At 38.2% G+C, this 72,089-nt stretch overlaps 1 protein-coding gene across 2 annotated transcripts; it reads right to left on the bottom strand.

The window, feature by feature from the left end:
- Positions 1–32,889: 32,889 nt before the first annotated feature.
- Positions 32,890–52,249, bottom strand: LOC149223928 (uncharacterized). 2 transcript variants are annotated; one of them, XM_089385970.1, is made up of 2 exons: positions 48,151–52,249; positions 32,890–33,479 (listed from the first exon to the last, which is right to left on the bottom strand). In XM_089385970.1, the coding sequence occupies exon 1, from the start codon at positions 51,916–51,918 to the stop codon at positions 48,175–48,177; it is 3,744 nt and encodes a 1,247-aa protein (XP_089242096.1). In that variant the 5' UTR covers positions 51,919–52,249; the 3' UTR covers positions 32,890–33,479; positions 48,151–48,174. The 2 variants fall into 2 exon arrangements, with proteins under 2 accessions (XP_089242096.1, XP_089242097.1); XM_089385971.1 differs by lacking the exon at positions 32,890–33,479 and adding an exon at positions 45,694–46,685.
- Between the last annotated feature and the right edge of the window lie 19,840 nt (positions 52,250–72,089).

The following is a 72,089-nucleotide window of genomic DNA, read 5'->3' as shown; positions in this document are numbered from 1 at the left end:
CTTTTCTTCGCGGCCTCACTCTCCACACCTGTACTTGGTCCAGAAACTAGATCTAAAGGGGCGCACCACTTGGCTGGCTAGCATGCCACTACCTCCTGCACATCGGTCTCTACCACCAAGTATTGCAAATCATGCCACTTTTGCACTGGATCCTTTCGTGCCTAGATATAAATTCTGTGAAAGTCATCTTTGAATGCTGCATAAGCTGACAGTTGCATGTACAAGGTTGGGGAAAACCTTGGGCGCTACTTAACTACCATGTAGAGACTTTCTTCCATCAAGATCCAAAAAATCTTGGTCTTTGTGACGCGCGTGGGGTCCTTCATAGTCCGTAGGGAGGCGAACTGCGTTGCCTCTGGGAATCCTTCTTCCCGAGGAGGGAACTGGCTGTCTTTCGGAAACTACCATACAACCAACACGATGAGGAGCAACAACCAAGCATAATGAAATGACTTGGATTCATCCTGGGCCTCGCGCAATTCGCGAGGATCTCTTGGCATAGGTATCTGGACCAATTGAACAGTACGCCTTTTGCACACTGAGCTGCTAGAGAGACTACGGGCATCGAAACTTCATTCATGAGGCACTTCCTCATCACCTTGCCAGCCAATATTTGCGTGGCCAATTGAACTGTAGGGTCGTTTATCGACATGATGGAATACCCTCGCGCCTTCTTCACCAGTTCATAATATTTTTTCATGTGCTTTGCCAACTCCTTCTCTCCTGTCTTTCTGCCAAACTCCTTGGCCGGATTGAGATCTTCATGAGGCAAGTGCATAATCATGTGAATCAGCATGTTTTTGATGCGGATAGGCCCTCCTAGAAATAGGCACCCATCGTGCACCAATGTGAGCAACTGGCATATGCAAATTGTATTGATGGGGGTGCGGTGGTAATGTGGCACCCATAGCAAGTTGAGAAATCCTAATTGCTCAACACCGCGAACCAATTCCTTTGTTTCCAGCAGGGTCACACCCGTTTCTTCATAGAATACTCTCTTCATATACTTGTCTATCGCTAAGTGTGGGAACTTATCATGATCCGTGAGGTACCAATCCTCCATCTTCAATAGCGGGACTCGCGCAAGCCGCGAACGTTCAAAGGGAATCTTCTCAGGCAGCAGAGGTGTGGAAATGATAAATTTCCCAGTGTCCGAGTCTTTTGTAATCTTTTCCTTTCCCTTCCTCGGAGGGATGTACTGAGGGAGGTTTGTGATGGGCTCCGCTCCTTCGGCATCAACATCTTCTATTCCTTGGCCTTCCTCGGCCTCCAAGTCTACAACCTTCTCTTTTCCTTTTTTCGGCTGCTTGTCTTTTCTCTGTGTTGGTGTCGCGGTATGCTTCCTTCTGCTTTTCTTGTGTTGTGGGTTGTTTTTCTTTGGCTATGGACTATTTGGGCTTGGGCGAACTTAGTGTCGTGGGTACTGCAAGCGTGGCTTCAACATTGGACACTTCTGGTCCTGGAGCGTCAGATATAGCGACTTCCGAACTCACAGCTTTAGCGGGGTTGGTGGCAGTCATCCTCTCCATAAAAAACTCATGGGCTTCAATAGACACATCTGTGTGGGTGAAGAACTCCTCCCAAAATGCTTGTCTCATCGACAGACAAAAATTTCAGCAAAAACTCCAAGTGTGCAAAGTGTTCTTTGTTGGACCAACATGCGTAATTTATTGGGGCTTTTGAATTCAAATCCTATCGTTCCCCCCAAAATCTAACAATTAATGTTGTTTAGGTAGCAGATCTTCAAAGATTTTTTCCTTAAATGCCACCAACCCGCTCTTCTTAAACGTCTTCTGGCTTTCAATTCATGAACAATGACTCCAACCGTCACTTTCCTGTTGCATTGCGCAGAACCTCCCTCTGTGGCGTAGCTTCCTGCACGTAGATCCATATGCTGCAGCTTCACCATTTTCCATGTAGGCTGCCTGCTACGTAGTGCTCCAAACCATGTATTGTAATTTATTGTCTCATGCTCCCTTGCAACTGCCAGGAGCACTAACATTGTCTTGCCGCCATATAGTCATTGTGCAAGATCCCCTGTATATAGCTTCAATCGGCTGCCATTCACTCTTCCCAAAAAATGATCTCCATCTGTAATTTACTATCATATAACAAAACCAGATCATTTACCTTGAACGTGCGAATCTTGATGCGGTGATCATGCCATGCTTTTTCACATTCCTTCTATACTTGTTGATGAAATCCAACTAGAAATCTATCCTCTTCAAGTTTCATCAGTTGCGTGAGCTGTTTCTCCAAGGCCTCGCAATCTGCCATATTCGTCAGTGCCGCTATGCATAGACTAGGCACAATATATTCCATCGATATTACAGCTTCTACCCCATATACCAATCTAAAAGGTGTCTGTCATGTCAGCTTTTTACAGGTAGTCTGGTAAGCCCATAACACTGCAGGTACGTGCATATCCCAGTCATTCCGCTGCTTGTTGCAAATCTTTGTCAGCACATTCTCCAAAATCTTATTAAAGGCCACAACTGTTCCATTAGCCTAAGGATGATATTGTGTTCTCTTCTGATGACAGACTTGGAACTCCTCAGTCAACATGTTGATTGTCTCGTTTAGGAAGTGCTTACCCCAATCACTCATCAATACCATCGGGCAACCCAATCTGGTTAACACATAATCAATTTTTTTTTTGTTATTGTAGCCCTTGTACAATCCTTAACCAGTTGTGCCTTTGCCCATCTAGTTAGATATTCCATGGTGGTGATGATATAGCGCGTACCAGTTTTCTTCCCTGGTAGTTGAATTGGTCCAACGAAATCAATCGCCCATTTTTCAAATGGCTGCAAGGATACTTTGGGATTTAGTGGCAACTCCTCCCTCCATGATGGTCTACCAGTCCTTTGACACGCATCACATGCCCTACAATACGCCTTGGAATCTTTATGCAGCGTAGGCCACCATAAACCTACGTGCAAAATCTTCTGTGTAGTCGCCTTTCCTACATAATGTCCTCTTGCAGCCCTTCCATGAGCTTCAGCGAGAATTCTATTTCTCTCAAAATCTGGCGCATATCTTCACAATATCTCATCTACACCCATATTATATAGATGTCTAGCAATCACCGAAAAGTCTATCACGTGCACCACTAGTTCCTTCTTTTGTTGGCTTGTATACCCTTCCTGTGCCATCCCTGTAGTCAAAAAGTGGATGATATCTGCAAAATGCTTATCAACTACATGCACCGCGAAGAGCTGCACATCTGGAAACCCTTCCTCCAAATTAGTAGGCTCTTCTCCTATTTCGATCCGTGACAAATGGTCAAGTCCTTCATTCAACCTCCATGGCTTCAAAATAACCTCAAAATAATACTCCTGGAATAGGAGCAGCCATCTGCAAATCTTCCGCCCCAACACAAGATTATTGACCAAGTATTTCAAGTCAGAATGATCTATGTACATTTTAAAATGTCCATCCAACAGATAGTGCCTGAACTTTTGAAGCACTTAGACCATAGCCAACCCTTCGCGTTCCATTGTTGAGTAATCCTTCTCAGCCTTAGACAATTTCTTGCTCGTGAAGGCTATAGGGTGGTCCATATCTCCCTCATCGGCCTGTGTTAGCACTACACCCAACGCAATGCAAGAGGAATCAACATGTACATGGAATTCCTTTTTCCAATCCGGGAAGACCAAGATCAATGCGGTGACCATTTTCTCTTTCAATACATCCAAACTACGCTGACATTCTTCATCCCAATAGAATGTAGCATCCTTCTTTAATAGTTTCTCCATGGGCGCGGTAATCTGAGCATAAGCCTTGATGAACTTCCTGTAATATCCTGTATGTCCCAGCATTGTGCGTAGCAACTTAACATTCCTCGGGGCCTCCAGATTCACTATCACCACGATCTTGGTGAGGTCCACCATCAACCCTTGCTTGCACACCACATGACCTAGAAAAATTCCAAAGGGGACACAAAATAAACACTTCTTCAGATTTAGCATGATCTAGTATCTGTGACACATATCCAACATCAAGCGTAGACTCGCTACATGGTGTTTCACTAGACCGAACATCGTCCAGTCGTCAAAATATACTTCCAAGAACTTGTGGATGAACTCCTTAAATGTCCCTATAACTACGCGGGAGAATATTTTAGGTGCATTCTTGTGTCCAAACGGTATTACAGTATACTCGAAACAGCCCCATTCCATCGTGAAGGTTGTCTTACTCCTATCCTCTAGTGCGATATTGATATGATGGTACCCAGAAAACCCATCAGTGAATGAGTAGGCCTCTTGCCCTCCAACGTTTTCCAATAATTCATCTGCAAAAGATGTCGAGAACAGGTCATGGACGCAGGCATCATTAAGCTTCCTCAGATCTATGCAGATCTTGATTTCACCCTTCTGTTTCTTCTCCTGAACCACCATTGGGCTAACCCAATTAGATTCTTCAATAGGTTCGATGATGCCTGCTTCCAACATCTTATCCAACTCCTAGCAAACCTTTTCTTTGTATTTTGGATTAAGGAGATACGACCTCTGCTTAATAGGCTTCGCGTCCAGCTTCAAGATAATCTTCATAACACCCAAGTCGCATATTATGCCCTTCAGGTCCGAAAACTTGGTATGAAAAATATCCTGGTACTTGCGGAGTAACTCAACAACTTTATCCACTCTGGCATCGTCCCAATAATCCCCAATTTTTGCAAACTTTGGTTCTACTTCAGTACTAATGTTGACTTTCATTCTTTTCAATGATGCAGTGATGTCTGGGTTCTCTATTTGCGGACCTTCGACCTCGAGATGCCCTTCTACCTCTAGAAGGTTAATATTTCTTGGATCGTCATCCTCTTCTTCAACTGTCACATTATAACAGTCCAGTGCATGACACAGTTGGGTGCTCCATTCTAGTTGAACCCATTCCAAAGGTTCTTGCGGTGTTTTGAAGATAACTGCCTTGATCACCTGTAGCGCTTCATCAATGCTCGTGAATCCATCTTCAAAACTGAAAGTTAATAATAATCCTTCCCTTAGAATATCCCACTCTGCAGTTCCATGGTGAAGCTCCATTTCCAAATACCAATTCATAGGAATTGTATCCAAAGTATGGAAAAATAAGTGTACCCACTCTGGTTGTGGTTCCGTTCCATAAGCTTTAGTCCATTTTTCCAAGTGATTGCGCGAATCATCTCTTCCATAATATTTCTTATCCAATCGAGTGCTAGGATGACTAAACCTCAATCTCATCATCCTTTTGTAATCTCTCCATCCATCAAAGCTATCCTTGTGTGTACCCCACCATCGTGTCGGTGTAGCGCCTAGTGCCAAATCCAGTGCTTGGAAGCGATGATCCTCAGGGACTTCATGTCCAAATGCATCCAAAAACTTATCCACTTCAATCAAAAAATCATAATAAGGTAAATTCCTAACCTTCGACAAAATACAGCGTAGTGATTTAGTCATCATGTTACAGCAGAGTGTAGATACTTCATGTAGCTGATTCTGCCAATGCTCCAACTCTTCATCTGAATCAGAGGTACAAGATCTCTCCTCATCCCATGCAATACACCCATCTACTTTCGGATTGATCTAGTCCTGGTCTCGCGCTATTATTTTGTAGATCTAATCCAGTTCATCTTCACTCTCTTCATAGTCGTGGACTGGTTCAGTGTAGCGTGACCCTTCTGAAGGGTCCAACGACACTACAACTCGAAGCAATTTCGTCTCAAATGACATTGTCCACTTTTTCTGATTGATGACCCCATTCATGTCAATGGCTCAATCAATTCCTAAGAGTGCAACAGTTTCATTCAGGCCTCTAAGAACGTGGTAAGCACAGAGGGATCAAATTTTACAGGCACGCTAGTGTCTTGCATCTTGTCCTGACATCCTGAGGTGCATGCCTCAGCGAAGCTTTTCTTGGCCTCCATAAATGTTTCCTTCATGCGCTCCACATCAAAACCGACCTCCTTTTCTGGGGCCTTGCAAACTCATCCGTCCTCTTCAATTTGTTTCCCCTTATCATCGTCATTCATTATTCTGCTTCTCACCACTATATTCACGTTTTGATCTTCCTCATGGGGCTCGGCTCTCATCATCTATAAGTTCTATGTAGGTTGTTGAGGTTGTGCCTTCTTCTCCTGCATCTTGGCTATCATCACAGGGCATTCTTCTATAGTGTGGTCAAACTAGCTGCATTATTGACATGATGGGCATGTCTGATTCTGACACTCCTGCGTGTAGTTCCCTGGCATTCCATAGTTATAGAAAATAACCTATTTGTGACCTCTACCAGGGCCTCCTCCTCCGTGGCCTCATCCTCTTCCCTGATATCTTCCACAAGCTCCTCCTGTGCCCTGATCTGGAGGTCGGGTTTCCTCTTTCATCTGGTACATAGGCGTTATTTCCATCATCAATTCATAGTTGTGACAGTGGCACTCATAGTGGCCCACATATTTATAGAAGTCACATAACAAATGTTGTGGTGTCTAAATGAACTTCTGAAGAAAATGACAATTATCCGTTGCGTGTTTTCCAGCCACCTCACAAAAAACACACCATAGTGCATCCCCCATGCTCAGTCCTGCTGGGGCTTTTGGTTTTAGGGGAATTGGTCCCCCTCCTATAATATAATTCATGAAGAAAGGGTAGTGGTATTTGTCGTGCCCCTAGCTCTTACACTTCAGACACCAAAATTCCGTGGGCACCTCTAGTTTAATCTCCTTCTCTTTCTTCAAGCTCTGCAATTCCAAGCAGAGGCTTTGCAATTGGGAATGAATCTGTTGTACCCACAAAGTTGCATCCTGAATAGGTGTTGCATGCAATCTCATCATGATTTCCAGGGCTTCCACATGAGTTCTTATCTTCTGTTGCGATAGAGAAATTCTCAGGTGGGGCAGAAGTGAAGCTATAAACCATTCGCGATGCTGACCATCTGTGAGCCGCATATTAGCTTCGTGAATTACACATTTCAGTCTTTGATCTAATTCTCAAGGCGTCTCATCAACCCTCATCGTGATTTCCTTAAATCCTACTACTGACTGCGAGTTAGACTTAGGCTTGCTAAACTCCTTGTTCAAAGCATCCTTAGTATCTGAGAGAGATGCCAGAGGATTATTAGAACAATACTTAATATACCATGTCAGCGCGCGATCCTGCAGAGCAGTCACCAACTATGCTTTCTTTATGTTGTCATCAGTAATCTGCTCTATAGTACATACAACATCTGCAACAAACCAAAATTGTTTAGTATCCTCACTTCTGATTCCCTTGAAAATTGGTAGCTTCATTGTGTTCGCCATGTTGAATGGAGGTGGCAGTGGCAAAGGTGTGGGAGAACGTGTATGTGGTGGAGGTGGAGGTGGAGGTGGAGTGGGTGGGTGTTGAATTCGAGGAAACCCTTGAGCGATTAACTAAACAATGCTTCACGACAGTTTGTTTCACCCCTTCGTCATCACTCATAGGGGGTCCAATCAAAGTACTATACTCCAGTCCTTATCCTTCACAGTTTCTAAAGGTTCGTCCACTTCACGTAGATCCGAACATCAAGGCAATGGCATCATCCATTTTTCACACAACAACATCTTGATCCAGGTATTCAAGGATCTTAGATACTTACCTCACAGTCCCTTGAGAAACCTTCACTCTTCTTCATTGTAGCTGGCTATTATCTTTGATAGTATCTTTTAGGGTCTAAAAGGCTTCTAGTGTGGAGGAATGATCAGGCACTCAGTATTTAACTCAAAAATCAAAGTTCTCAGAATGCTCGAAACATGAACGACCACACCCGTCTTGGAAAAATGATCCTAATGCAACTTGTTTCATTGAAAACTGAGTTCATATGAGGGAGTTATTGTGTTCTGTTTGCTTGGATAAATAGGCGAAATTTGCAAAAAAAATACACAGTCACTACATAGTCAGCAGTCTGTACTGCTGATGTGGCAGGGGACTGTGCAAGGTCAACTTTGGTCAACATTCAATCACATTTTTACAAGTGTCATATTCTTATTCGGTTTCTGGTTGTGATGTGGCATAATTTGATTGGCCAATTTTGGACCAATGAGAGAATGCCACATGGCAAGCTCAGAGGCCACCACGTGGGACCTCCCAATGGCCTAGGCAAACTTGGCACAAAGGAGAAATATTTTGGTGGAGGCCGGGGTTGAACCCGTGACCTTTGACACACACTCCAGAAGTCTTAACCATCTACGCTACCATGTGTTTCTTAACCATATTATATTCAACATTTATTTAACTTTTAATGGGTTCATGTTTGGCAGATAGGGGAGGGCCAGCCATAGGCCAACCCTCCCCATGTGAACACAAATGTGGTTACTACAAATAGTTAACAAAATAATGCCACAAACCTTCACCGCAATGGTTAGGACACACGTGAATGCAACGATTAAAGGGTTAAGGTTACAGTTTTTGGCTTAAGGGGTCCTGACCCAGGTTCAGAGTTAGTTGCGCCATACAAAACCCTACACTACTGGCCCTTTTGGCAACAACCCACGTAGCGCGGGCTGAAGTCTCATGTGAAGCAGTATGGGGGGATGCTAGAACCAAATTTCCGCATCTAGAGATTAGTGTGATGTCTTTTAGCGCCCTAGACCTTCCTTCGCATAGGTCTATAAGCCCCTAGGGCTCAGTACTGCAACTCTGTCTAAATAGCCCTTAGACTTTCACAAAGGTCTACGATTGGCTTTTGCAGACCATCAATAGTCTATTCATCCCCTCACGTGTACCAGAAAATAACCCTAGATCTGAGCTCACGTAGATCTACTTAAGTATTTAATAAACATAAAAGAATGTATCACAATCTTCATGGAAGTACTTAACATGCATTGTGTACAGTTATTAAGAATTATTCCATAGAGTCCACATCATTAGATCAATATTTCATAAATACATTATTAATTTATAACATATATCGTAAACAGTAGTAAATAGAAGTAAATAGATAAACACAGGAATTCTTCAATAGTCTTCTTTATTGATCTTCAATATGGTATTACAAACTCAAAACTACCCTGTGCACTCAGCTGCAGGGGTCCGCGCACTCAGTCGTGGACTCTACCTAGGCCTCCACACACTCAACTGCAGAGCCTTTCCCTCCTATCTGATTACTTCTCTGCACTATCTCATATTGACTCATTACTAACATGATCTTCCTTAGACTCGCTAAGACACGCCTATTTATACAATCCCATGGTCCGTGGACCATGGGTGGATCTCAAAGTCGACTCAAATTTTACATACATAAGGGGTTGAAACCCCCTTTTTCTCCTAATCACCTACGCGCTCCACACCCACAAATCACAGATACTTTACATCTTTTACAAAAATTACATCAAAACTTGGGTTATTTTAACCCCCAAAATGACATAGGGGACCCCATCCCAACAACGGTTACGAAATCCAGCAGTTTCAAAACTCCAACGGTCCCTGTAACATGTGAACAAGTCACAGTGGATGTTAAGGTTAGTTAACATGGCATCCAATGCTACAAAACCATGCCACTAACCACCGCATGTGACCCTCTAATGAAACCACCAACAGTTTCGAAAACTGTCATTCTAATCCACAGTAATTAAGCGCTAATCTACCATTACTTACAATTATTTAAGCACTAGTTAATGTTTATAGGTTCTGAAATTTTTGGCACCAACCACAAATTGAACGGCACTAACTGGAGTCATTTCAGATTTAGAGGCGATTTTCTAGGGAAAGACTATCTGAGTCATAGAGAGAGCAATTTTCAACCAAATTGAGCTCAAGAAAAGGTGTTCCTAGCTAATTTCGACATTCTGAACACACTGGTGCAGGTTTCAGAAGAATTAGATCTTTTTAAACAACATTTTTTTTCCATATCGAGCTAATACAGAGGCCTAAGCCATGGAAGCTAGACCAAGGAGGGGTAGCCCAGGAGGAGTGAACTCCTTCATCAAAACATTGTGTTAAATGCTCTTGTTGATGGTTTGTTGTACTTTGAATTTATATTGTTCAGTACTTTTTTTTGAAGTTATTTTGTTCATGTATGTCACATTAAACTTGATGAAATTTACCTGTTTCAATCACCAAACAACCTAAGGAAACTTATGCACAGAAAGAAATGAACAAGCACATGTTTATAAATTTGTAATTGAAATTAGCACAACAAAACTAACATTCAATAACAGATATATGGACGCAACACACTATTCATCAAACACATGAATGTAGCTAGACAATTTTTCAAGCTAAATGGAACAACAACAAACTCATAATGCCCATACCTGGTCCTGAACAAAGTCTTGCAGATGTCCTCCTCTTTAATGCGTACTTAATGGTATTTGGATCTCAATTCAATCTTCGGGAACACTGTTGCTCCCTTCAGCTAATCGAACAAGTCATTAATCCCTAGCAAATGATATATGTTCTTGATAGTCACTTTTTTCAACTACCTGTAATCAATGCATAATCTGAGAGTACCATATTTCTTCCTCACAAACAAGACTGGTGTGCCCCAAGGTGATGCACTTGGCCTAATGTATCCCGTGTCCAAAATTTCCTTCAACTGCAACTTTAACTCGACCAACTTAGGTGTGCTCATCCTATAAGGTGCTTTAGATGCTAGAGTTTCCCCTGATACTAGCTCAATAGAAATATCTACCTCCCTATGCGGTGGCAACTCTATAATGTCCTTGGGAAATAAATCCCTGAACTGTTGTAAAAATAGGTACCTATTCAACACATCTCCTTCCTCAACCTCCTCACCCTTATCACTATAAATATGTACTACAAATAGATTCCACCCCTTCCTGTGGCTACACTTTGCTTGCATAGTTGTCACCATCCTAACTGATGTGTCTTTCTTCTTGCCTTGCAAGAATCTTGGTTCTCCATTGTCATCAACACATTCAATAAATTTTTCATAGCATTCAACCTTCGTTCTATGTAAATACAACCAATCCATGCCCAATAACATATTGTATGAACCCAACGGTAATATATTCAAATGTGTTGCATTAGGCATACCATTCAAATAAAATGCACAAGCTCTTACCCAATGATGAACTCACTTCTTCGTACCTGTAGCCAACTTCACTAACCAAGACTTTGGATGCAACCCTTTATTTAAACCACACTTATCAACCAAGTCAGGACTAACATAGCTATAATTAGATCCAGGGTCAATCAAAATATAAATAACTTGATCACAAAGCTTACCGTCCATCTCAATGATAGATTCATGATGTTTTTCCTTCCTTTTTTGCATGGCTACATAGATACGGGGAATACTCTGGCCTACATCTCCAATAGTTTGTGTCTCTTGTGCACTGTATATCTGAGGTCTTCCACTTTGATGTTGTGGACAATCTCTCCTAAGGTAGTCTTCGCCACAAGTCTAACAATGCACAGGCTCCTTACTCTACTCCTGAGGCCAATGTCCCTCTCGTCTATCTGATGCATTGAACTTATTACGCGGTGCGACATTATCCTTGTTATATGTACTTTGTGGCCTTACTTTTTATCCAATTTTCCTTTCTTCTTCACATTACCTCTCCAATCTTGCTTATTCTCAGTTCTGCGCTTTGATTGTTCATAGCAATGTTATAGCTTTCGAATGGTCTCCTCCAATGATCTAGGTTCATCAAATTTAATCCTATATTTTAATGCAACCGATAATCCACTAATGAATCTCTGAATCTTAGCCTTCTCCTCCTTGAGGTAAGGCACATACCTCAATAGTTCCAAGAACTTACTGGTGTACTCATCATCTGTCATGGATCCCATCTTTAGTTCATAGAACTATTTTTCCATATCATCAAATTATCTCGCCAACAAGTACTTCTTCTTAAATATCCACTCAAACTCACTCCAAGTAAGATCTTCCTAATTTATGTCCCTGATATTCTTCATGTCTTCCCACCCGATGCTTGCTTTACCTGTAAGACTAAAAGTAGCCACTCTAGATTTCATGTTCTCTAAGTAGTCATGCAACTTGAAAAACTTATTCATACCAAGCAACCATGCCTTTGCATCCTGTGATCTCTTTATCTCTTCAGCAGAAGTAGGTGGCTTTGCCTTCTTAAATTCATCTAGAAAATACTCCCCTATCACTCCTCTTGTAAGGATGATAATGATGATGATCATAGTGCCTATCTGAATCAGAACTAGAATCATACATGTGTCTACCCCTTCTCCTTTCTAGTGTTTCCAAAAATTTTCCATCTCTAACTATATCATCTCTATATGACTGACAATGACCATGTGATCTACTACAGTATGCCCATTAGTTTTATCCTCATGCTCATGACTGATCCATAATGGTCCTTGGCGCTACAAATCTGAGAATCTCTAAAGTATTACTGCATTCACCTTTGCTAACGTTTCCTGTGACTGTATGATTATTTCATTATCTCCCTTACAACTCTTTATCTCCTCCTTTAAACTTCTCAATGTAACTGCCAAGTAAAAGGGGTTCCCAACGCCATACTTCTCTTGAGATTTGTAGGGAGAGTCTCTATAGTTAACCATTTTGATAGCCATTTGATATTTCTTCCTGCAAGGCATAATATGTCAGATAAACAAAATCACAATAAACCAATGTACCTTAGTATAGCTCGGGGAGGATACTTGTCTGCAAGATTACCAAATCAGCATGATACATGTATAACATAATCATAACAACATATAGACATACACGAGTAAAAGTATCAAATCATAAACATTACTCTAACTAAGATCCAGTCATCAATGTAATGCCATATCAATAATGCATGCTATGATGTCATGCATGACAACAACCATTACTCCATTGTACACATTGCCACATGCAATCGACAGTATGCATAAGCAATTCCAAACCAACTGAAAATATGCGTAACCGCATGTAATCGAACATAATCGGTCAGTGCTTGTAATCAACCCACAATACTAATGCATGTAATCAAAATATTCAAAAATGTAACCTAACAAAAAGGATGTAAGTAGGTACCATGAAATCAACATGTAAACAACATATAATCCATACACAGTCAATCACATACTCATTTCAAATATACTTCATGAAACCCATAACAAATTCTCCATGATAACCATACTACAATCCTAATTCAACATCAAGCAATTGTAGCAAGCATATAAGTGTAAGAGACACACATGCAATTAACATGCATGCATGACCAACGCATATCCCATCTAGTCTGAGGGGTGAACCATGCTCTGATACCACTCTGTAACACCCTCCTCCCACATCTACCCAAGCAACTAGTTATCCAGGGTAAACATGCGATGAGGGGCCACTATGATATGATTCGACCTCCTAAATCACATTAAGGAAGTGGAACTGATGGAAACACACCATACAGACATCCAACATCATCAACAAAACCCTCATAAGACAAGTCAGCCACTCAGACAACTTGTCCCTAGGTCCCACTATTGTTTTAGGTCTCTTGGGCCATAGTCTCTCTCATGCTATGGGCAAGGGAGCGACCAACAATCTAAAGTCGCTCTCACAGGCTTGCCTTCCAGTGCATGTGGACCATAATTGTCAGTGTTGTGCCAGGGACTCCAATATTTGAGCCACCTTTTCATGCCCATAGCCTAGGTCACTGCCCATAACTGAATCATCTCTTTAGATCAATAATTTAACATGGAAATGAAAGTACGAAATCAAATACTTGTTCGAGACCTTGACTGGATCCCTACTATCCATGACAGGCATTTCATCAAACATATCATCGACATGTAATCTACAAGTGTAAACAACAAAATTAAGTGTAGGTATCTCATACTTCTATGAGAATTGCTATGAACCATTGTTCCCTCATTCAATTTGCTGCATTATCATCTATTAGGTCACAGACACATTATCCATTCACATATAAGTAAAAACATGCTGAGAGCCATACATAACTGTTGTCATAAAATGTGCATATAACCAACATAATAGGAATAGAGATACAATAAACATAACAACCATCAAATCCATAATTACATCAATACCTTTACACATGAAAATTTAGGGAATGGATTTCTCATTAATGAATGCAATGAACCAACCGGAGATGGGACTACCACATTCCACCCAACCATAGAATGGATGAGCCAAATCTCTCTTTAGCAATTCACCCTCGTGCCATATTCCAAGGATGAATGTGGGATCTCATAAAACACATCAATCAAAACTCATCTAGGGCTTCCAGAGGTCATCCACCTCAACCCATCAAATAGTGATTCCACCTCACGGCTAGACATCAGAAAACCATGATTAGATTGGTCTCTATCCAAGCCTTCTAGGGTTCTAGAGCATTTTTCAAACCAGGGCTCCAGGATTAGTAACTCAACCCACAACTTATATTGGGCTCCAGAGAATTTTTCCAACCAAGGCTCCAGGACTAGTAACTCAACCCAAGCTAAGGAATCACGAGACCAACCAAAAGAAAACAATTGAAGTAAACCCACAATCAGCATGGCTATCTAGGAAATGGAAAGGCTAGGTAATCGACTGTCGATCTAGATATCCTCCATGTCAATGACAGATCACAACCAAGAAACCACATGCATATGCCTTGGATGCCAAAAATAGTGAAGGAATCATACATGCAACTTGGTACCTGCAAGAAAATATGATGTAGTTGTTGATGTCGACACCTTCTTGTGCTTTCCTACTCTTCCTTTCCATTCTTTCTACAAAAATCCAAGTATGCCACACCCTCCAAGAGTGCTCCAAGAAAACTTTAAGTATCCAAGAGTATGAGAGAGATCCCCAACACTGAACTAACAAAAAGTTACCAACTAATCCTCATAAACCTTTTTATCAAGGAGGCCTCTATTTTCTTCATTTTCCATTATTTTCCTTCATTTTCCTCCTCACGTGAAACCTGTGACCTTTCACCTCCTTTTTCTCCTAATTTCCATTGTTTTGATAAATAAATGTGCCAAAAATGCCTTTTGATACCTTATTCATTGCCTTTGCCAATTTCCTTAGCCCTAAACAGCCAAATGAACACCCCCTAGGATGTCTTGCCCAACATTCAGCTTGGAATATGTGTCCTCGCCATTCACAGTTATTGTTCTTAACTTTATTACATGAAATTTTCACCAAAAATGTTACAACTTTGAAAATCATGCAACATATTTCTACTGGTCTTCCCAAAAGTACACTAGAGAAAGTTGATACATGCAAGGGGTGTACTTTGGGAAAATACACCAAGGCTTCCTTTCACGATAGATACAGTCGAGCAGAGGTTATCCTAGAGAAAGTCCATTTAGATGTGTGTGGACCATTCTCGACAACATCCATGACCAAACACATGTATTATGTTATATTTGTTGATGACTTTTCTCATAAATGATGGATATTTTTCATGCAGAAGAAGGATCAACTTTCACAAAGTTTTGTGAATTTAAAGCATTGGTTGAGAAAGAGTCGTGAAAGAAGGTTAAAGCTCTGTGGAGTGATAACATTGGTGATTATGTCTCAAATGAGTTTAAGAACTTCTTTGCGACAGAAGGGATTAAACGGGAGTTGATGGCACCCCATAACCCACAGCAGAATGGGGTGGCCGAGAGGAAGAACAAAATAATTGTAAGGGAAACATGGGTGATGTTGCATGATCAGGGCCTACCACTACACTTATGGGGTGAGGCATGCAACACATCTGTTTATTTGCAGAATAGGACCCCACATTGGATACTTGGGATGAAGAAACCAGAGGAAGCTTTCTCTGGTAAGAGGCTAGATGTTGGTCACTTCAGGATTTTTGGGTCATTGTGATCCAAATGGATCCGAGAAACACTCTCTATGTCTTCAAAACTACGAAGATCATGCCAAAAAAAAGGGAAAATCGCATAAGGCAGCGTTTTAATACAATATCAGGAGGCAAACCCCATGAAATTAATGAAAACAACAGAGCAATGGAGGCGGAACCAATAATACACAATAGTCGTCCGATCTGGCCGATCAATGGTCCATATCAGATTGACAATCAAAATTGGCGGTAACCTTCGATAGAGATCGGCGGGATCTACTTAAGAACTGCAATGGCGAGAAGCGATATCGATGCTTAACACATATATATAGCGATGGTGATTGGCGGACTTAATATGGACCATCGATCAAGCGCACAGATCGACGGCCCATATTACATCGTCGTATCACTACCGGAGGATGTAGTGGAGCGCTTACAATGGCCCAAGGGTTATTGAGATGAGCAATTGCGATATATCGCATCATCGCATGGCATTAGAATTGTGCAGAGGGGCCGATATCAATACACCATGCGACAGCCGGACCTGATAGCATTATAAAGGAAATTTGATATAATTTCAAGTCCGTAACAGAGCCATTTTAATGTATTTTCGTGATTTTCATTGTATTTCCAAAACACAAAGGGATGGAGCCTTCTGATATGCGATAGCAACTTGTGGACGGACCCGATAGGGGAATGAATCATATTTAAGGACTTTTAAAGTCCGATATATTGATTTTTGGTGGACTTTCTCTGTTAAAACACATTTTCCCTATGTTTAACAGAGTGTGGCTATTTCAGGAGTTTCAAAGGCCTACAACACTATGGCGTTATAGAATGGGTGGCCACCTCCTCTCTAGGCGTTAAACAATGATTGTATCACGCTGAGAGAGGGATTCGAAGCAGACAGAGGCTAGGGAGACCGAGAGACAGGAACATGAAATGAACAGGCAACACATTTTTGGCTATAAAGCCATAGACAGAGAGCACAGTAGGGAGGCAGTGTTGCAAGCAAGTGCGAGACAGAGTTAGGACAGAGATTGAGAGCTGTGAGGGAGTCTGTGTACTCAGAGGAAGCTTGAGGGATTCAAGTGAAGCTCTTGTAATTACATCTATTGTGTGTGAGGCTCAAACTGAGCTCACTATTGTAAAAACTCTGTTTGAAGACTTAATAGAGAGGCCACCACTGAAGGCTGGACCAGGAGATGTAGCCCAGGAGTATTGGGTGAAATCCTTATTAAATCTGTTCTGTTCTTTTATGTGCTTGTCCATTATAGTCTTTTACTGCTTCAAAGTCTATGTATTTTGCAATCTGATCGATCCATTTCATAAAATAACATAGGCACATCCATGCACTTGATTCTATAATACCTTGTTAATTGTCTTAGATCTCATTTTTAGATCAAGTGGTATCAGATCTTTAGGTTTACTAAGATTAGACAAGATTGTGTTGGATTGGTGAATGATAACTAGGTCAAAGCTTAAATTAGGAGAAGGAGAACTAGTTGAAACTAACCTAGAAATTGGTAGAGTCTATCCTAGGAGGGAAATGGCAGAAGAAAATCCCTTGGAATCAGACTCTCAAGTCATGGACAGTTTCATGACCATGAGAGCCATGGTAGAAGAAATGTATAGATAATTTAAGAAAGGTCGAAGTGAAGATTCTTCCACTTCCAAACAAGACAAAGGAATAGAAGAATCTCTTATAGATGGCCATTCTGAAGCCAAAGGGAAAGGAAAAGAGGTTCCTCTGTCCACACCTCCTGATAGCCCTGAAAATAAAAAGAAGAAAACATATTTGATTAAATTTGATGTTAAATTTGATTTGCCAATATATGATGGAGAGTTAAATGCAGAGAAGTTAGATAACTGGATTAGGCAGATTGATGTGTATTGCAGGGTGCAAAATATTGACTCATACAGGAGTAGGATTTAGCTGGCCAACCTATGCCTTAGAGGAACTACCTTTGTATGGTGGGAAGGCAGGACGCAAGCTGACTTGAAGAAGCATGGTAAAATTCTTTCTGTCTGAAGTGAATTTGTTTCTGCAATTAAAAAACAATTCTATCCACTAGCTTATATGCAGCAAGCTATGATGAGTTGGCAAACTCTTCACCAATTAAAAGGGCAAAGTGTACAAAGCTACACTCAAGAATTTAGAAAAAGAGCTTTGATTCTAGGCATTTCTTTAGACTCACCTGAAACTTTGCTGAAGTATATAGGTGGTCTACATATTTATTTGAGACACACCATTCTCATGTTTAACCCTACTAGCATAGATGAGGTATTTTTTCAGGCTACCCATCTAAAGGCTAGAGGCAAGAATGTGAACCCAGAGATTGGGGGATCATCAAAACCCATTGCAAGCAAAAACAAGGAAAAGAGGAAGCACAAATGGAAAGAGAGGAAGGCAAATATTGTACAAAAGGCCAAACCTTCATGCAGTCACTGCAAGAAGGATGGACATGAAGATATACTTAATAAATATGAAGATATAATGACCATTATAAGAATTATTGTATTATTCAATTAACGAATAATAATTAATTATATACTTCTATTAATAATAAAAATATTAAGGGTTTGACTATAGTCAAAATTAGCCGTTGCATTATAGCCGTTGGAGTCTCTGCACACCCTATTTAATCAAGCTAGACCAGATTAGTTCTTCAACTTGTCCTGACGATGAACCACACTGGTTGGTTCGAAACGCGTCGACAAATGTTTGATTATGTGATTTTGTCGAAGATTATCTAAACAATGATGATGAACATTGTTGGTCTTTGCATCTGGAGCTGAAACCCAAGAAGTTCGATGGCAAGAAGAAGAAGACTGCTGCTGCCATACAAAAATATTTGGGGTCAGACTCAGGTGATGAAACAACGATCGTAGCCACAGGTATACAAGGTAAAAATTCTAAAGCATCTTCTAGTAATTCTGCCCAAACGATTGATAATGAAGAAAATGAGAGCAAAAGACATGAGCTTTTTCATATTAGAGTTATTTCGAAGCATCAAAAGATTGATACTTTATTTGATAGCGGCTCACAAGTAAACTTAATTTCTGAAGCAATTGTAAAAAAATTGGTTGTAAAGGAAAAGAAACCTGATAAAACCAATGTATTTGAAGGCTGTGGTGCTAAGTAGCAAGTCGATTTAGAAAAAGTTGTTTTAGAATATGATATCTTATTTCAAGAACCAAAATGTCTGCCACCCAAAAGGGAAATTGTACATGATGTTAATTTGCAGCAAGATGCTCCATTGTCTAACATTGGAATGTACAGGTTATCCGCTTTAGAGAATGCAGAAATCAAGAAGCGGGTACAAGAGCTGCTCGAAAAAGGGTTAATAAGACCAAGCACATCAGCATGTAGATCTCCAATCATGTTAGTGAGAAAGAAAGATGGTTTGTGGAGGATGTGCATTGATTACCGAGCACTAAATAAAATAACGATCAAGAATCGTTATCCCCTTCCTCACATTGATGATCTATTGGATCAGCTGAAAGACGCTGTTTACTTTTCCAAGTTGGACCTACGTAGTGGTTACCATCGGGTCATAGTAGCAGAGCAAGATGCATGGAAGACTGCTTTCAAAACAAAGAAGGGTTGTATGAATGGCTAGTTATTCCTTTTGGCTTAACTAATGCTCCTGCCACTTTCATGAGAGTTATGAATGATGTACTCAGGCCTTTTATTGATGATTTTTTTATTGTATATCTAGATGACATTCTTGTATTCAGTAAAACATGGGAAGAACATTTAAAGCATGTAAAGCAGACTCTAGATGTTTTGAAGCAAGAAAATCTCTATGTTAAATTATCAAAATGTGAATTTGGTAAAACATCTTTGAATTATTTGGGTCATATTGTAGGGGGTGGTGAATTGAAGATAGATCCCTCTAAGGTTGCAGTCATTGTAAACTGGCCTAAGCCCAAGTCTACTACAGAAGTTAGAAGCTTCTTAGGGGCAACACAATATTGGAGAAAGTTTATTGCTAACTTTTCCTTAATTGCATCTCCCTTACATGCCTTGACAGGATTGAACAAGGTGTTTCAGTGGGGAGGCAAATAGAAGAAAGCCTTCGACACCTTGAAAGAAAAAATTAGTATAGCACCAGTACTAGCACTGCTAAATCTTTAACAACCATTTGAGATCGAAACAGATTCCAGTGATTATGCCATGGGAGCAGTGTTGATTCAACATGGTAAACCCATATGCTACCATTCTAAGACTTTTAATTCTGCAGTAGTTAATTATCCTATATATGATAAAGAATTGTATGCATTAGTCTAGAGTGTGAAAAAATGGAAACATTACTTAATGGGCAAAGAAACAGTTATACATATTGGTCATCAGCCATTGCAATATTTACACTCATAAACTAAGTTGCAACAATCAAGACACTATAGGTGGATGGGGTTCCTACAACAGTTTCATTTAGTCATCAGATATAAAAAGGGCATACACAATAAAGTTCCAGATATGTTGTCCAGACCAATCATAAACGCATCTACTATACTTAAGCATAACTCAATAATGCATGAAAGCTATATTGAAAAATATGCTCAATATATAGACTTTAAATATGTATATGCAACTTTATGTAATGGAAAAAAGGTAGAAGAATTGGATTACTATCTTAAGGACCAACTCTTGTATCATTTGGGAAAGCTATGCATTCCACAAATAGAAAGAGTTAACATAATTAGGGAGGCACATACTTCTCTGATATCAGGTCATTTTGGTGTAAGTAAAATAGTTGCACAGCTGCAAAGATACTGCTATTGGCCAAGAATGCATGAAACAGTTTCTAGATATGTAAGAGGGTGTAACATGTGTGCTAAAAGTAAGCCCAACAATAAAAAACTAGGCTTGTACACTCCACTACCAGTCCCTTCCCGTCCGTGGGAAAGTGTTTCCATGGATTTTGTTGGAGTACTGCCAAAATCTAGAAAAGGTCATGACTATTTGTATGTTATTGTGGAAAGGTTCAACAAAATGTGTATTTTTTTAATACCTTATAACAAACAGATTACAGTTGAACAAATAGCGAAATTGTTCCTTCAGCATGTCTGGGTGCATTTTGGGTTACCCACTTCCATAGTATCTGATCGAGACTCCCTATTTGTTGGGAAGTTTGGGTCAAGTCTATGGGAATTAATGGACACCAGATTGAAGAAAAGCATAACCTTTCATCCACAAATAGATGGCCAAACAGAGGTAGTCAACAGGACAGTGATCTAGTTGCTCAAGGGTTATTGTACCAAGCATCCCAAGCTTTGGGATGAACACTTATGTTATGTGCAACATGCTTACAACCGTGCTAAACATTATTCTATACAAAGATCTCCTTTTGAGACCTATTTTGGTTTCATACCAAGGTCTCCCTTGGATTTTGTATTTGAAAAAGACATAGCAGTTGTTGGACATAGTGATGTGGACAAAGCAACCAGATTCATTGAACAGATCCAAGAAATTCACCGGGCAGTGCAGGAATAGCTGGAAAAGAACCAAGCCAAATATAAGGCAAGGCATGATAAACATCGGGTGGAGCACAACTTCCAAGTTGGTGATCAAGTCTGGCTATATATCAGCAAGGACAGAATGCAAGGTGAAGGAAAGAAGCTGAAGCCAATAATGTATGGGCCTTTTAAGGTACTTGAGAAAATTGGTGAGAATGCTTTCTGCCTTGATCTGCCAGCATACATGCACATTTATTAAGTAAATGCAGAAAATTTAAGACTGTTTGAGCCTTCATTAATTGAAGATCCTGAAGAGCAAAGTCAATTGCCTTCAATTTATGATCTGTTGCCTAAATACCTTAATGATCTACAGGAACATATAGTTCTAGACAGGAAGGTGAGGACTACGTGCAGAGGAATGTCGAGTACCTCAGAATTGGACTCAAAGGTTCAAAACCCATCAGTGAAAAATGGATAGAGATTGGGCAAGTGAGGCAGCTGTATCCTCACTTAAACAATGCTTGAAACCCAACTTTTGGTGGTCCAAAAGCCTTTTCAGTGGGAAGGCGTGATCCATTGGATTCGAGAAACACTCTCTATGTCTTCAAAAATATGAAGATCATGCCAAAAACCAAGGGAAAATTGCATAAGGCAGTCTTTTAATACACTATTGGGAGGCAAACCCATGTGAAATTAATGAAAAAAACAGAGTAACGGAGGTGGAACCAATAATACAAAGTAGCCATCCGATTGGGCCGATCAACGGTCCAGATCGGATCGGCAATCACAATCAGGGGTAACCTTTGGCAGAGATCGGTGGGATCTACTTAAGAACTGCGATGGCGAACAATGATATCAACGCTTAACACATATTTATGGCAACGACGATTAGCAGAGTTAATATGGACCGTCAATCAAGTGCGTAGATCGACGGCCCATATTACATCGTCGTATCACTATCGGAGGATGCAGTGGAGCGCTTACAACGGCCCAAGGGTTATTGCGATGAGCGATTGTGATATATCGCATTGCCGCATCACATTGGAACTATGCAGAGGGGCTGATATCAATACACCATGCAACAGCCAGACTCGATAGCATTATAAAGGAAATTTGATATAATTTCAAGTCCATAACAGATCAATTTTAATGTATTTTCACGATTTTCGTTGTATTTCCAAAACACAAAGGGATAGAGCCTTCTGATATGCGGTAGCAACTTGTGGACAAACCCGATAGGGGAATGAATCATATTTAAGGAATTTTAAAGTTCGATATATTGAGTTTTGGCAGACTTTCTTTGTTAAAACACATTTTCCCTGTGTTTTTCAGAGCGTGGATGTTTTAGGAGTTTCAGAGGCCCATGGCACTATGGTGTTACAAAATGGGTGGCCACCTCCTCTCTAGGCGTTAAACAATGATTGTATCATACTGAGAGAGGGATTCGAAGCGGACAAAGGTTGGGGAGACCGAGAGATAGGAACATGAAACGAACAGGCATCGCATTTTTGGCTATAAAGCCACAAACAGAGAGCACAGTAGGGAGGCAATGTTGCAAGCAAGTGCAAGACAGAGATTGAGAGCTATGAGGGAGTCTATGTACTCAGAGGAAGCTTGAGGGATTCAAGTGAAGCTCTTGTAATTATATCTGTTGTGTGTGAGGCTCAAAATGAGCTCACTATTGTAAAAACTTTGTTTGAAGACTTAATAGAGAGGCCACCACTGAAGGCTGGACCAGGAGATGTAGCCCAGGAATATTGGGTGAACTCCTTATTAAATCTACTGTGTCCTTTTATGTGTTTTTCTATTATAGTCTTTTACTGCTTCAAAGTCTATGTATTTCGCAATCTGATCGATCCATTGCATAAAATAGCCTAGGCACATCCATGCACATGAGTCTGTAATACCTTGTTAATTTTCTTAGATCTTATTTTCAGATCACATTGGTATATTTCCATGTGACCAAAGATGCACGAAAGAAGCTTGAGATGACAACAGAGTTGGGGATATTTGTGGGGTACACTAATACACCTCACAACTATCGGGTGCATTTTCCAACCAACAGGATGACAATGGTTTGCAGGGATATCAAGTTTGATGAGAAGAAGTCCATGCAAGCTTCCCTTGAGAGGGAGCTACAAGTACATGCGGTTGAGGAACTTTTGGTTCCTAAGATTAAGGAGCCTCAGATTGATGTGGAGCAGCTACATGCAGAGGATCTGGGAGTCGAGACATTCACTCAAGTAGATTCTTCTAGAGATGGGAGAAAGAGCACCAGAGAGGCTGACTAGCTATTGTATGATGCACGGGAGAATGTGGGAGCACCCACATCTTAGTGCAGGCAGAGGAGGTCACCTGAGAGGTACATTGGATACATGGATCTTATGAGTGGATGTGTTGAGATAGATCCATCTCCCTTTGACGAGGCAGTGCAATAACTAGTTTGGGTTGATGCCAAGGTGGAGGAGTATGACTCCATAGTTCGTAAAAATGTTTGGGATGTGGTCCCAATACCAGAGGAAAAGTCATTGGTGAGCTCTCGATGGCTTTACAAGGTAAAGCAAGCTACAGATGGTAGTGTGGAGAAGCGTAAGGCCAGATTTGTGGCCCGCGTCTTTTCACAAGTAGAGAGGATTGACTCTGATGAGACCTTTGCTCCTGTTGCAAGGCACTCATCAATCATATCTATATTGGCACTATCAGCATATATGGGTTGGAAGATACATCATATGGATGTAAATATAACCTTCCTTAATGGCATGATTGAGGAAGAGGTGTACACATAGAAACCTGAATGTTTTGAGACCTTCGACTATGAGTTGCATGTGTTCTAGACCAAGAGAGCGTTGTATGGGTTGAAGCAAGAACCTCATGCTTGGTACACCAGGATCGATAGCTACTTCACTGGGTTGGGCTTCACCAAGAGTGAAGTAGATGTGAACCTGTACCACATAGTGATGGAAGGTAAATTGTTGATCATAGTTTTGTATGTTGACGATTTGATTATGACAAGTGATGACCACATGATCAAGTCTTGCAAGGAGGATCTTGCAAGAGAGTTTGAGATGAAGGACATGGGGCTCATGCATTACTTTCCGGGCATGGAATTATGCCAGGGTGATTGGGAATTGTTTGTGGCTCATGGAAAGTATTTCAACAAGATACTCAGGAGGTTTTTCATGGAGAGAAGCAAACCCATGGAGACTTCTCTAGTAGGTAACTGGAGGAAGGAGGATGCTACGTCAGGGGAAGCAGTGGAAACTATTGTTTATAGGAATCTTGTAGGTTCACGCATGTACTTGGTGAACACACGGCCGTATATGTGATATGTGGTTATTCAAGCGATGGTTAAGCATACCAAGTTGTATTGGAACATGACAAAGAATGTGTTGGGATACCTCAAGGGCACTACTGAGCATGGATTGTGGTACAAACAGACATAGGGAGTGAAGCTTCAAGGATTAACTTATGTAGATTAGGTAGGGATTCCATCCGATATGAAGAGAACATGAGGAGGGATATTCAGTATTGGGTCAACGACGGTTTCTTGGTATAGCAGGAAACTGAGATCGGTTGCACTCAGTTCGATAGAGGCAAAGTACATTGCTACGAGTCAGGCAACATTTGAGGCCATCTGGATAAGGAATATTTTTGTTGGTTTGTTTTGTCAGCAGATGGATCCAACTGTGATTTACTGCGATAATCAAATTTGTATCAAACTATCTGAAAATGCAATTTTTCATGATCAGTCCAAGCATATTGATATCTGATATCATCATCTCAGAGATTCTATATTGAGGCAGAATATGTTGTTGGAGTACCTTCCCACAGAAGATCAAGATGCTAACATTTTGACAAAGGAATTGTCAAGATGTAAATTCAAGTTTCACAGAGACATGATTGGGGTAGATGATAATCCCTTTCTTGTTGAGAGGGAGTGTTGATAAATGGCAATAAGAAATTCGAGTTTAATTTGTCCTTGAATTAAAATGAGAATTAAAATCATATTCTATTCTCACAACAACTTGTAAATAGTTAATTAAGTTTAATTGACTTAATTAGCTTATGAATTTGGAGTTGGAAGTATTTATGTAGTCATGTATATGTTCTCCCTAAATTTTAGGGGTCCAAGATGAGTTTATTTGGGTTGTAATTAGATAACTCAGTTTGATTGAGTTATAGACAGTTAAACTAGTTCTAATTGTTTGTGGAACTAGTAGAGGAGTAGTAGTGAGTTGGTGCACTGGTGCATCCTCAGGTGCTACTCTAGTTGAGACTCGAGTGCAAGGACACTATACTATTAGTTGTAGAATGATCTTAGTTGTACAAAACATGGATGCAATCATAAGAGGACCTAGATTTGGATTACGTAGTTATGGAGGAAGTATTTCCCAATTAAATATGGGATAATCCTCACAGGAACAACACAACGAAAAAGGGGCTTGGCAAGCAGCAAAATTTGCTAAGTGTTGGTCAGAGCGGGCTTCTGAGGCAGAGAGTTTATCATACTTGTGTAGGAATTGTTCTAGTGAGAATAAGATTTGTATTATCACTCATATTTCTTATTAATGTAATAGATAGTCATGATTTTGAGCAATGACTTTCCCCAAAGAATTTATTGTGTTATGTTCCATTGATTATCTACATCTTGTCGATTATTGTTTTCATCGATCTATTAGTTTCCGTTGTTTAAAGAGTAGAGTAGATTTTTGTCGTGTTTTAGGAAATTACATGCGCTGTTGAATCTACAGGAAAATATACAGGTAAGAGGATGATTATAAAGGCTGGCACTAATGTGATAGAGAGAATGGACAAAGGAATATCAATTCAGAGACAAAGGAAATATAAAGGTGAAGTTTGGGAAAGTATGTGTGGGTCCTATGAAGAAAGGCCACATACATACATAGGTATGGTAAAGAGAAGTTGTGTATAGTTTTTTCACAATGGTATTATGAAGACCAGGGGATTTTACCATGGTATTGACGCATAATAATGAGTGTGACAATGGATATTTTATCTCGTCAAAGAATACCATCAACATTACTAAGGGATTGGCCTAAGGTATTGGCTAAGGCTTATAATATATAAGGAGATGGAGAACAAGTGGTAGTATGTGCAAATTTTATGTTATCTATGAATGATTTGATCTTAAAAAAGTGTGCACCAAGGAGAAAGGAAAATACATAGATCTGAAAAATCTAAAGTATGGTATCATATGTACTTGTTTTTTTTACTTGTTGAAAATATCTAACCGTGATAGATTTGTGGTGATAATGATACTCTGACATGAATATGTGACAATAAGGGTTGTGAAGTATGTTTTGTGGTTTCAATGAAGACATGATTCAATGATTACAGATACGTACGTTGGTTTTCTTCAAAGAGGTTGTGTACATACGCAAATCTTCTTCTAGGGAGTCCTATATGCATTCTGTAAAAGTTCAGAAGTTGTACGCCAGTTTCAAACACGACAATTTCATACATACGTGGATGTGTTTTGTGAAAGGTGTGTATATTTTCTAGGGTTTTGAAGTATGAACTGTTGATGATTTTTGATCAATTATGTTATGTTTTTTGTTGTCTTTCGATGAAGCCTCTCTTATGATAATATGTGTTTATCAATACTGGTTGGGTTGAACTAACTATGGTATGGAATGTTGAATTGTGATGATACTGATGTATGGTGATCTGTATTTGGTTCAATGATCTATGATGGTTTCAGTATGTGAGTCAATGATTGATTTTGTGTGACAGGGATTTAAATTCAGTTATCATTATTTTGAGATATGTACGCAGGTTTTCTTCGGGGGAGGCATGTACATACGCGGGTATTATTCAGAACAGTAGCATATACCTTCTAACACATGATTGATCAGGATCTCTAGTGACATGATCTAATTCATGTAGTTTGGTATACTGGTAAATGGTTTTGCATTGATATGATCTGTTTGGTCTAGTTACATTGGTTTATTTAGATTCAATGATTGATTTGATGATTTAGTTGGTTCATTAATTGGGTAGTTGATTTCAAAATTGTTGGGAGTGGATCCAGTTTCAATCATTTTGAAAAGTGATCCAAGAAGATCTGAGGATAACAGTCTTCATAAAGGGGGGTTGTATCTCCCTTCCAGTAAGAGCTGGAAAATGAGAGAAGGTTGTATCCTTCTGCAAGTAGGAGCGTGCATGCTGGTTAGAGGCTATGTCAGTAAAAGATTGTAAGAAGTTTCTTTTCAATAAAAGAAGAAGACAAAGATGACAACAATGGTTGTTCTATCCTACATTGGGTTTCCACCTAAAATCCTGGTGTTCATATGGTTTTGTGTGTCGATGTTCTATCTTCTTCTTAATTGATCATAATTATTGATTAATTGATGAATAATGAAGTAATGATGCATTGATTAATGTTGAATAGATGATGAAATTAATGATAAGATAAACTATCTGGATATATGCGGGTTTATTTAATAAAAATCACATACATATGTTGGTTTCCTTTATAACAGTAGCGTATACAAATCAGAATAAGAAATTGAAAATTTGAAGTGTGTAAAATACCGATTCACCCCCCTCTCAGTATTTTTCCTAACATCCTTGTGCACTCCAAACAACCTGGATATTTTAAAAGGCCTACCTCTCAGCTATGTGCCACATGGCCCTCAATGTAGTCTTCCCAGGAATTGTCATGTCACACCATGGTGATTCACCTCCTACATAATCATCCCTTCCCCATCATCCAGCTACGTACCATGTGCCGCTTAATCATTATGCACAACTAGCCTACCATGTGGTTGGTGCCACATCTCTTTGATGTTAGCATGATGTCATCCAAAATTTCCCACCAAGCACATCCTCACACATGTCATGTGTTGGCTGGTATAAAGGGAGTACAACAACCCATTTTTGGCATATTTCATTGTTCTCGTCTATTCTGACTCATGTGCCCTTATAGCCTTTAATTTTCCAAATTTGGTAAAAATCAAGCACATATCTCACAAAGTAAGCATGTAGGATACTCCTTTGCATAAATTGTTCTTATCAAGGTCCTTATACTACAAAATTTATGAGAAATTTGGCTCAAATTTAAACCCTAGCTTCACCTTGCAAGAAAGGCATGCTCTTTTAAAGAAAAATTCTCTTGGGTAGAAGACTCCTATCAATTCGTGAAACCAGGATCATGAATACATACTCAAGTTGATATAGCCTCATAATTTTCCAAATTCAAGCTCCCTTAAATTAGAAACCCCCAACCTTCTATTCACGCATGCACGACCATTTCCAGGGTCAAAGTTTTAAAATTGTTTCATGCCACCCTGTCACTCCCATATTGCAATACGTGGTGCCCCACTATTTGATTCTTTAATCCACATAACCTTGTTTATCCTTCTCATGTTCATGAATCAAGTATTCTCTTACAACTCATCACCTTGCCAAATGGCCTCCTCGTCCATAAGAAGCTTCACATATGTGAAAGGAAAAGGAAAAGAGAAGTGTTGTTGCAACGATGATATCAGTACTTAGGATCCGCTTATAGTAGCTTTTGAACTGAGAAATTCAATTCATGTTTTGGTTGAGCAAATGGATACCTTAATAATGTTACAGATCAATAAAGATATATTGTTTTCACTACCTAATCAAAGGTGGGAGTTGGAATTGGCCAAGACAGAACTCCTCCAAGCTAGAGAGAATATTAGAAGACTTGAGACTGAGCTAAAGTTGTTGAGAAAATTAAACTCTAGCAAGCCTTCTTTCAAATAAATCAAGAGGATAGTGTGGGGAAGAATTATAAAGACTGTTGACAGACACTAGGAACACTTAGAATTTATCTAAGAAATGACTGAAACTGTGAGAAGAGCACAAAGGGAAATATAAGTTATTGAGAAGACCATTAGAGATGCCCTCGCCAAGTCTAGAGTCATTGTAGATTTCCTTAATCAGGTGTCAAAGGAGGAAATGACAAAGGTAAATATTGATTAGTCTAAATGGGTGATAAAGGCCAATCAAATAGTAAGGAAAGGTGAATTATTGATGATGGCTAAAGAAGAAGTGAAAGCATTGATAGAAGACATAGAAGGTTTTAAAGAGAAATGTGAGGTGCTCCACCAAAATAATTTTCCAACCTTCTTTGATGATGATGATGGGAACTTGCATCCTAAAGAGTACTTCCTGAAACTCCTGGTTGCAATTAAGGAAAGAGAAAAAAGGTTTCGAAGAAAAGGACTGCACCCTCCAAGGGAAGGAGATTGTGAAATTATATAATGATCACTATAAAGTTTTGTTCTTCCTCGTGAATATCCTTAAGGAGCAGGGAAAAATTAATTATGAAGACATTACTAGCTTGGATGGGGCCATTATAGAGGTTTGGTCATATGATTTCCCATAAAACAAAGGGTGGAGGACTCTAATGGACCTATATGAATGGGCCATCCATTAGAGATTCACATCAACATCTCAAGATGTCCCAGGAGAAGCAAGTTCTAGCACAAGGACTTCATCACACCAGACAAAACTTCATCAATTAGCACTGACATCAACACTTGCCTCAATACTGGCATCGAAACTATTGACACCACTAGCACCATCTACAATGCACCCACAGTAGCGCCTGACCCAGGCAGTGCCCAAAAAGGAGAGAGAAGGCCCAACTAACAATCAAGATAGAGAATGAAGAGTTGTTATAGCCAAATCTAAAGGGATCCACTCTACTGCTGACAGATCTTTCAAGAAGCTTCTATAATAAGTTAGTTATGTTACAACTGATAATTTTGTGAAGAACCTGGGTGGTTTTTCAAATACCACTAGTGGTTTAGGGTGAGGTATTAACTTTTTAGTGCCTATATAGAGGGCTCATTTTGTAATTCAAAAGAATAAGAAAAAATTGCTCTGTAGGGAAACTCTATCAAAATTTTGTTGGAAATGTTGGAAGGTCTTGAAGCTCATCAAAGAAGGAATTATGCAATAACTCTTGGGTTGTCTATCACTTTTTCATGTAAATTTTTACACCCACCTCATATTTTGAAACTTTGCTACATATGAATACAATTTCATGTAGTTTATCATGTCATTTTGTTTGTAAACTTGATTTTTATGTTAATTAGATGGAATTGTTAAACCAAAGTAAATTCTAGCATCGATATGATGGTTTATCTTGGTTTGGGAAGACTCATCAAGTTTGTTTAAAGATTATCTTGACTTCTTTGATAGGTTTTACAAGGGTTTAATAAGAAATGACATGATTTTAAATTATGTGTATTCTAGTGGTTGAATTCTTAATTTCTCAACTACCCACCAAGTCTCAGATGATTTAAAGGAATTCTTAATTGCTCTTTTAATTTTTTTAGGATATGTTATTCATTCTACACCCACCTTTTATATTTTCTACTCTTCATGTCAATCCCAAGGGTCATTAATGCTCCGACGTATGGTTAGTGGAAATGCAACCCATCAAAATTTTATTAATGGTTGATAATATTTCCCTTTAACCCAAAATCTCAAGAGAAAATTTGTATTTCAACATAAATCAATGCTTAATTTGAATATAATTTACATATGACATGTGTGATTTTCTTGAAAACCCATCATAAATGTGGAATGTATGTGACAATTAGACTTTAATGACGCCATATATCATTCATAGAAAATTAATGTCATTGCATTTAAATTTGTAATAGATTCACGCACAGAGATATATATCATTGTATATGAATTTTAACATTTATTCAATGGATATAACAGTTCTTTATGTCATCCCATTTTCTTGTGAAACTTGAAAGGAGAAAATTATATGCATGAGACTTTAACCTTAATTCAAACTCTGAAATATCAGTTAGATTTAGGACATAATTACTCAGTCATTTCACAACTGTGCATCCACAAGCACAATAGAAATATACATTCTTATTTGTTACATTTTGAATCATCTATATTTCTTTGTTGAAGCTTTAGGCAAAGAACAAAAAAGCTAGAATAATGAACCTATAAACCACATAAATACATTGAGCAATATTTGATATCACAATAAACGACATTATGTGCTGATTTTAAAAAACTATCATTGATATACCAACAAACTAATATCACACTTAGATGTTCCTAGGCTTTGCACTACAACACAACGTTGTGTGACTCTGGGCAACAAAAGGGGTCGCCTAAAGAATTTTTTGCAAAGAAACTAATGGAAATGTTTAAGTTTGAATCAAAAGAAGAGAATACTGAAGCATATGAATAAAACCCCAAAAATGACATAAAATTGTCTCAAAAGAAGCCCATGTTGGGGAGTCAAAGGAAAAAAATCGATAGCTAAGGTTGATGTATATTTCCACCCACACCATTAAGAGAAATGATAGTCCTAAAGGAAAGGGTGTGAGCATCAACAAATTTATGAACCAACATGGAACCAAAAGGGAAAATAGTATGGAAGCTTATGGAAGACCTAAATCAATGCATGAAGATTTCATAATATCATAATGACAACATGGCGCTAAAGAGCAATTTGATTGAAGATTGAGGTGTCAAGGAACCGGTTGGACCCCATGCCTATTTCACTAAGACGGATGGATGCTCATTCTTAGTGCCAATTGGTTACATTACTTAGTAGATTGTATAAAATGACTTCCTCCCATGTTTTGAGGACAGAAGATTCAAATGGGGGTGAAATGTAATGTACTTATGGAGGATAATATGAGGTACCTAGGGACATACCCAAAGGGTATAACAATAGATAGGTGACCATATTGTGGAAAATAAAAGCATTAGTAAGATTTAGTATAAGGTTCCACTTACTAGAAGGTTTCTTCACTAGAAAGCTCATTAGAAGTTAGATAGAACCATATAAAGAAGTAGAAGCAATGAAATGATATTTATTATGAGAATTATTATAATCATATCAATCATGGCTTATGGATTGTTTCTTTTCTTAAGGAATTAATAGTGTCACCCTACCTCAAGGGTGACACTATTGAGCATCTACATTCTTGTGTCCATTATTCTATTTTTTATTGTCTGGATGTATTATTTCATTTTCAAGTTAATGTTTATCTTCTACATTACACCACAATTTAAAAATGTTATTATAATTAATAAGATCCACATATATTGCTTCATGGCCTTTAATTATAAATCACATTCTCCATGCACAATCGACTTTTTGGGTTCTTATGAAGATATTTCTACAATCAAATAATTTTACATATTCACATTTCATATTTAGTTAAGTAGATTGCAACATATACAAAAGGAGTAATATTATAATTGTGGCAACATAGACTTTTTACACAGCCTTCATATCAAACTTTTAGTGGTCATTTGCATATATCTTTCTTTGTTGGGTGATTGTTAGTAGTAAAATTTTAACAACAAAGGAGTTAGAATGAAATCATAACAAGTATCACAACCTTAATTGATAAAACTCTAGATTACATAAAACGATGTCTTCTTAAACAAATTGATCAACCCAATGTGGAAAATTTTATTATTTGTATATAATCAAAATTATCAGAAGCAATTTCATTTAGATTGTCAACAAATCGATCCATCCCCATTTCTCAATAAAATTTACATTTACTAGTTTTAGAACAAATTCATAAAACCTCTCACAATGCCTTATCACGGCTCTCTTTAACAACTCCAATAGTCACGCTCTTTAGGAGACTTTAACATATTTTTATACAACAAGAACGGTAATTTATGTTGTTCACGTAGCATTACCATGTCTTTGGAAAATCCTTTTGAAAGGTCAATAACTCTAGTGACTCAACTCTTTTAATAATATGGGAAGCTAAGCTCTCCAAATCTTGACTTTGAGATTTAGGAGTGAAAAACACTCCAACACATATTAAGAAAGGGATAATGGGAGTTTATACTTTATTAACTCTTGAAGGGAAATTATATTCAATTTTTCATTACCTATATGCATTTGTATTGTAGAATATGATATCTTTCCATTCAAAAGTGGTCATACAAATATATCATAATGAGACATTCAATTCAACCATCTTCAATAATCCCTTCGTAAATGATGAATTCAAACTTCTCCCGTTGTTCTCACCTTTGATTCATACATAGAGATTATGTGTAGCCTATGCCATTATAACAACTAGATTAATGACATCCAAGATTGTCTAAATTTCAAGTGTATACACAATTGGAGATAGGGCACAAAATAAAATGAGTGAATTCATACCACAACATGAATGACACCCATCTTCCTTTATGCCAAAACTATCTCATCAAAAAAATAAAGAATATCAATTTATTTAAATTAGTTCAATAAGATTCCCATGGGGATAGCTCGACATGAGTTCAAACCCTGTAATTAAGCCAACAAAACAAATTAGTTCAATAAAATAAAAACTATAATGATGTAAATGTTATAAACAATAATAAAATAAAAGCTATAATAATGTAAATTTAGTAAACATAACATATTATATATTAATATGGTGTTCTAATCAAATAAATAAAGGCTATAATGATATAAATGTTGTAAACGTTTTTATCAGTGGATAAAAAAAATATGAATATGAAATGGATTTAACCTTTTTTTATTGTGCATATTGATCAGTAAGCTAGACCCATACTGCGCCTTGTCTCATGCCATAAATAAACAGGTACACTCAAGAAATCTGTTAGACAAACCGATTCACAGTGTACTTGTTCTTGGAGCAGAAGCAATTTGCTTAGCTTTACATCCTTCCCACTATATTATATATTACTATGGTGTTCTAATCAAATAAATGAATGCTTTAAATAAAAAATAATTTTCATTTACAATATAGTGGCAAAAAAAATTGCAATTCACACTAGCTCCAATGTGAAACTCAGTTTAAAAAAATATAAATAAAGATCTTAATTGTACATGTTATAAATAGTCAACCAATATTTTTTATTATGAAGAAAATTGATATATTAAAAAAAAAACTAATGCACGTGACATTGTGATAATATTAATATTTAATAAAACAAAAAATCCATTATGAAAAAACTGAAGTATTAAAAAAAACTAATATACTTTACATTATGATAATATTAATATATAATAAAAAAATAATTATAAATAAAGATATGTGTTAATTGTACATGTTATAAATAGTCAACCAATATTTTTTATTATGAAGAAATTGAAATATTAAAAAAAAACTAATATACTTGACATGAGATTATGATAATATTAATATATAATAAGAAAATAATAATAAATAAAACTATGTAATATGTTTTTAATTTAAATATAAGAGTTTCTGAGTAAAATGCAAATTAAATTAATATTAGTATTGATCTGTAATTTAATTGGTTATTATGTTTATACGATACAAATTGAAATTAATTTTTTTTTAATAATAACATTGATTATAAATTTTTGAATAAAGTGAATAATAGATTTTACCACAATTAAAATCAAAGTAAATGTGAAAAATGAATAAGTTTAAGATGTTTTATAAATTTCCTTAATTATTGTTATTTTTAGAAAGAAACGAGGGAAAAATAAAATATACCGAAATGAGAGAGAAATAAAATATACTAAATTATAAATAATTTAAAATTTAATTAATGAAAAAATAACAGTGAATTAGCTTGTTTGAAGTGGGGGAAAATTGAAACCAGTTTGCCTGTGGTCAAGAACAGTGGTTTGCTTATATAATATACAGAATTTCTTTTGAATGGTGCTGCGTCGTACTCACCTCCGTGGTTCCTGTTAACAAACTCTCCCCATTATAATGACAAACTGCTGTAAGGCTCATCTGTGCACGTATCAATTTTTTTTTTGTGACTGTTATATGATTGGTATGAGAATTTGCTCTGCACTCTATTTGTAAGAGCTGCATTCCTTTTGACAAGTCGAAGTTTTGGGCGGTAGTAGTATTTTAACCAGAGCATTGGTGAAAGGGGAGATACAAACAGCAGAGGAACCCTGTCCTGAGAACCAAGGAGGAAAACCATATCCAAATTTCCATTCTAATCAGAGCTCAAGCCGAAAACAGGGTATTTTCACCATGCCTGGAGGGTTTATCAGAAAGGAACCCTCGGATTCCAAGAAATTGAGAGAAACTCCTGAGGTGGTAGACCTGTTTACTCGTGCAAAGTGGATGACCTTCTGTGATAAAATTCAAGGTCACGATGATGAAATAACAGAGGAGTTCCTAAGGTCCCTATAGCCCAAATAAAAAACATTGGCAACTGTAAATTTCAGGGGATTGACCTTGAAACTCACCCCACAACTCATTAGCTGGGTCACTGAATTGCCATTGGGGATGCCCTGGGATAAAGAGGAAAGGAAATTGGGCCAAAAAGCCAAAAAGGAATTCTTCCTACTAGAAGAACAGTTTTCAGAGAATAAAAATAGGGTCCGGAGAGCTAGCTTACAGCCATTTTGGAGTGAGGTCAGCCTTCAAATTATGAAATATATTACTTGTGAGGGGCAATTTAGTATTGTGTATGGTTATCACTTCCACTTGTTAACTGAGCTCAGGCATAAGATGGATTTTCCCTCAGAACAAAAATTGAGCATCCCATACTTCCTCCTACAGTCATTGATTGAGTGTGGAACAAAACTAAAGGAGGGGACACCAGACCAGCTGGCTCATCATGGGCTTATCAAGCTCCTCGTAGAAGATGCCTTCCATACTTATACTGTCCCTATCTCTTGGGAGATTTTCCGTAATATGACCAAGAATGATGATATCCGGACTCTGGCAGAAGAACTCACTTCATCCAGCAGTGAGGAGAAGGAACATATTGAGGCAGAGAAGAAAACTAAGGGTAAGAAAACCCAGGACAGACCATCACAGGAAAAGCCACAAGAAAAACAAAAGGAAAAGCAAGAAAAAGGACAAGCTGCTGAGGCCAAAGCTGGGAGTAAAGTAAAAACACCAACGCCAAGGGAGAGACGGTTGCAAACCCGGGCAGAGAGGACTGAAAAGGTACAAACAAGTAAAGGCACACCCAAGGCAACCACAACACAAGTCAAAGAGAAGGCACCCCCAGCCAAGCAAGCCAAATCAGGGAAAACTGGTTCTACAGGAAGCCAACAGACTATTTCTACAGGAAGTCAGAAAACTGCTTCTACAGGAAGCCAGAAAACGGCCACTACAGGACTTTCTACAGGAAGTCCGGGGAAAGGGCAGCAGAAGGAGAAATCGGCCGAGATTTTAGCTAGGGAGGCAGTAGCTATGCTGGCCACCCTAAGCACATCCCCCAAGCAGAAGGAAAAGCGAAAGAGGGAGCCTCCCTTGTACTTTAAGGCAAGAAGAAGTGTAAGAATTAAAACTGGCATACCCCAACCACCATCCAAAGAACCAATCACCATTGTAGACACCCCTACCACACCAAAGGAGAGGTCCCCCTCCAAGGCAGCCATCACTTATGAGCGGGGAAGCCCGAAGACATCCACCTGGAGGGAGAGGATGAAAATGTTGGACACAAAAACCTCTCTACATGATGCTGAAACCATTCTACAGGAAACATTGGCTAGACTGAAGGAGACCGAAGAAATGGAAGGTGAGGCAGCCAAATCACCACAGAAGGAAGAAGAGGTCGAGCACATTATGGAACCTAGCCCCCAGCCCAGCTTGGGCTCCTATTATAACTTCTTGGAGGCTGGAAATATCATTCCTCAGAAATTCACAGTGCCACTTTTCCTTGCACTAGAGGAAGAGAGGGTGAGGACCCACACTTGGATGAAAATCGCTAAGTCCAAGGGAGTAGCAGATATAGGTCCTTTGGAGGAGTAGCTCAAAGAGGCCAGAAGAGAATTGGCTATGGTACGACATGTGGAAAGCATCCAGCGGGTTAGGCTACTGGAAGAAAATGAGTAGCTCAAACAACAGCTATAGTCACAGGGATAGAGGCAGGAAGACGGGCCTCACATCTTGGGGGAACAAGAGCAACAGGAGGGGCCCACAACAACCATAGATACCCCTTATGAACAACGAAGAAAGGAAGGGACACAGACTAAAATTGAGGCACTGAACCAGCAGCTACAGGAACAAGAATTACAGATACATTCTCTAAAACAACAGCTGCAAGAAAAGGAGGCCCAACTGGCCTGCATGGCCAGCTAGGCAATGGAAGCTTTGCAGTGCAGGCAGCCTGCCAAATCCTATGCCCTTTACCTCAAGGACCAATGGTTACAGTTTCAAATCAATACCTTGGCTCAAAGGGGCATCACCCCTTTCCAAAATTATCATCAGTTTGCAGCTTTATGTGGCAGCAGTTCATCTGAGGATAGGGCCAAATTGGCAGAGTTCTACTTGCACAACTTTGCCCTTCCAGACATGAACGCATGGGATCCTAACATGGTGATAGGGGATGTCCAGCTTATGGCCATGGCCTCTTGGATGAGCCATGAGGAGAAGAGAGCAGCAGAGGTCCGCAGTATCATAGGCAGAGAGCTCAGTGAGCCTCTCATGATCAGAGCAGAGCCAGATGACCCATCAGCAGTGATAAGCGCCCACCAGCACTTGGCCAACAGTCCTCAGGATCTACCGGAATACATTGAGCAACAGGCTCAAGCCATTGCCCATTTTGAGGACATGGAGAGACTGTTGGGAGAAAACTGTATGCATGCCTGCACAAGGCGGTGGAACACATTGCCTCACAGCTTGAAGATAAGGGAATACCACTCTCCCACTAGGATGAGGGAGGCCTTGGCAAGGGTACCTCTCTACAAAAAGTTGATGCAGGACTTGCAGGCCAATTGGATTGGCTTGAAATTCAGTCCTCCTTTACTTCTGGGATTGCTAGAAGGAGTGAAGGAAGAGGAGGAAGGTAGACAATGGGAGGAAGTGGAGAGGAAGGCAGGATTCCACGACCGGGAAGAGGATATCACAGCAGAGGCTTGGGACGTGAGGGAGGTGATCAAAGCCATAAAGGATGATGAGCTGGACTAGTTGCTCAGAGGATGAGCAATCGATTCAGCAGGGGGGTGATGATGAGCCCCCAAATTGGGTAACCTATTGGGCTCATTTTTCCTAATTGTCCTTGTTCAATCCTCCATTTTTCATAGATTATGCATGTTTTTCTAGTATGTTTATGTTATTTGAACGAATAAGGGTGGTCACTCTACCTAGGAGACTAATACGTGGTTATTTCAGGATTTTTGGACAAATTTTGGAGCAAAACCAAGCAATCATGGGTTAGCTGACAGCCAAGCTTGAGGTGAGGATTCGTAGGGAGGTTGTCTCTTGCATTAAATGGCCTTCCTCGAAATCTCCACCCTCAACACCATGCTCCACAGGCCACCAAAATGAGTTTTAAAGGCAGCCAAATAGTTTTTGGAGGAGTGACTGTTCACTAGCAGTTGGGACAGCCGAGTCCCTTGAATCTAGGAAGGCTGCTAGCCCCCTCATATTGTATAAGTAGGGAGGCCTCAACCTTCGTAGTTTACTTTTGGAACTATTGTTATTTTTGCACTATAGTGCTGTCATTTTGCTCAGCCTGTTTTATTGTAGCTATTGCTGTACAACTTTCTTATGATGGTTATTTTTGAATAATGATAAGCAGCTCTATTTGGTATCAGATCTGAGTTCTTTATAGGAGCCTGCAGCTCTTGGGGTTGGGCCCAACCCGAGTGCTAAGGCCTCCTCTATGTATTGTTAGTTGTTCTTTATGCATTTGCAAAAACATTTCTGTTAAGTAGGTTAAAGTTTGCTGATTAACTAGGTCACTGTTAATGGTTAGAAAGACTTTTTGAATGCTCAGATTTAGTTGATAGGTTGTTTACAGAAAAAGCTTCAAAAAAAGGGCCATCAAACATCTCTGGTTCCACCTCTCCTTCAGTAGGATCTAGAGCTGGGATCAGGATAACTTTGCTGCCCACAAAAACACTGATTTTGCTTTGCCATGCAATCACTAGTGTTTGATTTTCATGTGTAGAAGTTGGTTGCAAGTTCAGACTTTCGTTTGCTTAGTTGCATGAGTTAAAATACATGGTTTCATTGCAGGTCACACTTCTGTTCATTCTCTTTATTGGCAGCTAGCAGATTTAGGTCATCGTAATTAGGATTTTGAATTTACAGGTCTTCGTTGGATCAGTTGGGAAAAACGCCTTGCAGAGTACCTGTACCACTCCTTCATCTGTTCATTCACCATCAACACCATCCACTCCACCCTCTGCTTAGAATCCTTGCCTCCTGTTCGCCATTTGCTCCCATAACCCTAGTTTTGTGTGTAACATTGCTTTAGTCTTCTTTGAACCAAATACAGCCATCCACACCTGTCCACAACTCCATCCACCGAGTTCTAGACCATCTCCAACCCTCACCCTACCTCCACACTCACTCCTTCACCTTTCCCTCTCCATTCATCCACCAAAAACCTCATTTCTGAACATCCTGTAGAAAATTCCAGACATCATGTAGAAAATCGCAGACATCCTATAGAACCCCTGCAGACTTCCTGTAGAGGCTCACGAATGAGGTTTCTTGATAGCCAAACTCAGTGAAACTCTGGGGAAGGGTGTTAGGGACCCCTTAGGCCCTCTCTGAACCTTCTTGACCTCCTCCAAACATTTCCTCTTGCCCATCCACCTCTGCACAGCCAAAAACAGTCAAATCATATGCATAATAACTCTGGCAACATATTCAAAAATACAAAAAGATGTTTCTTTAAGATGTTACTGAAGAAGTAGCTTAGATACATATATTTACCTTCCTAGGAGTCAATGGCATTTCCTTCAGTAGCTTGCATCCTCCTCCTTGCATCAGTAGGGTTAGCTAGTAGAATTAGGGTTTGCTAGGGTTTGCATTTTCTTTTAGCTTTTCACTGTCTTTCTGCAAGTAGATCAGCCTTCTTCAAAGTAGCTTTCGTCCATCGGTTAAAAAGCTTCTTCTCAGAGCTCATAGAAGTTGGCTTGAGCCCTTAGCGGACTTGTGCCAGCTGACCAAGTGACAGCTGCGGCAAGAGCTAGTACTTGTGCATACAGCACTGTTGCTTCCAAGTTTGTTACAAACTACCAGGTTGATAAAAGTAAAGAAGGGAGTCCCAAGAGTTGTAGCATTATTCCTGCAATACTGGAGCTCACCAATTGTCGATATCCGGATCTGATATAATTATAAGGTTTGATTCAATATAATATTGTGTGTGCTCAATCAGAACTTTTGAATAAGACATCTAATATAACATCATCGAAACAAAGCTCCGATATTTGGACCTGATTTATTTATAAGTTCCATTTAATGCAAGATCACATCCGTTTATCAGATGCTTTGTAATGCCATACATCTTAAAATCTCTGACATTGTGGACCCGATTTGTTTTGTTACGGTGATGTAATGCCATATCGCGTCTGCAATATCACAACTTTGGTTATGTGCGACCATTTCAAACCTCCGATATAACAGATGCGATATATTTATTACAAGTTTAATTGTGATTTCGCATCTGCCTCATATCGGAGCTACCCAATATCGCAAGTTTTTCATGTTGTCTCATTTCAGAAGTTGCGATAAGCCTTTTGTCGATACCATACGATTCTCGCCACTTGTCACTTACAGGGGGATTCTGTTATAATAAATGAAAAGTTTGTTTCATTGGTTTTGTGGGGATTTTATTATGTTTAGGTTTCAATTCGATTTTCGTTTGAGTTTAATAAAATCTCTGCTTGATTGTAATAGGGATGAACCGAGGGTTGATAAGGAGAAAGTAACAGTTTGATCTAAGATTTCCGAAGACTTTCTTCCATGTGCCACAACACGGTTCTAAACTGAAGGGATTGTTGTAACAAAGACTGAAAAAGGCCAAAACTTGGGCAGCAATTCAGTCTTTCGGCTAAAGAAATTATCAAATTGTTTCTAGATGTAAAATTGGTAACAAAAGTATGGAAAGAATGACTTGGAATGCCATTGGAATTTCCTAATCAAACAACATAATAAGTCGTTGATTATGAGATGTCTCTCCAACATAATCACTCATTTACTTTCAACACTTAACAATGCGTTATCCACTGCATAGAGGCGTGCACAAATCCATCATCCACTTGAATTAAAGCCAATGACAGATATATGCGAGAGTGGGGAAACAAGTGGAGAGTCAAGTTGTTGCAACTGCAAATGACTATTATCTTTTACTTTAATTTTAGTATGGTTTGTTAAAAACACTTCAACATTCTATGGAACTTTTCTATATTTGTGTTTAGATTACAAACTATAAATCCCATTCATTATTATGAAGGAAGGGTTCAAAATTTCTGCGAGAAATCTTTTAGTTTTCACTATTGTATCTTGAAGAAGTCTTAATGGAAAGAGGAACCACTACTATTTCACTTATGAGCAGAGTTAACGTTGTCGGGTATTATTATATGAAAATCAACACTCTGTTTATCATTTGAATGGTTACTGTATTTTTGTTTTTCAAATACATTTCTGTAAGCGATTAAGCTTTATCGCTACTAATGTGTTTAATTGAAAACTCTTAAGTATATGAAAGAACAAAAATATATGATATGTGTGATGTGTTTCAAGAACTAATCTAGTACTTAATTATTTAATTAGATTAGTCATCTTTATTTGTTTTAGCCTCACAAAAGATTTGATAATCTATATTATCATGTTTAATGTGAGATCTTTATAAGTCACATATACAATAAAATCTTTCCCGGGATAGAATAATTTAAGTCTATATATTTATGTATCTTAGTTTCACTTACATAATCAATCACACACATATATATATCACATCCGCTTTTATATCTTTCATTAAGGAAAATTGGTCCCATAATCCTAGTCGAAGCCACCATTCCAAACGGAAAAGGAGCTTCCCTAAGTTCCCGCATGGGTGGTTTCCCCCGATGTTGAGACAAATATTTTCGAGCCTTCAACAACTAGGTGTGACACAATAAGTCATATAGGAATATAAATTCAAGTCATAATACAATATCAATGTTACTGAGATATGATCTGAGTAACTGTCACATCACTATATATAAATGATTCCACTGCCCCATATGTGCACCATAGAGTGATGCCATGCCATTTACGAATCACAGAGAAATTCATAAAGAATGAGCCATTGCACAAACCATTATGATTACTAAAGAGGTAGATTCAAACACTATATGTTGTGTGTTATAAAAATATAACGAATCATAGGTGCAAGTCTTAGTGAGTCTCAAAACATATACATCGAACCTCTGTTCAGAGTATACAAGGCACCACGGATCTAATTTTTGCCACAAGTAACATAAACAAGTCTCTGTCAATTAATACGAGGTACTGAATAGTGCAAGACTCATAAGTAAGAATATAGATAGAGATCAACGAGCCTCATAGAGATCAAAGAAATGTATAAAAATATTAATTAACCACAGGGAGCTTGTGTAATTTCCTCAGAAACCATCACAAAAGGAATAACAAACTTATTAGAGATATGCCAACATGAGTGATCTTAAGAACTGCCATCCATTGACCTTAGCTCTGATACCAAGTTGAGGAATCAAAGAGTTTATGAATTAGGGTTGATTTCTCTTAGCATGGTAATTATTTGTGAGTTTGTTGGCTTATTATTTCCTTTAATACATTATTTTCATCAAATAATTTAAAAAAACATAAACATGAAGATTAAAAAAGACAATGAACACGAGATATAAGCCCCAAGCTAGGGAAAAACCCCTTCAAGGGGAAAACCCAGAAAATATTTTCTTCTTATAAAATGAGATCAAAGTGAGATATCCAAGACCTAAATCCATCCTCCAAGAGGCTAAGTTAAGCTTTCTAAAATCCATAGAAAATTTGCACTTGTCTCAGATCTTCTACAGCCCAGGAAGCTCACACTGTTTCAAATCTCTCAATAGCCTAGGAAGCTCACACTGTTGAGATCTTCTTCCCTAGAAGAATTTGAATTATTTTAGATCACGGGAGGTTATGATATCAAACATCTAACTAGGAAGCTCTCTCTCATATTGCAGAAGGATAGTCTTAGACACTTCACATTCCTTCACAAGGAAACAACCTCTGAACTTCGAAAATTTTACCTCATAATTCGTTACAGAAAAACACCAAATTACATGTCTTTTGGGTGGATGATGTATGCCAATATATAGTTGTTCTAACATATGAAAAGAAATGTCCTTTCATTAAGCTGACTTGACATCCAAGGGGCCTGACTTGACTTCTTGAGGTGAGTTTACCCAATTACATTTTCAAAAATTCTTTTTCCTTTTTCTTTACCAGAAGTCCAAATAGGACTTTGACTCTTTGAATCAATAAATCCTAGAACCATGAAGAACATGCTTAACTAATGAAATAATAAATATAAAATTATTTATCTTCTTTTTTCTTTTGCATGAAATACACAATGATACAAGTACAATGATAATTATGAAGACTGAACCTAGTTACCATTTTCAATAAGAACCACATTGCAAAGTAAGTTATTTACTCAAAATACTTGTTATATTTTTTAGATGTAGCAAAGAAAATTATTTTCAAAGGAAACAATGATGGTATTTCTATTAAAGAATACATAAAATAAAGATAGTTATTATGGAGGAAGGAATGGATATAGTGGGTAGGTATTAATTTAAAAGAATATTTCCTTATGGTTGTAGTTTCTTAACTGTGACAAGATGATGGCACCTTTTTTTTTTTTTCTAGTTAAAACTAACCTAAGTACCCGCGGGGGATTTGAACCAGTGACCTATCGCAAGGAGTGCCTTAACAATGCACTCATTCACCGTTAATCCAAAGCCCCGTGGGCAAGATGATGGCACCTTAAGATGAAGCAATTGAATAATTAATTTTAGATAGGCGGTCTAACGTTTTGCAGAAAGATAAAGAGTGCAACAAGGGTTTAGTTTCATTCACAAAATTCCTATTACATGTTCATAGATGTATTTGGCAATAACATGTCATTATTTCTATAAACCCTAGTAGAAAGCATAATTTAATCAATTTTAATTTGGCTAAAATATTACAAGTTTCAGGAAGGAAATTAAAAGCACATAGGTTGAGGGTGAGACTATTTAAACTTTTAATGATTTGAATATTACCATGGATAAATATGTGTTGCATTTGGGTTTTCTGTTATATATAAAGATAATGTAGATATTGTTTTATAATATCCTTGGATGGACATGGTTGGTACAATTAATATTAGTTAGCAAAATAAGTTATTAGAACTTTGTTACAAGAAAAAAATCACTTTGCATGATATTTTTCTTACTAAATAAGAAAGGCCCAAGGGGCCACCTATTTTTTTTGGTAGAGAAATTAATGAAAATGTTAAGGTTGAATCAAAAGAAGAGAATATTGAAGCATATGAATAAAACCCCAACAAGGGCATAAAAAATGGCTTAAAATAACCCCGAGTTGCATAGTCCAAGCCAACAAAAATGACATATAAGGTTGATGTATATTTCCACCGACACCATTAAGAGAAATGATTGTCCTGAAGGAAAGTGTGTGAGCATCGAAAAACTTTTGAACCAACATAGAACCAAAAGGGAAACTAATATGGAAGCTCATGGAGGACCTAAAGCAATGCATGGGGATACCATAGTAGCACAATGACAACATGGTGCTAAAGAGTAACTTGAATCAAGATCAAGGTGTAAAGGAACTAGTTGGACCCCATGCCTACATTTCACTAGGATTGATGGATGCTCATGCTTAGTACCAATTGGTCACATTACTTAGTAGATTGTATTAAATGACTTCCTCCCATGTTTCGAGGACAAAAGGTTCAAATGGGATGAAATGTAATGTACCCATGGAGGATAATACGAGGTACCCAATGGGGGTAATAATAGATAAGCGACCATATTGTGGAAAATAAAAACATTAGAAAGGTTTACTATAAGGTTCCACCTACTAGAAGGTTTCCTCACTAGAAAGTTCCTTGGAAGTTAAATAGAACCATGTAAAGAAGTAGAAGCAATGTAATGAGATTTATTGTGAAAAATATTGTAATCATAGCAATCATGATATATGCATTGTTTCTTTCCTTAAGGAATTAACAATGTCACCCTACCTCAAGGGTTTTATCTACATTCTTGTGTTCATTCTTCTATTGTCTATTGGAGGGATCTATTATGTCATTCTCAAGTTAATGTCTATCTTCTACATTCCACCACAGATGAAAAATATTATTATAGTTAATAAGATCCACATATATTGCTTCATGTCCCTTAATTGTAGATCACATCTTCCATGCACAGTAATTTTTTTAGGTTCTTATGAAGATTTTTCTACCATCAAATAATTTTACATATTCACATTCTAGATTTATAAATAGATCACAACATATACAAAAGGACTAATATTATAATTGTGGTTGCATAGCCTTTTTATACAACCTTCATATCAACCTTTTAGTGGTCATTTGCATGTCTCTTTCTTTGTTGGGTGATTGTTAGTAGTAAAATTTTAACAATAAAGGAGTTAGAATGAAGGCATGACAAGTATCACAACCTCAATTGACGAAACCCTATATTACCTAAGCGATGTCTTCTTAAACAAATTGATCAGCCTAATGTGGAAAATTTGATTAGTTGTACACAATCATAATTCTCAGAAGCAATTTCATGTAGATAATCAACAAATAGATCCATTCTCATTTTTCAACAAAATTTACTTTTACTAGTTTTAGAACAACTTCAAACAACCTCTCACAATGTCTTATCATGGCTCTCTTTCACAACTTCAATAGCCATGCTCTTCAGGAGACTTTGGAATATTTTTCAACAACAAATACAACAATTTCTACTCTCCATGTTGCCTTACCACGTCTTTGGAAAATATTTTTGAAAGGTCAACACCTTTAGTGACTTAACTCTTTTAATAATATGGGAAACTAAACTCTCATTCCAAATCTTGACTTTGAGATTTAGTAGTAGAAAAAAGTCAAACACATATCAAGAAAGGGATAATGGGAGTTTATACTTTATTAACTCTTGAAGGGAAATTATATTCAATTTGTCATTACGTACGTGGATTTTTTTATTGTAGAATATCATACCTTTTCATTAAAAAGTGGTCATACCAATATATCATAACAAGACATTCAATTCAACCATCTCCGTAACCATCTTCAATAATCCCTTTCTAGATGACGAATCATAACTTCTTCCATTGTTCTCATTGTTGATTCATACGTAAAGATTATGTGTGGTCTATAGAGTTTAATATAATCACATAATTTAAACATTATTTATCACAGACAAAGTTAATCCTTTACCTTGTAATTAATTAGATTGTAAAGAGACATTATAATCATGCAAAACAAATTAAGTGTGAATGAAACAAACCCACAATAAAAAGGTAATCCATGATATACTCAAACAACTAGATTAATGACATCCAAGATTGCTCAATTTTGAAGTGTATACCCAATTGGAGATAGGGAAAAAAATGAAATGAGTGAATTAATACCACAACATGAATGACACCCATCTTCCTTTATGCCAAAACTATCTCATAAAAAAATAAAGAGTATCAATTTATTTAAATTAGTTCAATAAGATTCCTACGGGGGATAGCTATGTCTCACGATCACCTTGGTAATGAGGAGCTATGTCCCCTACCTGTAATTGAGCCAACAAAACAATTAGTTCAATAAAATACCAAACATTAATAAAATAAAAACTATAATAATATAAATGTTATAGACATTAATAAAATAAAAAATATAATGATAATGAGGAGCTATGTCCCCTACCTGTAATTGAGCCAACAAAACAATTAGTTCAATAAAATACCAAACATTAATAAAATAAAAACTATAATAATATAAATGTTATAGACATTAATAAAATAAAAAATATAATGATGTGAATGTTATAGACATTAATAAAATAAAGACTATAATGATGTAAATGTTGTAAACATAATATATTATATATTATTATGGCGTTCTAATTAAATAAATAAAGACTATAATAATATAAATGTTGTAAACATAACATATTATATATTACTATATTGTTCTAATTAAATAAATAAAGACTATAATGATATAACTGTTGTAAACATACTATGGTGTTCCAATTAAATAAATAAATACTTTAAATAAAAATTAGTTTTCATTTACAATACAGTGACAAAAAAAAATTGCAATTCACACGAATCCCAAAGTGAAATTCAGTTTAAAAAATCATAAATAAAGATATTTGTTAGCTGTGAATGTTATAAATAGTCAACCACTATTTTCGATTCTGAAGAAATTGAAGTATTAAAAAAATAATAATGTACTTGATTGTGATAATATCAATATATAATATAAAAAAAATCCATTCCCAAGAAACTAAAGTATTAAAAAAAGTTGACATTGTGATCATATTAATATATAATATAAAAACACTTATAAATAAAACTATATAATATAGGAGTTTTTGAATAAGGTGCAAGTTAAATTAACATTAGTATTCAGGTCAGGGCATCCTATTAGCCGATATTTCAGTGCTATCCATTTCATAGTGACTGACACGCACGCATTTTCGTGTCCAGAGATCTTTTCAAAATGCATGTAATTTAATTGATTATTTTGTTTATATGATACAAATTGAAATTTAATTAATCTTAATAATAATATTCATTATAAATTTTTGAGTAAAGTGTATAATAGATTTTACAACTGTTTAAAAGTGTATAATAAATCAAAGTAAATGTGAAAAATAAATAAATTTGAGATGTTTTATAAATTCCCTTGATTATTATTATTTAAAAAAAAACAAAATATAAAAAAATAAAATAAAAATAAAAATAATAATACTAAATTATAAATAATTTAAAATTTAATTAATGTTAAATAAATAAGTTTAAAATGTTTTATAAATTTCTTTGATTATTATTACTTAAAAAAAACAAAATATAAAAAAATAAAAATAATAATACTAAATTATAAATAATTTAAAATTTAATTAATGAAAAAATAACAGTGACTTAACCTCTCACGTGTTATTATTTTTACAAAGAAATGAGGGAAAAATAAAATATACTAGAATATAAATAATTTAAAATTTAATTAATGAAAAAATAACAGTGACTTACCTCTCACGTGGTATAAAGATTCGTTCAAGTTTGATTTTCATGTTCTCGTCCTCCCACCTTAACCTTTCCCACCACTCCTTTGCGCTTTTGTCCCCTGGAATATGGCTGATAAATTAATGCGCATAAATTTGGCAGCTTTTCCATCCCTTTAGGAAATCTTTTCAAAGATTCGCATCCAACTATCTTTAAGACACGGAGTTGAGGTAATGTTGTTTCATTCCACACTCCCGTCTTTGATGTTCCACCCAAAGACTCTAAATCCCGTAGCCTTATGAGAACCAACTTCTGTAAGCTTACATATGTATTTGGACTCCCTATCCCCAACTCTCTCAAACTATAGCACTGCCACAACTTCAGAAGCTTTAAATTGGGCAACCGCTCCAATGGAGACAGCTCCCTTATGTTGTCGCAACCATACAATGTGACCATTTCAAGATGTTCAAACATGCAATTCGGCAGACTTAACCCTCCGTACCCGAATAGCATAAAACTCTGTAGCTTTTTCATGTTCTGCATGTCGTCTGGAAGGAGATCCTCTTCATAACTAGAATTGTAGTTCAACGCTAAGTGCCTCATCTCAGACCAGGTTCCCATTATGCCATCTTTAATTCTTGCATCCTGCTGCTCCGTGTCTATCCATACTTGCAACTCCGTCAAGCTTCTGAGACCCTTCAAACTCCAAATACTCGCCGGTGCTTCCATTTCCACACTTAGGGCTGTGTACACACTTAACTGGAGTCTGCTGAGTGAAGTAAGTTCAGACATCTCACGCGGAATCATCTTTAACGATTTACATTTGTGTAAATTAAGATGCTTGAGATTTGTGAGCTCTCCAATCTGAGATGGCAATGAAGTTAGACCTGTACAATATGAAAGATCCAAAAATTGAAGACTGGAAAGATGGCATATCTGTTCAGGCAAATCTTTGATTCGGAGCCCGCTTAATGAGAGAAACTGGAGCATTCTGAGCTGCCCAATTGACGTCGGGATTGAAGTTATTTGGGAGCATCCCGACAGATTGAGAACCCTGAGAGAGGTTAAGCTGAGAAGAAACTCTGACGGAAGCTCTTTCAACTGTCGATTGCCTTGTAAGCTGAGACTCGCAAGCTTTGGGCATCTCAACTCAGTGGGTAGATGTTCCATAGAACTCTCGGCTACTGATATCCTGCTGCAGTTTTCATCGTGAACCTCTGGGAAATTTAGTTGATTTTGACTAAATACACAGTTCTCCTCTTTCTGCCCAATGTAGACCGCCATGTCATGAATACACTCGTGAACTCTTATTGTCCTCCTCCCGTCAAAGAGATCCCTGCTCTTACAGACTCTGTGGAAGAAGAAACGGTCTACAAGGAGTTTTAAATACTTGCGGGCAATGGCGATGTCCATTAAATAGGATCCTTGTTGGCTCTTCACCAACCCCTCTCCAATCCACATTTGCAGTAATGTATCTGTATCAATTTCTTCACCTTTCCTGTACATGGCACAATATAAGAAGCACCTCTTCACGTGTGAATTGGGCAGAGCATCATAGCTATACCGGAGTCGTGCATAGAGTTGTGCATCAAGGCGGCCAGCATGATGAGTGGGTGGAAAAGAGGGATGTAGGGTTTGAATGGAGGATAAACAATTATCCCATTCATGAACACTGCTTTGCCCAATCATTGCTGCGCCCACTACATTTATGGCCAAAGGAACACCTCTACACTCTTCCGCAATATTCCTGGCACGCTCTTGTATATCCATAGAAACTTGGACGCCTTTGAAAGCCACTGTGCGAAACAGCATCCAGGCTTCATCTTTAGAGAGGGGTTGTGCCTCATCAGCTATAATCCCTGAACCTACAGATGCATCTTCCTCTTTATATGCATAAAAGGGTTTTGATGAAACAAACTGCAGGGAAGTCACCAATCTTGACAAGTCGGATTGCAAGCCATGATACATCTTATCAAAAGATGCGCTCCATTCTCTTATTTCTTGGGAGTGGCTTGTGGGATCGAGATCGAATAGGCCTTTTGCCTCTGTAAGAGAACTCCGCAGCAATTGAAGCCAGGTCTTCACGATGTCCAGGAGCCCTTTCCTCGGATGTTGGAAAAGGGTGGCAATATCGGGTTCATCTAGGAAGAGGGTAGTAATATCTTGTACAAGGCTCTCCATTGAGCTCAAGTCAGTCTGCAGAATGTGACGGTTATCCCCCTTGTTAATCACATTCTTCAACAGTTCCATGACCCTGCCGACCATAATGCTGTTTATGGCGTTGCCTGATACAACAATAATGCGCTGAAGTAAGTCATTTTGAAAGCCTTCATAGACATTATTAAAAGATGCTTTCCAATCTCTTATTTCTTGGGAGAGTGTTCTGGGCTCGAGATCGAATAGGCCTTTTGCCTCTGTAAAACATCTTTGCAGCAATCGAAAGCAGTTCCTCATGATCTGCAGGAGCTCGATCTTTTGACCTTGGAAAATAATGGCAATATCGGGTTCATCTCGGAAGAGGATAGTAATATATTGCAGAAGGCTCTCCATGTGTCTCAAGTCAATCTGCAGAATGTGACGGTTATCCTCCTTCTTAATCACATCTTTCAACAGTTCCATGACCGGGCCGACCATACGGCTATTTATGGCGTTGCCTGATAAAGCAATGTGCTGAAGCAAGTCATTTTGAAAGCCTTGATAGAGATGATCAAAAAATGCTTTCCAATCTCTTATTTCTTGGGAGAGAGTACTTCTGGGCTCGAGATCGAATAGGCCTTTTGCCTCTGTAAGACATCTTTGCAGATTTTGAAACCAGGTCTTCATGATCTCCAGGAGCTCTTTCCTCGGACGTTGGAAAAGGGTGGCAATATCGGGTTCATCTCGGAAGAGGATAGTAATATCTTGTAGAAGGCTATCCATCGGTCTCAAGTCAGTCTGCAGAATGTGACGGTTATCCTCCTTGGTAATCACATCTTTCAACAGTTCCATGACCGGGGCGGCCATATCGCTGTTTATGGCGTTGCCTGATAAAACAATGCGCTGAAGCAAGTCTTCTTGAAAGCCATGATAGATCTTATCAAACGATGCGCTCCATTCTCTTATTTGTTGGGAGAGTGTTGTGGGATCGAGATCGAATAGGCGTTTTGCCTCTGTAAGAGAACTCTGCAGCGATTGAAAGCAGGTCCTCATGATGTGCAGGAGCTCGTTCTTTTGACCTCGGAAGAGAGTGGCAATATCGGCTTCATCACGGAAGAGGATGGTCGTCTCTTGTAGAAGGCTCTCCATATGTTGTAGAAGGGTCTTCATAGAAGGCTCAGTTTGCGGAATCTGAGGATTATCCTCCTCCTTCTTCATAACATCCTTCAACAGTTCGGTGACTGGGGCGACCACACGGCTATTTATGACGTCGCCTGATAAAACAACGTGCTCAAAAAAGTCAATTTGAAAGGCTTGATAGAGATGATTAAAAAGGGCTTTCCATTCCCTTATCTCCTTGGAGAGTGTCCTGGGATTGCACATGACACTGTCAAGACAGCTTTGGCATGATCTCTCCCTGCGATCGAGTAGGCCGTTTGCCTCCGTAAGCGAATTTTGCAGCAATTGTAACCAAATCTTCACGAACTCCAGGGGCTCTTTTTCTTCATATCCGAAGAAGAAGGCAATATCGTGTACAAGGTCCTCCATACGACTCAAGTCAGTTTGCAGAATCTGACGGGTATCCTCCTTCTTAATAACTTCCTTCATCAACACCATGACTGGGTTGAATATGGCATTGATTGTGGTGACGGTTGCCATGGCTTTCTTGTTATTGTGGGGGAGCAGCGCAGATGATCAAAAGGATCAGAGAATGTGGGTGCTGTCTCTGTGGCTTGCCGCAGGGGAAGGGGCGAGATGGATTACTGAGTTGTGATGCAGAGAGTAAGGGAGGCGGATTGGACGTACAGAAGGTAAAGAGCAGTCACCAAGCGACAGAGTGTGGGTGCTATCTCTGTGTGGCTTGCCGCAGGGGAAGGGGCGAGATGGATTACTGAGTTGTAAAAGAGGCGGACTGGACGTAAAGAAGGTAAAGAGTAGTCACCCAACCGACATTAATATATAATGAAAGTTTATGAGAATTAAAAAAAGATAAAAAGGAAAAAGCATAAAGTGGGGTTTATATCCGTGTTCATAGTGTCGGTGATCATCATTTCACTTTTATTCAATAAATCAAGGAGCCTTAATCACGCTAATCCTAGATTAAAGAAAGAAGGAAAAAAGAATTGTGCTACATTGGACGTAGAGTCAGAAAAGTTAAAGGTTAATTTAGTTGTGCAAGCAACGAATACTATGCCATGAAAGGAACCAACCATTACTATGCCTGCCTTTAGCAGCTTTAACAAGATAGGAATTGGCATGAAAGAACCCTTACTATGTCTGCCTTTAGCTTTAACGGCCGAATAGATAGCAGTTGATCCCAAAGACAAATGTAAAGTGATACCGTCATTATTGTAAGGTGGGGAATGTCCTTTACGTTGGTCTGAAGAAAAGTAAAATGTAAGGTGGGGAATGTCCTTTACGTTGGTCTGAAGAAAAGTAAAAGCAATCAAATAATGCAGTCCAACGATTCTAATTTGGGCCACATGCCCAACAAGGGGACTCTCACGATCACAAAAGCACACAGAAGAAACGAATAAAAATATTTAATATAATATGGAAAATGCAAGATGAGGAAAGAAAAAGAATAATGAGTGAAAAAGGTAAGAATCTAGAAAATATGTAAAATAATAGAATATATAAGAATGGGAAAAATATATAATAGAATATATAAGAATGGAAAAATGGTGAGAATAAGATTTAAGAAAATAAATAAAAGAATAAAAAATGTATATGGTTAATATTATATAAATAATATGAATAAATTACATATAAAGAATAATTTTATATATAATTTTATATATAATTGATTAATAAAAATGAAGATATTTTTGAAAATAATAATTTAATTATATTTAATAAAGTAGATTGAAATAGAATAATAACTAATAAAATAAATTAAAGAAAAGAATAAAATATATTTATATCAAAGTATGAAATAATGTACAGATAAAAAAATAAGCATATATAAATATTAATAAATAGGTTAGACAATCATTTCTTAAATAAATAGATTTGGTTATATATATATATATTACCAAAAACTATATATTTTTAAATAAATAGCTTAATATGAGCTAGACAAACTTATTTAGTCTTTACATCAAATTGAAGCAATCCCATACATATTCATAACAATTAGTCCATGGTTAATTCTAAACATACTTTATATTTATTGGATTTAGAACAAATTCAAGCAACCTTTCACAATGTATTATCACAACTCCAGTAGCAATGTTCTTCCCAAGACACTGACATATTTTTCTACAACAAGAAAAATAATTTCTCTTCCTTTGGAAAATCAATATAAAAACTCAACATCCTTAGCTAAGCTAGGCTTCATCACAAATTGAACATCTCTTCCTATGGCCTCCATAGCCGCACCAACTTGGAGCAAATCAGTGAGCACTCAAGGATTTCATTAGGTCATAATTGGAAAACTCAACTCTATCCATGGGATTCAAGGAAAATTTTAACAACCCTTCTCAAATTTAACGTATGCTCTTTGCTTTTGTTATTTTAATCTTTTTTTATCACTAACATCCTATATGTGATTCAATATTAATCTTCAATTCTTTTAACATCATCAACGATTAACTTTTCTCCTCCATTTCTATTATGGATTTTCATCTATAATTCTTTGATTATGAAGGGACTCTTTAAACACATAAGAGTATGTTCATCATATACGATTATGTGGACTCATTAATCTATTTGGAAGGTTATATCCATGAATTAAGTAAGAACTAATCACCAAAGAAATTATAGTGAATGAAAATAAAATCAAAATATATGGTTGCAACAAAGCTCAAATAACTAAATAAAAACAACAAAAACACTATCCCAATCTAATGGTAATTTCCCTAATAATTTATAGAGAAATGGACATCATATTCAAGCATCTAGAATATACTTTTAAAATAAATATTCATGCATCAAGTAATATTTTTCAAAATAAAATGTTCATATTGCATATTACATTTGTTAAAATTTGTTGTTTATATTGATCAAAGAAAAATAGTAAAAGGTAATTTATATATATAGATGTCGAATGAATAATTTATTTTAATAATTAATATAACATTTAGCTTATAAAAATGCTAAAATATAAAATATTATATTTATATTTTATGATTATTTTTTTCATAATTTCAATAATTATATTCATTTTGAATGAAATAATATGTTAAAATATAAAATATTATATTTAGATTTTATGATGTTTTTTTCATAATTTAAATAATTATATTCATTTTGAATGAAATTTGAAAAGCGGAAATTATTTAACAAAATTATTATAATAATGGTTATATAAAAATAACATTATAATTTATATTTTAAAATAAAAATATAAACTGATAATTTTTAAAATATAAATAACTTTAAAATATTCATTAAATTATATTCAAGAGTAGACTCATTGACTCTAAGCAGAAATAGAAAATCCGTTAAAAGAAAAAGTTTAATTATTAAATATACAACATTTAAAAAAATAAAAAATAGATTAATTAAACTTAATTGACATGGTAATAATACAAAATGATATGACTTGGAAGGATCTTTGCAGCTCTGAGGCCCTGTGGTTGTTAGACTCGCGCTCTCCTTCCTCGTGCCCTCTGTTGCGCTCGACAATACAGTGGCCCTATGACCTTGCCTGTCAGTTTGTTTCCCTTCTCTCTCCTTGGTTGGATATTCTCTCCCTTAGTAGATTCCTTTCATGTGGTTTCTTTTTCAGGTCTTCTGACCATCAGGCCTCCATTTGGCTGGGTGGTCAAATATGGCCAATCTGGCCTCCCCCCTCCTCTGGATCAAGAAATTTTAGCATTTAACTCGTTGATCGCTAATAGGCCTATGTTTCAAAAGGCCTTTGCCTCCTGATTTGTGAAGAAGTTAGGTGAAATACCTAAATTCGAAATCTTGGCACCACATACCTGGCTTCACGCTCTCCTATTGGTAGATCGGGGTCTTGTGGGTCAGTTTATGGGTTTATGTCCCTCCACAAGATTTTTCCATTAATGGGTTATGAACAACTGGAATCCATTGATAGAAGGAGAAGTGACCTCCTCTTTTTGTGGTAAAGTCTTCTTCACATTCTTCTTTAAGAAGAAAACATATCAGGACAAGATTTTTCAGAGTGGGTCATACTTCATGGGGGCGTGAGGGCTCTACCTAGACCGGTGGAGCCCTAGTTTCAACCCTAACTGTGATTTCCCTTCATCAGTCCCTGTATGGGTGAAGTTTCCTTTTCTTCCCTTTCACTGTTGGAATGATGCCACATTTAGAAAGATTGGGAACACTTCGGGGAAGTATGTCGACTATGTCAAGCCAAAAGATGGAAATTCTTCTTGTGCTAGGATCTGTGTTGAGGTAGATTTAGAAAAAGGTCTCCCCATGGCAATAAATCTAAATTTGGATAACTAGTCACACATCCAAGAAGTGGATTATGACCACCTTCCTTCCAAATGAAAAAATATGTCATGACTATGGTCATTTTTCATGGCATTGCCCCATGAAACAAGAAGAGCAGGAGAAGAAAATTGAACAAGGGGAACAATGGTAGAAATCAAAGCAGTGAAGAGGCTCTTAAAAGACAAACCTTACCCCACCATATGTGCAAACTCAAGGTCTTGAAAAGAATCCAGCCCCCCCTTCCCCCAAGAATAAATTGGTGGGAAATGGAGAAGGCTCAAGAAAATCATCCACTAGAGGAAGCTCAGGTAATATGTATGAAGCACTAGCACACGAGGAAGAAGAAGGAGAGACTCCACTGGAAAGTCCCCCATTTATAGAAGAGACCTCTTACCTTGTCTTCTCTTAGTACCTTGTTGGTGAATCAACGATAATCAGATCCAATGAATATCTAAAGCCAACGATAGTCAAAGTCTCATAAGTAGAAGATGATTTCCTCTCTCTAAGAGAAGGTACCATCAACGCCCCCTTTACCAGTTTTACAGATGAAAAGTCAGAAGTGGATAAGGCCTGAGAGATAGAACGCAGAACCTGAATATCAAGGTAGAAAACTAATAGAAAAATTCACAATGAACAAATGGAAAAAGAAAAATAATTCAGCCACCAGTCTACTCTAAAAAATAGTCAGACAAGAGATAAAGGTGGAAAAGGAAATAAGTGAACTGTTGGACCGAACTCATGCAAAGGCCCCCCAAACCAAAAGTAAGTAACGATAATCTCATCCTGGAATTGCATGGCCTTAGGTTCTAAGAAAAGGAGATCATAAGCTAGATTCCTCATCAAAAATGAAAAGCCCTTAGTAACCCTCCTCCAGGAAACAAAACTTGAAGACCTTGAAATGTTATCTCATCACTTCCAGGTTTGGAATAGAAGTGGAATTTCTTCAGTAAGTGCTTGGGGTGCATTGGGAGGTTGTTGCACCCTTTGGGACAAATCCCAAGTTCATATTCTTAATTCCTCCAAAATTGTTCTTTGGATGGAAACCACTTTCCTAGACTTCGCCTCAAATAGTAGTCAATATTTATATGCCTACGAATTTTAGGGAAAAACAAGAAAGTTGAACCTCTCTTTATTCCCTGGTGGACTCTATTTCTAGAAACTATGGTATTTTTGTGTGGTGACTTTAATGTTATTCTTCACTACTGGGAGAAAAAAGGAGGGACAATCATCAGAGACCCTTTCCAAGAACAAATGGAAACTTCATCTCTGATGCTCACTTGATGGATATCAAACTAGTTGGGCTAAAGTACACGTGGAGTAACAAAATATTTGGTCCCAGCCACATAGCTACCAGATTAGATTGCTTCCTCGTCTCTGATGACTTTATCCACTACAATATCTTGGCCAAATCCTCTATCCTACCCTGGAATGGCTCTGATCATCACCCCATCTGACTGGATCTTTCCTCTCCTATTAACTATGACCCCATCCCTTTCATATTCAACCCCATTTGGATCTAAAACCCTGAATTCCATGAAGTGGTTACCCAGTCTTGCCATACTAGAGTGGAAGGAAGCCCTATTAGGATCTGGGAAGCCAAGATCAAAAGACTAAAGTCCCAAATTAAAATTGGGTGAAATCCTCAAGGAAAGCTAGCCAAGCCCCCATCCATGAAATTGAAAAATCCATTGAAATCCTCCACTCCTCCATGGAGACAAAATCAATCTCAGAGGAAACCTTGTCTCAAGACAAAATCCTATTTGACAAATATCATTCTCTATTGAAAATTGAGGAAGAATAATGGTGACTCAAATCCTGAAGCTTGTAGCTCTAGGGAGGAGATCAAAACACTAATTTTTTCCACAAACAAGCAAAAAATTGAGAGAGGAAAATAAACATCCAAGAGATTGAAGTGAATGGCACTAATATAAATGAATTTCAGCAAATAAAAGAAGCAAATAAACCCATGCCTTAGAGGAGGTTGAGACCTATATGCTGGAGCATACACCCCATGTTATCAATGAGGAAATGAATAGAACACTCACGCTCCTTCCATCTGAGGACAAGATCCAAATAATTATCTTTTCTTTTCACCTTGATAAAGCTCAGCTTGGCTTGGATGGTTTCTCTGCAAATTTCTACCATAAATACTGGGACATCATTAAAAAGGACTTTTTCAGAATGATAGGATACTCTATGAAGAACAACTGCATGGGCAGAGGGATAAATTCATAGTTTCTTTCCTTAATCCCCAAATAAAACAACCCCTCCTCATTTCATAGATTTCAGCCCATCTCCTTGTGCAATGTCTCCTACAAAGTAATATCCAAAATCCTAGAATATAGTTAAAGAAACTCATCCCTATGATCGTATCTGAAAACCAAGGAGGATTTGTCTTGGGCAGACAAATATTTGAAAATATAATCTTGGTACAAGAGGCCATTTTTTCTAGTAGAGAAAGGGAAGATAAAGGAATGGCCATCAAGTTGGACATGGTGAATTCTTTTGATCGGGTTATCCATGGGTTCCTCTTCAAAAGGCTAAGAAGAATGGGATTCAACAACACTTTCATTCAATGGATTTTTCTCTGTATCAACTCTCCATGGATTTCTCCTCTAATTAATGGTAGGGCCACTGAATTCTTCTAGGCTTCTAGGGGTCTTCATCAAGGATGTCCCTTGTCACCCTTCTTGTACATTTTAATAGTGGATTCATTGAGAGAGAGACTAGAACATGAACGCAACATCAGGTGTCTTCTTGGTCTATGATACACTCCTTCAACCAAAAGTGCAAACCATGCTCAATTTGTTGACAACACCATTTTTTTGGGTGGACCTCGATGACTATAGCAAGGAAATTTAAAACAGTCTTGGACAAATTTCTAGAAGCCACGGGGGGGCTAACCAATTCAACTAAATCTCAAATATTTACTTGGAACATATCAACAGGTTTATGCCTTCATATTGGAGCGATTTTTGGTTTCAATGTCATAGAGGGTAGGAAACAATTGAAGTACTCGGGAATTCTAATCTGATACAAATCTCTCTCCTCTCAACATTAGCAATCATTAATTAAGAAGATTAAAAATAAACTAGAGTCATGGGGTGCCAGATCTCTCATTATTATGGCAAGAATAGTCCTTATTAAATTAGTTCTTTCAACCATCCGTCTTTACCACTTTTCGGCCTTGATAGCTCCTTAATTCATCCAGTAATCTCTTGGGAAGATCATTCACAAATTTCTTTGGGAAGAGAGTAAAAACAAAACCCAAAAAATTCATTTGATAAAATGGACCACAATCTGTGCCCCCAAAGATCATGGTGGTTTGGGGATCTGTTGAGGGCCCCGAAATCGGGTCGACAACAAGGGGGATACCCACCCGGTCCGGAACCTGGTTGGCGGCTCCTTGCCTGTTTGGAGTAGCGGGTCCGACTGGGGGTAATGGGACCAGTTTCCCAATGTAAAGGGTGTGTGTGTGTGTAGAGTTTGATGGTATTGATTTAAAGGTTTTTCTAGGCTAGTCCTAATTCTAACTGCTAAACTAACTCTATACTAACGTAATCTAATGAAGAAAAACAATACATCTAATCTACGCTAACCCGAGGTGTTTTCTTTTGTTATGCGATCTAGAAAGATTTAAAACAACAGCTGGTAATAAAGATCATTCAACTATTATCAGAATATAAATCAATAAAGATAAACCACTTTGCATAAGAAGTTAGGCAGAACAGTTGTGAACAGCATATCGCATAATTAGTTATTCATATGTCAAGCATAAATAAATGACTCCACCGTACAGAAGTGCCAAATGGTAATACACACATTCATACAGTAACATATAAAGAACTCAGCTGCATATCACTTTAGGAATACTAGCAGAATTTAGTCAAGAGATAAAAGTACCATTTATGACTGACTTCACTAATAAACTTCAAGCAATAATGATTTATTTCTACTTGTTCTAATATCTGCTAAGAGTACAAAAGTGCAACATCAGTAACAGACATTAAAATGCAAACATAAATAAATCTCGATCCATCCATTTATCAAAAATCTCCTCCGAGGGTGCAGAAGTGCATGTTCTGAGGACAATTTTTTTGACAGATTTCCGGACCCTTCTCTAAATGCCATGAGAAGGGTTAAATACTACTAACTAATTAATCTTATTTACACGAATTTAGGGAAACGGCTTCAAATCACCGCCCTTTACTAAAAGCAAATTTATTTCTAAAACTTAAATCTAATTTCTGACCGTTTCTGTATATTCTCTTTAGTGTTGTAAACAGTGCAACGTTTGCCTGGGAAGAGTCGGTGGGCTACCTTTTTCTCTCGCTCGGGAGATAAAAGTGGAAATAACAAGAGCTGGCAACTCCTTCTGACAGACCAGAAGATATTTTCGAAAATCTTTCTCTAGCTGGGTGTATTCGCTGCGCATATACTTAGCACAACCCAGGTTCTTCTCGAACTGATTTTGTTGTTGCTATTTTGGTTTCTGGTCATGCGAATGACTGAGTGAGTTAGGAGTCGTGCTGTATGGACAACTCCCTGAGTCGAGAATTTCTTCCGTTCTTTGTTCCAGGCTTTTCTGGAGCGTCCTCTTTCTCTTGCGCTTCTTTCTCTGCTTTACCAAGTCTGAGCTTCAGGATCTTTTGCAAACACGCTGCTTTTGTGCGCCTTTGACTCTTCGTCTTGGATAGTCTAATTTCATCAGTGCTGGTTAGTTGATAGTTTGGAATCCGCGGTCCTGCTGCATGCGGCATCCATTTGTGGAGGCATATTCTCTCTGTTCTCTGATTGGCGCTTTCCATTTTTCCAGTGATGTTTCCTGCATATAGATTTATATCAGTTGCGTGTCTTGCAGTCTACGCAAAGAAGAAGGAAAAATGAAAAGATTGACATGAAAGCATTAAATTCTAATGAATGCATAATCCTGACATTCATCATGACTTGACTCTTCGGGAAATGCGATGCAATCATCTCTGGATACTCAAGCATGCGGTCATTAATTTCATTTAAGGTGCGCGCTTAAACTTGAATCTATCGTGTACGTCGGAGAATTCTTGCGATGAGTCTTTTCATATCGCAGATCGCAGATCGCAGACATCGCAGATCGCAAATCGCAGACATCGCAGATCGCAGATTTCATTCGATGGTTTATGCTTCTTAGTGCGACGTTTGCGATGTGCGATGTCGCATATCGACGATCGGCGTTTCTTGAAAATCTTCTTTTTAAGAGTGCTTGGAATGCATGCGACGCGATGAACTTCGTGTCGCTCTTTCGCAGTTTTGCTTTTCGCGCTTGGGGGATGCTTCAGCCTTTCCCTGCGATGCGATTTAAGCCTTAGGGAGGAAAATACAAAAACTTTAACAAAATATTTTTTTGGATTTTTTGTTCAAGGTCCCCCCTTTGCTTGATGTTATAGCTAATATCAAACAAAGAGGGGGGGTTGTTGGTGACCACAACAATGGCGATTCACTGTGAAGAACCAGTTATCTCTGCTTGTTCTATTGCACTTTCACTTCCAAAACAGAAAATTTTTTGTATATCTAAATTTTGTTATGGACAGATAGAGTATTATCCCTTATCTCGTTAATGATGTTTCGTCACAACTTTTATTTCATTCCGATTGTTTGCTCCCTCTGGGTTATTTCTTGTATTCGCACCAGACATTACTCGGTTTTTTTTAAAGATAAAATAAGGTCTTCTCTGCGTACTGGCTTTGTAAAATATGCTCATTTGTCGTAGGTAGAGCCTCTGCTGCCCGCAAGCGTCCATAGCCTCAACAGGGTTACCATGTTATCCAGCAATGATCCTTTTTCCTGCTTGAGGTTATTTACAACATTCCAGAGAAAAATCCCTTCGACCCTTTTTCTTTCTTTCTTAATTTTTTATTCTCTAAAGAACAATGTCTTGGTTTGGTGGCCAAATTATGACACAGTCATTCACTTGATTTACACTTTTTCTGAACAAGTTGGCTCGTGATGAGACCCCTTGTCTTTTGATTGCAACAATCTTGAGTCGTTGCCCTGTTTTGGTAGACAGTATTGGCAAAGTCAGCAAGTTATATATCTGTGATCATGATAAGCCGGCTCGTGATGAGACCTCTTATTCTTTGAGATATGGTGTTCTCTTGGATTGTTTCTCTGGATGCTGCGATTTTCCTTAGCAGGGAGGAAGTCATTGTTTTTCCTTAAGAAAGCTCTGGACGACAATAATAGAGTTTTAACAACAACAGTTTTGCAGAGAATACTTATTTTATTATTGATGATACCTTTCATTGCGTTGGCGTAAAACAATTTTTTGCCAAAAGTTACTTTCGTCCCAGATTTCTTTGAGGTTGAAACTAACATCATATTCAGGCTAAAGTTAACTCTATCTGTCAATAATAAAAGCCAGATTTTCGAAAAGTTTTGCTATTTATACAAGTGAAATCAAAATCTGATAGAGAAATGGTATGTTCCTTCATGAATACTATTTATGATCATTTACAACCAACCTTTATTTATAAGAAATGAAAAACTAAAATAAAACTAAAATTATCCTACAAAAATAGAAGAGTGACCTTCTATGGGAAATACATTTTGAGAATTTGTCCATTCACAGGCAGAGAATCTTTCCTGCCTGTTAAGTCCTGCAACACAAAGGTCGAGGGGCCTATGACTTCCACAATCTGAAAAGGACCAAGCCATAGCTTCTGGAATTTCGTATGTTTGCCCTTTTCTTCATGAGCCTTATCCCACTTCAAAACTAAATCTCCCATCTAAAAGTTTTTTCTGGTCATTATGTTTGAGTCAAAAGAGGATTTTATTAGCGCTTGGTGGTGAGCATGGGTTTTCCTAGCCTGTTCTCGTTGTTCTTCTAGTTTGATTATCTCCATTTGTCTTAATTGTAAGGAGGAAGTAGATACTTCATCAATGTATTGTACTAAGGACGAGGAGGGAATGACTAAGTGAGTAGGAAGAATTGCTTCTCTCCCGTAAACTAGATTAAAGGGAGAAGTGCCGATAGAGGCTTTCTTTGTAATTCTGTCTGCCCATAAGGCGTTTACCAGCGCTTTGTGCCAATTCTTTTGGTTTTGGTCGATTGTCTTTTTAATAATCCTGATTAGGTTCTTGTTTGTCGATTCAGCCAACCCATTACCTTGCGGATAGTAGTTGGCAGAATACTTCAGTTTGAACCCTCTTTTGAGCGCGAACTCAGTCATGGTATTTCCAGAAAAATATGAAGCATTATCAAATATTAGGGCCGTTGGCAATCCAAACCTAGTGATAATAAACTGATCTATGAATTCAACAATGTTTTAAGAATTAGCTGTCTTGAGAGGAACCACCTCTACCCATTTAGTAAAATAGTCAGTTGCTGTGAGGATATACCTATGCTGTTTAGAGGAGTGAGGAACGATCTCACCTATTATGTTCAGGCCCCATTGACTGAACGACTGCTCGATGTTAACTAGCTGCAGTGGCATGGATGACTTCTTTTGTTTTCCTGCGGCAGTCTGGCATTTCCTTACATGATTGTACGAGTCTTTGAACATCGTGGGCCAGTAATATCCTTCGCGTAAGATTTTATGTGCGGTGGCTTCTCCAGCATAGTGTCCACCTGCTGGTCCATCGTGGAGTTCCTGCAAAACCTTTTCGGCTTCAGTTTTCTCAAGACATCTAAGAAGTACAGAATCATAATTTCTTTTAAACAGGACATCATTTACGAGCTGGTATTGTTTAGCTTTCAATCTCAGAGCTCTCTTCTTGGTGTGATCCAGGTGAAATGGAGCATACCCGTGCTTAAGGAAATAAATGGTGTCAGCATATAATGATTCTGCGTCGTTTAGGCTTACCTCATACGCGTGTACCTCTTCAGATGAGTTTTCAGGGATTTGCGATGCTCCAGCTAACATCTTGCAGAAGCCTTGACCTCTTACGATGTGTGCCGGCTTGATCTCCAGGTCGTATTCTTGTAAGGCGGTGATCCAATTCGCTCTCTTCTCGCCCACATCTTTCTGTATCAGGAGGTTTCTTACCGCTGGAAACGGTACTATGACCTTGGTATGGGCCTTTAGCAAGAAAGGTCTGAAATATTTGATCGCTTTGAAAACAGCGTATGCCTGTTTCTCTACGTCCGAATAATTGATTTCAGCACCTTGTAAGTTTGAGCTAAAAAATGTGATTGGAGCTTCTACCTTTTCTTGATTCGCTTGAGTCAAAATTGCAGCGTAAGAATTCTCTGAGGCAAACGTGTATAAGACAAAAGGTTCTGAAAAATTTGGGGTTGCTAAAGATGGAGCATTGATGATGGCTTGTTTGATTAAGTTAAACGCTTCGTGCTCGTCTAGACCCCATTTAAAGTTTGAATTCTTTTTTATCATTTTTTGTAAAGGAGAGATAATACGTGAAAAATCCGGGACAAACCGTTTCACAAAATTGATCTGTCCTTGGAAAGATTGCATGGTCTTTTTGTTATGGGGCATGGGTATCTCAGAAATTTCCTTGATTCTGTCAGGTTCAATGTGGATGCCCGATTTGGACACTATGAATCCTAGCAATTTCCCTTCACTCAACGCGAAAAAAGATTTCTTCGGGTTAAGCGAGATACCATACCTCAAACATCTTTGAAAGATTTGCTTCAAATCTTTGAGATGGTCGTTTCTGTTCTTGGAGTACACAGTTATATCATCTAGGTAAATCACTACCGATTTATTGACTAAACCTTTAAATGCAATGTCCATGGCTCTCTGGAAAGTAGCGCCGGCGTTGATCAGACCGAATGGCATCTTCTGATATGCGTAGGTACCCCATTTGGTTCGGAAGGTGGTCTTTAACTGATCATCCGGATGTACTAGAACTTGGTTATATCCTGAAAATCCGTCTAGGAAAGACATTAACTCTGAGCCTGCTACTGCCTGTAATATTTGCTCCATCGGTGGGAGGGGAAAATTGTCTTTCTGACAGGCTTTGTTGAGATTCCGGAAATCGATGCAGATCCTAATATCTCCGTTTTTCTTCCTAACAAGTACCATATTGGATACCCATTTGGAATGTCTAACCGGGAAGATTATTCTGGCTCTCAACAACTTATTCAGCTCAGTTTTGATCTGATTTTCCAAGTTGGGGTGGATTTTTCTGAGCTTTTGTTGGACAGGTTTCTCGTTATCAATCATAGGGATAGTTTGCTGAATGATAGAAGTGTTGTAAGTTTTCAGCTCGTCGTAATTCCAGGCAAAAACGTTTTTGTACTGTCGTAGAAGACGGATATATGTTGATTTCTCTTCGGGGGCTAGACCTTGGCCTAGATTAACGTTTTGCGGCCTCTCATCGGTTCCTAGGTTCACTAATTCGTAGTTCAGAGTTGAACTGTAGAGCTTGGCATTAGCTGACCTTTTGAACCGACTTTTTAAGTCATATACGTCTTCTAGTTTGACCACCGATTTAGGTATAGCGTTATCAACGCTATTTCGTTGTATTTAGTGATCATGACAGTCTTCGTCAATTATCTGGTTTGAGTAGGATCCTTCAGAGGTGAGGAAACTTACGATGTCTGGGTCGTCGTTGAATACCCTCCAGTTGGTGATGTTGTCAGGGATGGACGGCTTAAAAATTAACTCTATCGAGAATCTATCTGGACTAAAGTCTTCGGAGGGAATGAGTCTGGAGGCTACGTTAGCTAACAGGTCTGCGCTTGCATTTTGGATTCTCGGGACTGATGAAATATTGAATGCTATGAAATGTGCAGTGAGATCTTGTACTAAAGATTGATAGTGCTTCAAATGACTTGACAGGCAGTGTATGGTGTTACGTACCTGCTTGACGACGATCTCGGAATCTCCAAAGACTTGAAGATATTTGACGTTCGATCCGATTGCTTTGTATAGGCCTTGCACCAAGGCCTCGTATTCCGCTGTGTTGTTCATGCAATCGAACTCGAGTCTGCATGTAAGCATAGTCTTATTTCTGTCGGGGCTAATTAAAACGCATCCTGCTCCTGCTCCCTCGTTGGACTTAGAGCCATCAAAATATAATTTCCAAAATAAAGATGTATTTACAGGGTTATCTAAAAAACTAACACATTTTGAATCATCAGTCTGGGAAAAGTTTTCTACTTGGGACAAAACTGAATTTTCTAAATAAGGTGATATGTGAGCATTGAAATTTTCGAGGAAATAATCTACCGAGTAGTTGCCTATGATGCTGTTGTTGTATGCTATGGCTTCATTCTCTCCTTCCAAATCCGTCACTATGTATTTTTGGTGCAACTCTCGTTCAACCTTTATTTGATTTGGTTTCCCATTGGAGGGTAACCACATGTGCGACCAGTCGGTTGAAAAGTATCCGTGAAGTTTCTCGGACCAGTCCCTGCTAAGAATCAAACCATAAAATTCAGGGATATCAGCCACTAGAATGTTGATAACCTGGCATACCTTGGGGTTAGACGACAGTCTTATGGTGACTTGGTTAAGTTCACCTATCACTTTGACTTGCGATCGATCAAGTTGAACTATGCGCACTACGGATTTCTGCGGTTGAACATTCAGTTTGGCACATATTGACCTGGGTAAAATATTGGTTGAGGCACCAGAATCAACCAAGCAGTTGTGCACGTTTCTATTAAAGATTTCATAAGTGAGGAGGAAAGGAGGAGTATGAGATCTAGATCTTCCTCCAATCAAAGCGATGTCATTCGGATTGATTTTATTGATCGTGTTGACTGGAGGTCTTCCTATATGGTGGGAAGATACAGCTGTAGGTAAAGGTGTAGTAGGCACGGCATGTAATTCTTTCATCATGATTTTCTGTTGGTGTTTCAATTTGCTCAACTCGTACATAGTGATATTAGCCCTAGTCTTTTTCATGTCATCGATGATGTTATACTCCATTTCATCCGACACTATCAGTGTTCTTGATGGAGGCGTTTGATCTGATTGGACTGGGCTAAATTGGGTCGCTTTAGCAGTGGTTTTCTTTGTTGCGACCTTTTCTTTTGCTGCAGGGCTTGCGCCCTTCTGTTTGGGGGTAGTTTGGGGAGGATCAAGTTGATTTTTGCTTCGCGTGCTTACCGGAAATGCTTCTTGATCCTCTTCTTGTGGGAGGATGAAATCCCACATTCCTTGTAGTTCCACCACCTCTTCATCGTCGGTCTGTGTTTCAATGGTGCTCTCTTCATCTTCTTCTTCAGAGTCAATGTTTGAGACCACATTGGGTGGCTTCGTCTCCATGGGAGGATTTCTTTTAAAATTCCTAAAAGGCTTTCTTGGGGACGATTCTGCTACTTGCTTTCTTATGTCAATCATCTCATTAGACATGACCTTTAACACCTTTTGCAATCCTTCCATATCGAAAGGATCTTTCGTTTTCTTCTTCTTGGTGTCTTCTTTGAAAGAGATTTTCTTAGATTTTCGTTCTTCGATTGCAGATCTCTTTTCTAGGGCTACTACGCGTTTTTCAACTGCTAACGCCTCAGTCAAATTTTTCACTAAGGTTGTCTTGCTTGCCCTATCTACGAAGATGGCGAAGTTGGAAGGTAAGGCCGTGATGTACCATTCACATCTCACTTCCTCCCTGGGTTGGGAAGCAGCGGGGATTTTATTGAGGATTTTGTTGAACCGTAAGTTAAAATCTTTAATGGGTTCCCTAGCCTCAGCTTTGAGATTGGATAAATCGTTGATCAGTGTCGCTGTCGATCTATCATCATCGAATTTGGTAAGAAATTGATTTTGAAAAATATCCCAGCTCGTGATAGATCCGAAGGGCAGCGAAAAATACCATGACCCGGCTGTCCCTTGCATTGTATAGGGAAAAATTCGGACCACAGCATCTTCGTTGGTAACTCCGTTGAGATTAACAGAAAGCATGAAATTATTGATATGTTCTTCGGCTAGCATCCGTGTTTCTGGATTGAACTTTGGTAGCCATTTCTCAGGATGAGCAGGTATTGGACTTAGGGGTGGAGGCATTAAAACCGCCCTAGGATTGTTCCATGGAGATTGGGCCATCGCTGAGTTACTAGTTAACAAAAGTGCAGAAGGTGATCTCTGATGTTGAGAAGATGGAGGTATTATGATCTTCGATGATTGCGGAGGAAGGGTTGTGGAAGATGGATGGGTGATTTGTGGTGAAGATGTGGGTGGTTGACTTCGCGGAGAGGGAGTTGAAATGGACGAAAGAGTCTCTCTGTCAGACTCTGGAAGTGCTTTCCTTGCTCTTTTCCTAGTGGGGAGAGGAATTTCAATTGGCTGGATGCCAAACCTTTCACTCTTCAATCTGGTCAGGGGATGAGCAGGATTGTACTGCGAAGTCACGCTGCCTTTAGATCTATCAGACCTCTGAGTAAAAATAGAGAATTCCTGGAGTTTATGGATCAAAGTTTGAATTTCAGGGGGATCAATGATAAGTTGGTCTGATGTATTAGGGTGTGCAGCAGCGGTAGATGTCCGAGCGACCTCTAGTTCCGAGTTTAGTCGTACCGGAGAAGTCGGGGAAGTTGGTGAGGGTGATTTGCTCTCAGAATGGTATTTGGATTTTGAATTATGTGCCATTCATAGCTCGGCCCTCCTTCTAGCGCCAGAAATGTTGAGGGCCCCGAAATCGGGTCGACAACAAGGGGGATACCCACCCGGTCCGGAACCTGGTTGGCGGCTCCTTGCCCATTTGGAGTAGCGGGTCCGACTGGGGGTAATGGGACCAATTTCCCAATGTAAAGGGTGTGTGTGTGTGTAGAGTTTGATGGTATTGATTTAAAGGTTTTTCTAGGCTAGTCCTAATTCTAACTGCTAAACTAACTCTATACTAACGTAATCTAATGAAGAAAAACAATACATCTAATCTACGCTAACCCGGGGTGTTTTCTTTTGTTATGCGATCTAGAAAGATTTCAAACAACAGCTGGTAATAAAGATCATTCAGCTATTATCAGAATATAAATCAATAAAGATAAACCACTCTGCATAAGAAGTTAGGCAGAATAGTTGTGAACAGCACATCGCATATTTAGTTATTCATATGTCAAGCATAAATAAATGACTCCATCGTACAGAAGTGCCAAATGGTAATACACACATTCATACAGTAACATATAAAGAACTCAGCTGCATATCACTTTAGGAATACTAGCAGAATTTAGTCAAGAGATAAAAGTACCATTTATGACTGACTTCACTAATAAACTTCAAGCAATAATGATTTATTTCTACTTGTTCTAATATCTGCTAAGAGTACAGAAGTGCAACATTAGTAACAAACATTAAAATGCAAACATAAATAAATCTCGATCCATCCATTTATCAAAAATCTCCTCCGAGGGTGCAGAAGTGCATGTTCTGAGGACAAGTTTTTTGACAGATTTCCGGAGCCTTCTCTAAATGCCATGAGAAGGGTTAAATACTACTAACTAATTAATCTTATTTACACGAATTTAGGGAAACGGCTTCAAATCACCGCCCTTTACTAAAAGTAAATTTATTTCTAAAACTTAAATCTAATTTCTGACCGTTTCTGTATATTCTCTTTAGTGCTGTAAACAGTGCAACGTTTGCCTGGGAAGAGTCGGCAGGCTGCCTTTTTCTCTCGCTCGAGAGATAAAAGTGGAAATAACAAGAGCTTGCAACTCCTTCTGATAGACCAGAAGATATTTTCGAAAATATTTCTCTAGCTGGGTGTATTCGCTGCGCATATACTTAGCACAACCCAGGTTCTTCTCGAACTGATTTTGCTGTTGCTATTTTGGTTTCTGGTCGTGCGAATGACTGAGTGAGTTAGGAGTCGTGCTGTATGGACAACTCCCTGAGTCAAGAATTTCTTCCGTTCTTTGTTCCAGGGTTTTCTGGAGCGTCCTCTTTCTCTTGCTCTTCTTTCTCTGCTTTACCAAGTCTGAGCTTCAGGATCTTTTGCAAACACGCTGCTTTTGTGCGCCTTTGACTCTTCGTCTTGGACAGTCTAATTTCATCAGTGCCGGTTGGTTGATAGTTTGGAATCCGCGGTCCTGCTGCATGCGGCATCCATTTGCGGAGGCATCTTCTCTCTGTTATCTGATTGGCGCTTTCCCTTTTTCCAGTGATGTTTCCTGCATATAGATTTATATCAGTTGCGTGTCTTGCAGTCTACGCAAAGAAGAAGGAAAAATGAAAAGATTGACATGAAAGCATTAAATTCTAATGAATGCATAATCCTGACATTCATCATGACTTGACTCTTCGGGAAATGCGATGCAATCATCTCTGGATACTCAAGCATGCGGTCATTAATTTCATTTAAGGTGCGCGCTTAAACTTGAATCTATCGTGTACGTCGAAGAATTCTTGCGATGGGTCTTTTCATATCGCAGATCGCAGACATCGCAGATCGCAAATCGCAGACATCGCAGATCGCAGATCACAGATTTCATTCGATGGTTTATGCTTCTTAGTGCGACGTTTGCGATGTGCGATATCGCATATCGGCAATCGGCGTTTCTTGAAAATCTTCTTTTTAAGAGTGCTTGGAATGCATGCGACGCGATGAACTTCGCGTTGCTCTTTCACAGTTTTTCTTTTCGCGCTTGGGGGATGCTTCAGCCTTTCCCTGCGATGCGATTTAAGCCTTAGGGAGGAAAATACAAAAACTTTAACAAAATATTTTTTTGGATTTTTTGTTCAGGGTCCCCCCTTTGCTTGATGTTATAGCTAATATCAAACAAAGAGGGGGGGTTGTTGGTGACCACAACAGGATCACAGACCTAGCTCTAATGAATTAGGCGATGGGCGCAAATATAGCTTGGAAAATCTAGCGATGGGCACAAATCCTTGCCTCTGCTCTCCAACTTGGAAGTTGATTGCAGTATCGCCAAAACTAATTTCAAATCATCTCATTTTGACCCTTGAAATGGATCCTCAATTTGTCTTTGGTCAGATTCTATCCTTAATCACACCCCTCCCTTCTCATCTTTGAATATTTATATTCCCTCCATCAGTTTACCCAAGAAAGGACACTGGCACCTTGAGAATGTTCCTCCAAATCTCGAGTACTCAATGGATCTCCTTAAAACTAGGTTATCGGGCTTTGCACCAATAAACATATTGGAGAATGGCAGTTGGGATGGAAAGCCCACTCATATACTATAAAGGTTGATTATGAAGAGTTTCTCTTCTCATTGCAGGTTTCTCCAATATCCTCCATGTGGAAAAAGCTTTGGGTCAACAAAGCAATTCCTAAGGTAAATATATTTTACTCAATCCTCCTTCGTAAAAATATTATGACTGCAAAAAATCTCAGGAAAAGAGGGATACATGGACCCTCACTATGCCCTCTCTAAAAGCATAAAGGAGAGATTTATCCCCATTTCTTCCTCTTCTATCCTTTCTCTTCTCAAGAATGGAGCTTGGCCTTGGAATCCTTGTTTCCCCAGCTAAAAAATCCCTCTACCATCGAGGGCTACATTAAGGGTTGGCACAAGAAATACTATGGGACATTTGAAGGGAAGCCTAGCCTAAAATGGATTTGGACCTCCCTCCCAAAATTTATATGTTGGAAAATATGGTTATCAATAAATAGTGTAATTTTTAAAGATGTTGGTTATGCAACCAACTCACAAAATAGAAGAAAGAGATAGATAAACCACTTAAAACATAGCTTCTTAGAGGGGGAAACCTCCTTTACATTAAACAAATGAAAAATTATTAGATGATACAAATGATAAGACCTCCTTTTTATATATTGGAGTCTAAGGGGTCACAATATAATCAGAGCCGACATATCAATACTAATGTAAGGGCACAACAGTAACAATAGTGGGCTTCTATGGGGCACAATAATAACAATATGGGGACAAGTACATGGGCACAACAATAATAATAAGGGGTACAATGACAATAATAATAAGGGAATACACTAGTATTATAGGGACCTAACAATGTCTGCATCTCTTCCTAAGCCACAACCATGAAAGCGCTCTCACTATGTTCAAAATTCAACAATCTAAAGCTTAAGGATCGAGACTCATTTCTAGGTTCTACAAAAAATCGATGGATGGATCTCCTTACAGGCCCTCAAGTCATTCCTCCCCAAGAGATCCAAAGAGAAGGAACAACTTTCAAGAATTGGAAACTTAGACTCTCATATCAGGATTTTTCACCTTGGATCTCCCAACAAAAGTCGTGGACACTCTTTTTTTATGGGGCTTAAAAAAGGAACCCAAGGGTGGAAGGAGGGGGAGGGTTTATTCTTAATCCTGAAGGAAAACTAGAATTAAAGCATGCATAGGGGCTTGGATAGAGATCAAACAATCTTGCAGAGATGTATGTGTTGTATTGAGGCCTCCAAATAGCTAAGAATATGAGGATTTCCTTGATAATAATTATTGATGATTCTCTCATCACTATCCAACACCTCTTCAAAGGCTCTAATCTAGAGAACAACCAAATCTCCCTCCTTTGCATAATCCATGCCTTGTTGAAAGA

This window comes from Pinus tabuliformis, chromosome Q (genome assembly GCF_031772625.1).
Source record: "Pinus tabuliformis cultivar Carrire ecotype Pingquan chromosome Q, CPIR1, whole genome shotgun sequence".
Lineage (NCBI taxonomy): Eukaryota > Viridiplantae > Streptophyta > Pinopsida > Pinales > Pinaceae > Pinus > Pinus tabuliformis.
Note: the sequence above shows the minus strand (reverse complement) of the source record. Positions and strands in the feature narration are given on the sequence as shown.

Coding starts and splice junctions, on each gene's coding strand:
- LOC149223928 (XM_089385970.1), bottom strand. CDS start 51,918: ATGGCAACCGTCACCACAATCAATGCCATATTCAACCCAGTCATGGTG.